This window comes from Lampetra fluviatilis, chromosome 30 (genome assembly GCF_964198595.1).
Source record: "Lampetra fluviatilis chromosome 30, kcLamFluv1.1, whole genome shotgun sequence".
Classification (NCBI taxonomy): Eukaryota; Metazoa; Chordata; class Hyperoartia; order Petromyzontiformes; family Petromyzontidae; genus Lampetra; species Lampetra fluviatilis.
In genome coordinates, this window is record NC_136304.1 from 8,577,755 (window position 1) to 8,641,451 (window position 63,697).

At 44.9% G+C, this 63,697-nt stretch overlaps 1 protein-coding gene across 5 annotated transcripts; it reads right to left on the bottom strand.

Annotated features, from left to right (window-relative positions):
- Positions 1-5,220: 5,220 nt before the first annotated feature.
- On the bottom strand, positions 5,221-59,822 carry NEK9 (NIMA related kinase 9). 5 transcript variants are annotated; one of them, XM_078870533.1, is made up of 23 exons: positions 59,660-59,822; positions 52,766-53,800; positions 38,328-38,505; positions 36,552-36,607; positions 36,062-36,132; positions 35,013-35,118; positions 32,897-33,028; positions 31,959-32,066; positions 30,143-30,207; positions 24,603-24,653; positions 23,244-23,430; positions 21,962-22,106; positions 20,562-20,762; positions 19,897-19,943; positions 19,147-19,308; positions 17,670-17,778; positions 16,550-16,711; positions 15,256-15,420; positions 13,509-13,565; positions 12,156-12,295; positions 11,131-11,283; positions 7,442-7,935; positions 5,221-6,279 (listed from the first exon to the last, which is right to left on the bottom strand). In XM_078870533.1, the coding sequence occupies exons 2-23, from the start codon at positions 52,922-52,924 to the stop codon at positions 6,276-6,278; spliced, it is 2,952 nt and encodes a 983-aa protein (XP_078726659.1). In that variant the 5' UTR covers positions 52,925-53,800; positions 59,660-59,822; the 3' UTR covers positions 5,221-6,275. The 5 variants fall into 5 exon arrangements, with proteins under 5 accessions (XP_078726659.1, XP_078726656.1, XP_078726660.1 ...); XM_078870530.1 differs by having other exon boundaries at positions 5,221-6,082; positions 7,453-7,935; positions 59,660-59,821; XM_078870534.1 differs by having other exon boundaries at positions 5,221-6,082; positions 59,660-59,821.
- Between the last annotated feature and the right edge of the window lie 3,875 nt (positions 59,823-63,697).

Here is a 63,697-nt window from a genome sequence, read left to right on the forward strand (position 1 = left end):
GTTTAGTCACATGGGGTTTAGTCACAGGCAGTTTAGTCACGGTCGGTTTAGTCACATGGGGTTTAGTCACAGGCAGTTTAGTCATGGTCAGTTTAGTCACATGGGGTTTAGTCACAGGCAGTTTAGTCACGGTCAGTTTAGTCACATGGGGTTTAGTCACAGGCAGTTTAGTCATGGTCAGTTTAGTCACATGGGGTTTAGTCACGGGCGGTTTAGTCACGGGCAGCTGAGACATGGAGTGTAAAGCCACGAACTCCGCTGACTCAACACCGGGGATCTCCCGGTCACCCAGCCACCTCGACCTCCCCCAGGGGGACCACGAATCACGCTCAAATCTGCGTCCACGTGCAGAGGCTGCGTTTACGACCGGGAATGAGCAGATGTGGAATCACCCGGAGCTCGGTCGTGAGTTCGTTCGTTTATGTGTGTGTTTCTTCCCAAAGCGTTCACAGAAGTTATGGCCACCACCGGTCGCCCCGCGTGACAAGGGGATTTTTCTGCGCGACTGTTCGCAATATTTCACCTCGTCGGATGTGGAACCCCCCCCACCCCCCCAAACCGCCTCCCCCCGCCCCCCGCTGCCACCCGTCGGCAGGCTGAGTCACGCAGTGGCCGCACGGCACCGTTGACAAACCCGGATTTGAAAACCATTTCGCATTATTAATTTGCCCCCCTCCGCTCCCCTGCTCCCTCCTCGTCACCTGCAGCGGGTGCCTGTGACGCAGTTGGTGCGGCTGGCACGGAAGATGATGAGTCGAGAGGCCTGCACGCAACACCACCGCCCGCCACGAAGTGACTCCGGCCGCAGGTTCAAAAGGTCAAGCAGGCGGCCGTTGTTGTAACGCCATGCAGAAGGGCGTTGTTGTAACGCCATGCGTTGGCTCGTAATATCGATCGCGCGTTTTTGCTGTGGTCGTTCAAAAGCTGGCAAGATGACATCGTGACATATATCGAAGCTGTTGAGTAAAACAATAAACGGGGCTTTGGCCATGACTCGAAACGATGGATGGGGCAAAGATGAATGACGGAATGGCAGCTGAAGATGGACGGACGCGCTCGAGAGGACGTGCGCGCGAGGTAGCCGGAGCGATTCAATCAATATCGCGTGCAAGTGCTGGGCAGATTGTTCCATCGCAATGTCGCGAGACGTAGTGGCCGCTTTGGAAGGCCTTCATCCAGCAGTGGATGGACCAAGGCTAATGGTGAACAGGACATGTGAAGACCACACGCAGGATATCTTACACCCGGTGGGCGAGTGAGAAGCTGATGCACGAAGGGCTGTCGTTGTTTTACGTAACTTGACTTTAAATCTGACCCTGTTCACGGCACGTCAACGCAAGGCGGACCATTGTAAAGCCACTTAATTGATTTTCTTTTTGCTCACCGTGAGTTCGGAGTTGAGGAATACACCATGCACGTCAATTGAGCGGCTTCTAATAGTCATACTTAATTGGGCGGCCCCGTTCATTCTCCGTGACGCAGGATTGTCAAGAGGCATCATGCTAAGGTGGTCGGGTCTATTGGCGTTCAAGGCATTTTCCAGAGACCACACACACACACAAAAATCATTGAGTTGCACAGAACCCACGTGGTAATTCTCGCAGGACAACTTCGCCCACGTGGGAGGCGGTCGAACGCGATACGCATCGTTTCTAGCTCGCAGTGCATCACGCGAAGCACACGATGCACTGTCGGCAACGGAAACTGCCGAAGTCACGTCTCGTGATGTTCTTCGTTGATCTTTACTCCGCGTGCTGAGTGCGCGCTTTGGCGCAGCGGTGTCTCCGTCGGTGATTTGTGCTAAAGAAAAATCTGTCGACGAATGAACGGGGGCGCTTGAAACTCCCGAACTTGTGTTGTGCCGACTTGAATCCGGGGCTTATAATCGCCCTTTGCAACAACAACAAAAACACATTTCGATTTAAAGCTTTCGTGACTGCAGGGATTCATCTTCTTGGTTCTTTCGGTAAAGTCACGTAGAAGGGAAATAATAAAATAACATTTTGGAGCGCTGTCTTTGAGACAGCTATATCTTCACCTGAGGACGGCTGCTTGTGTTGTGGCCGAAACGTCGTGAGAATGTTATATTATTATATTATTATTTTATTATGTTTTATTTTTATTATTTTATTATTTATCTTCTACGTGACTTTACCGAAAGAACCAAGAAAACAAAAACACAATCAAGTTGCCACCGCTGTTTATTTAGAGGCGAGTTTGTACGCGACCACAATCGCCGACGTTAATAACTGCAGCACATTCACTGCGAACACAGACAACTACCCACAATCCACGATGTCCTCTCGCGGTGTGACCCAGGCGTTTCTCTCCAGCCATGCTCGGCTCTCCCTCGACCTATGGTGACTCCCTCTCACTGAAACGGCTTCAATCTTCTGCACTCCAAGAAAAAAGTCGACGAGCGCTCTTTAACCCTGACGCTTTGAAGATCAATTTCTGATGTTTTTTTAGCTCTCATCTGGTTATTTTAATGTTTAAGTCTCAAATAATAATAATAATAAAAACTCGTTCCGTGAGGAATGAAGTCGTGGACGGATGAACGTAGAGCATCTTCCTGACTGACACTCACTCAGACCCACCACCACCCCCCACCCCCACCACCACCCCCCTCACCACCCCCACCACCACCCCCACCACCACCACCCCCACCCCCACCACCACTCCCCCACCACCACCACCCCACCACTACCCCCCCACCACCCCGTCCACCACCCCCACCACCACCCCCCCACCACCACCACCCCCACCTCCGCACCACCACCTCCCCACCACCACCCCCCCAACCACGACCCCCCCAACCACCACCCCCCCCCCCCACCACCACCCCCCCACCACCACCCCCCCACCACCACCCCCCCACCACCCCCACCACCCCCCCCCACCCACCCCCCCACCACCCCCACCCAATCAACTCCAAACAGTCTCAACCCCCCGCTCAGCAGCCAAGACGGAACGAGACCGGGCGCATTGAAAACCGCTTCGCTCGCGAGCGCCACGATGCTCCGTGTGCTGCAAGGTGCCCCGCCAGTGGCTGCTCGACGATTACCCCTGCCCGCATCCGCTCTCAGACGCCTTTTAATTTCGCTCTCCCGGCGATAAAACAACAATAAAACCCATCCGCGCTTATTTGTCTCGCGCGCTTGGTTTTATTTGTGTGCGGGGGGAGACGTGGGGGGCTGGAGGAGCGTTTGCTCGGCAGAGGAAGGAATGCGTGAGCCCCCCTTTAACGACCCCAGCCACTGCCCCCCCCCTCCTCGCCATGCGCTTTCTTGAACCCTGGGGGTGGAGGGCTGTGGTAATTGTAGGCGGACGAAAGTTCGAAATTGGGGTCACTGCGCTCAATGGGACTCATTCCCACGTAATTAATAATTAAGTGTTCGTAACGGGGCTTTGTGGCTTGTGCAGCATACGGAAGACGCGACGAAATGTCGGGTAACTTAGTGGCACTTAGCCATATTCTTCGTTTTTTTTCGGTAAAGTCATGTAGGTAAAGAAAATAAAATTAATAAAAGTAAAATAAAAAATAAAATAAAAATCACGACGTTTCGGAGGCAACACAAGCTTCCGTCTTCCGGTGGAACCGTCACAGCACGATTGCTGTATCAAGTAAGAGAAATTCCAAGAAAACCGTCCTTGTATATATTGGTTGAGGGTGAGAGGAGCCAAGGCAGGCCCCTGGATATTATTATTGAGAGGTTCGGTGCGGCTGAAGCACGCTGCTAGGAATGAGCCTTTGTTGTGTAGACTGGTTGAACTGGGAGGTTCCAACAGTTGTTAAGGTGCGGCACTTAACCAATTTGTACAAATGTGTTAAACAATTGCTTTGTATTTTTCTGGAAAAAAAAGACTTAGCTTCTTGTAACTTTGACACAGTGCCAAAATTTACACATGCACATGAGCTTGTACATACAAAAGTCGTTCGAGTTTGAGTTGCGGTAACACTCACAAAAACATGAAACAAAATGGAACTTCCAATATGTTCTAAATGTTCCCCCTGCTACACGAATGTCATACTGCAATCCCTTAACGCCAAGAAGCTACGGATTCTTTAGGAACGTGAACACGTATCAAGGTGCTCACATCGTTAGCACCTCGATACGTGTTTACAACCAACCACCCTTCTACATTAGGCATGCACCATCCAACTGTTACGGCCACAACTATACCCTTAACGGCCTTAACATTTTTCTTCATCGGAAACTTTACGCACAACTGCTGCCCAACAGGACACACCATTCATTAGCCACCCTGGCGATTTGTACGACCGGTGCATTAACTTCTCACCGGAGTTATCAGATGTCGCAACGAACTTCGCATTCGGCAGTCAACCTCACCCCGATGAGCCGCAACAATTCGTGCAGGTTAACCTTTGGACCCAGCTTCACGGTTTTAAAACAAAATTATGAAATATCAAGTCCTCTTCTTCGCGTGCCATCATTGCCATCACTCGATCAATCCACTGCTGAACGAAGGCCTCCTCAAGCTACGTGCGGTGCGAAAGAAATTCAACATCATACATCCCATGACGGCCATGCATGTTGGAAAAGTAGAGGGTGCTATCGTGAAAAGATTTTTATACTTTAAATTTACACCGCTGCAGACACCCCCCAGGCTGACGGGGAGCAGAATTCCATGCATCAAGTGCTTTAAAATATTATTTATCCCACAGCAATTTCGAGCTTGCTCAATCTTCGTGGCACACCAAGCCAACATATCACCGTGGGCCCTTCATCCAGTAGTGGATTGATCATGGCCTACCATGGTGTGCGCGTATGTTGCTATTTCTCAAGTGGCACGCCATCCATGATCTCGGTCTCGCCATAGAAACGTGTAATTCTCCAAATCGCGTGTCGCACTCCACAGACCTTTTTTGGCGACTCAATTAGAACCGCAGACGCGCGAGGCTCAGGTATTGGGGGGGGGGGCGGATTTCTAACGGTGTTCATTTCAACACCAACTTGTTTCACATTGGCGCGTGTCGGCGTTTGCTATATTGTTGCAGTCTTGATCAATTTTAAAAATACCGCAGCACACCTGGGGCACTCTTGCTGCCGATTCGGCACAACGGTTGCAAAGTGGCAACAAGATCAGTCCTTGTGGCACGGCTTTCCAAGGCAGGCAGCACAAAACCACGTGGTATGCATACATGAAAGTACTTTTTTTAAAAATCACACGCAATTATCACGAAAATACAAAATCAAAGAATGTTAACTTTATCTCTTTATTGTATTTAAAAGGAAGAATTTCGTATGCACATGCAATTTGTTTACAATACATTACATGAAAACCAATAAATGTTGTTATTGCATATGGTCTGAGAAAAGACTGAGCTAGCACATGTATTTCATACAATATTAAACACTCCGATACTGCATGTAGGTAGAGCTCAAAAGAATGTACAAAGCCCTTAATGAAGTCATCACCTCCTAGAGTAAAGCTTATGCTCGTACGCATAATTGCACCAATTGTTTGACCAAGTCACTTTCAAACAGTATAAAACTGGCCGTGTTGGAACGACCCCTCTTCAAGGGCACGGGAGACCATCCAAGTGGGAAGAACACATCCTTTGCAATTTCAAAAATACTTCACGATCAGTTATCATCTACAGTCATCGCCATTTTCACAAGTGTGCGACGGCATGAAATGCTGACATGGCTACGCGTCTTCGTAGGCTTGAGGCTTTTTTACCAAATACGTTTTATTTATTCATTCACTTTGGTGGGGGGGGGGGCGGTGTTGTTTTGGGAGTGAATTTGAACGCGGAGGGGAGGGAAAGTGGAGGCACGAAACAGACGGCACACCTTTTATGAGGACGCTTGTGAACATTCTCATAAAAATACAAGAACGAGGCCAAAATGAGTGTTGCCCGGTCAACATGGGCCGTGCAGTATGGATGGCTTTGGCAAGGGAGGGGGGGCATGGCGAGGAGGAGACGCCCTCCTCCTCCTCCTCGCTATTCGTCGGCCCCACGGTCGCACCCCTCGGCGTCGCGGCTCTGCCCGTCGCCCGTCCCTCGCGGCTGCTCCTCTGCAGAGTCGGCTCCCCTCGTCTCCAGCTGCCTCAACTGAAGCGCCAACGTTCACGGGCGGAGGCGGCGGGCACGAGAGACGGCGAACGTGCGAGCGACACGAACGCAGGATGATGCACGCCACCAACACAAAACACACGCGTGGCAACACAAAATCGTGACCAAGACGAACACTCCATCCCGGGCAGAACACAAAAACCACACACACACGACCAACGCAAATGCGTGATCAACTACTTAAAATGCATGAGGAACGCAAATGCATGACCAACAGAAGCACAGGCACAACAAAAACACCACCAACGCACAAAGCATCAGTCTGTCCTGTAGTAGATCTCATGAGATTATCATTGCAGAGTTTTTATTCGTACATCTATAGTCTATGGCCTGAATAAATTGTGCAAAAGTGCAGCAACAAATTCCATTTTAATGACCATTGGCTGCTCGGTTCTGTTTGAATTGCACCGTGAAATATCACCAATGTGGCAAAGCACGACACTAATACCAAAGAGACTAAATATTCTAAATAATGGGGGAAGTTGTTATGTGTGGGTGTGGAGCTGGGCAGCAGTGCAGCAGAATCCACTGTTGTTGTTTCTATACCGCTATACGCCCTACCGCCTTCACAAAACCGAACGGTGAAAAATGCACAGATAACCCCCCATAACCTGAATGGCCCTCATTCAGCAGTGGATTGACAAGAGGCCTCAGTGTACATATACAATAGAGAACGAATCTAAACCTTTCAAAAAATATATGAATCTGGATTTGTTTTTTTTATATCAGAATCTCTATTTAGACTGGAGGAGGAATCCTGATGAGTTATGAAGCTCATTTTCACAGATGTCCAGTAGTGGTGGGTCAGCAAGTTACAACAAAACAATACAAAAACCTATGGGAGGACAAAATGGAGAAAAAGTTAAAAATTTATAACAAAAGGCATATGGTGATACTCTTAGGTTTTTTCTGTAAAGTCACGTAGGTAAAAAATTATAATAAAATAAAGTAATAATAAATGAAAATAACTCAATTAAATCACGACGTTTCGGAGGCAACACAAGTCTCTGTCTCCGAAACGTCGTGATTTAATGGAGTTATTTTCATTTATTATTATTTTATTATTATTTTCCTACGTGATTTTACCGAAAAAACCTAAGAATATGAATCCTTGCGGTCACGAAAGCTTCAAATCTAGAAGCATATGGTGACAGTGCAAAATGGACAATACAATTACCATGGATATTAGAAACAATAAATCGCCGAATTGCCGATCCTCACGATACCGCAAAGGGGCCTTGCTAGGATGATAATTACACTGTGATATCGATTGGTTCATTGCAAAAAGCCAATGTGCCCAGTGTACTTGACCCCGGGGTTTGCCGTGCAGTCACTTACGCTTCACTCACTTTCGTCTGAAGATTCTTGACGTCGGTCTCGAGGCGAACGACGGTAGCCCGCAGCGCGCCCTGCTCGTCCCTCAACTCCTGCACCTCGGCGGCGAGGCGCGGATCGAACGGCGACGGCGGCGACGCCGACGACGCCGACGCCGACGCCGACGCCGCCGACGCCGCCGCCGCCTGCAGGTTGGCGACCTCGGCCCGCAGGCTCCGCACCTCGCCGCCCGCGGACGGCACTCGCAGCCGCGCCACCTCGGAGCGCAGGGCGTGCACCTCATCGCGAAGCTGCCCGCTTTCTGCGCGCGCCTTCTGCGCCTCGGCCAGCAGCTGCCGCACGGTGTCGCGCAGGTGCGCCAGCTCCCCGGGCGGCGCCGCCGCGGCCGCCGCCTCGGCGCAAGCGCCACCGGCGCCGCCGCCGAGGCCCTGGGAGACGCGACGCGCCGGGGCCGCGGCGGCGTACGAGGTACGGCGATCATGCGCGCCGCCCCGCTCCTGTGAAGGGGACGCGGAAACCGGAGGGACGTGTGAATTTAAGAAGAATACGTTTTGTTTTATGCAGTCATTCGCGTTAATTGCATTTGAACTAAAAAAAACACTGTAGAATGCATAACACGCACACTTTTCGAAGCCACAGTCAAGCGAGAAGCTGCAGAATAGCGGGAAGGCAGCTAGAACGGAGGCTGACAAATTCCTGAAGCTCTGTGGTTTTGTTGGACTGTTTGGCCAACTCCATAAACGAGCGTTTACACATGTAGGAGAAAACAGGAGCACCCGGAGAAAACCCACGAATGCAATCCCCGTACAGATGGAAATTATTATTTGTTTCTTTCGGTTAAGTCACGTCTAAAGATAAAATAATAAATTAAATTAAATAATAGAATACGACGTTTCGATTGCAACACAAGCAATCATCATCAGGTATAATGAAATAGCGACATAAAATCTAACCAGAAAACTATAGACAGACATATTAGCAGACAGATATCACCAAGATACATAGCGAGAGCAACACAGGTAACAGAGAGGGGTGATCGTCTCTGTGTGGTGGCCTTAAATAGACAGATGGAAATTAACCCACTTGCTGTATTCCGATGAGCACGGTTGGCTATGTACAGTGCAAAAGAAGTTCAACATACATATATATATACTGCTATCATACCCTGGCAAGCTAGGAGATGGCAACCTCCACGCCCACCAGGTACGGAGGGAGAATTTCACAAATGTGTGCAAACCCCCAACCCTCCCCCTGCCACCAGTGCTGCATTGTGGGCATTCAAAAGGCACTAGCGATTAGCCCTGGGGACATTAACTGTGCCAGTCGCACCACTCAAATACACCGCAGGTTCTAATATCTGCCCCTCGCTCATTGTGGGGACCTGACAGTGCCCACGTGACCGTAAACATGAGTAAGGAAACGGTTTACGGTTCTTCACCCCCATTACTTCTACGTCGGCAATAAGTAAAAGTTTCCCACCCAATTTACATGCTTTGCAACATGTGTTTTGATTTAATCAAGCCATCCCTTATTTTGACTTAAAACTTTCGTGACCGCAGGAATACATATTCTATGGTTCTTTCGGTAAAGTCACGAAGATAGAAAAAATTATAACAATAAAATAATACAAATAAAAATGAAGTGAAAAAAAAAATTAAAAAAATATCACGATGTTTCGATCGCAACACAAGCAATCGTCATCAGGAGAAGAAAAGAGGGGGAAAGCTGCTGAGGCACGCTGTTTATAAAGGTTTAGAGATGGACAGGGCAGCTAATGTTAATGTTGGGAGAGGTCTCCGACACCGCCAGTAGGTCTACACCAATCAAAGCATTGCACCTCGCTCTACACACCCACACTGCTGACGGTGGAGGTGGACAAGAAAACACAAATCAAGTCATGACCCAAAGTGGTTGATGACATCTTTCCAATGATTGCAGAGTTTAAAACCGTCGTCTCGGTTGAAATTGTGTCTGTATATATGGATGGCTTCGTGAACAAATCTTGTTGCTAGCCAGTCGGCTTGCAAAGTACCATCGTCTTAGAGAAATCAATTTCATGTGAGCCAGCCGCATTCAAGTAATGATCAGCCAAGGCAGAAGTATTGGTCTTGCCGTGTTTCAGATCTGCCTTGTGTTCACGAACACGGTCCGAGACATGTCGTTTGGTTTCCCAAATGTAACTGCGGCCGCAGATACAGCTTTGTAGACGCTGGGATATTGCATGTCAGGAATCTTGTCCTTAACAGATGGGATCAGGTCACCAATTTTACGCACTGTGTTAAATCGGACCTCGATCTTTTGTGTTGGTTCAAGATTTTGGAAATCTTTTTTGTTATCCCTGCTATGTAAGGTGATGGCTTTGATTGGATCTTCAGATGGCTCCTTCCTCGCGGTTGGGGTGATAGCTTTGCGGATTGTGTAGTCAGGATATACATTCGCCTTGAGAGCCGGGTGTACGTGTTTGAGTTCACTGGTCAAGTGTTCATAGTCGGAGATACATTGAGCTCTATGGTGAAGAGTTTTGATGAGGAAATTCATCTGGGATGGATGGTGGTCGGAATCAGGTTTTAGGTAGGCATCAGTATGGACTACTTTGCTGTAGACAAAGAGGCTCATCAAGTCATCTGGTCTCTTTTTGATTAAGACATCCAAGAGGGGTAAGCATGCCATCCTTGAAGTGGTTGAGGAATTGTTTCATAGCCGACCGGCTATGTGGCGTAGAGTGCATGCCTGGATGGCGTCCGTCTCTAATTTTTTCCAGGAAAATGTTGGCCACAAGTTGAGATAAGGGAGAACCCATTGGGGTGCCTTCAGTTTGTTTGTAGAATGTTCCATTCCAGGTGAAGTATGCATTGGTGAGGCAGTGTCTCACCAGGGCTGGTACACATCAGCATTCAGTCCTTGTTGGACCAAATCCTCAATTATTGCAATGGTATCGGGCACAGGAACTTTGGTGAACAAAAGAACAACATCGAAACTAACGAGCAAATCACCTGGGGACAGTGAGATGTCTTTAATTGACGATACCAGGTGAGCTGAGTTAAGAACAGAAGAGGTGGTCTTACCAGTGAATGGCTGCAAGGTCCCAGACAGATATCGGGCAGTTTGTAGGTGGGTGAGCCAATGGTAGAGACGATGGGGGACGAAGGGGTGGGTACCTTCTTTATGGATTGTTGGTAAGCCATATAGTCTGGGTGGTCTAGCAGCAGCAGGTTTTAAGGAAAACCGTTTGGTCTGTTCAGTTAATGAAGCTGAATCAGTGATGATACTGTTTGTTTTTGTAACGAGGCAGTTGGTGGGATCTCTTTCAATTTTTGTGTAGCTGCCATCATTAAGTAGGTCCTGAATGTTGTTATTGTACACGTTTTTGTCCATGACGACTGTGGCATTGCCCTTGTCGGCTGGGAGGATGACGATATCTTCATCCCTTATTATTGACAATAGAGCCGACTAGTTACGTTATCTTGTCATCCAACAACTTCCCGCGATACACGACCGGGTCATCTATTTACAAGCAAGATAATACAACTACCAGACGTGACGCATAACTACATCATATCTATTTTACGCATATAGCTACTCACGAATATAGAGTGCACATCATAGAAGGACGAGAGCCCTTGATTATAACTTCTCAGTCAACTCAAAAACGCCCAATGTGACCAATGCGGCTAAAGTGCCACGTTCCTTACCATGCCCCCCGAGTCTCCCAGCGATCCGAGCTCCAGGCTGGGCACTTTGGGGACCCCGGCGAGGGAAGGGGGCACGTTGGGCGGCAGACCCCGGCGAGACGCGCTGCCCTGCGACTCCCCAGCCATCGGGATGAATTCTGCTTCTTCCAGTTCCTGACGGCATCGCAAGAGACAATCATCACTAAATCGCCCCGTGCAGGAACAAATATAAACAGTGTACCTTTGTGTTATGGTGGCCCTCCAATCAAGACCACTGGTTCCCCAAGCCCACCTCCCTCCCCACCGTACACAAGTAAACTTACGACGAACATGCAACCAAAGCTACAGCTAATAAGGCCACGCAACAGAAAGATCACATGTCCACGCCTCTAGTCAACGCGATGATCGTAAGTCATATTTTATTTTGTGTATGCTTGTCTGGTTTTGCCACAACGTGGCACCGAATTTCCCCACGCACGTTCAACATTGCTCCAGTAAGGTATAGATGCCGCAGCCTGCGGCCCCCGCAAAAACATTTCAGAGGGGGGCACGGCCCATGGGCGGAGATCCACTGGCGTAAGACTAAGTGGGACATCCAAGGACATAAATCAAATTTCGATTTAAAGCTTTCGTGACTGCAGGGATTCATCTTCTTGGTTCTTTCGGTAAAGTCACGTAGAATGGAAATAATAAAATAAAAATAAAACATTATAAAATAATTCTCACGACGTCTGTCGATAAGACGGACCTGTTCTTCACCTGAGGACGGCTGCTTGCGTTGTGGCCGAAACGTCGTGAGAATTATTTTATTATGTTTTATTTTTATTATTTTATCATTTCCATTCTACGTGACTTTACCGAAAGAATCAAGAAGATGACATAAATCAACTTCAGAAGCGCATTACAACACCGCCTAGAGGAGGTAGCATTATTGCATGAATGTATACTTTGACACTTAAGACTAACACCGCGATTAAAACAAAAACTGGGAAACGCCCTCGTGAATTTGAACGAGTCTCGCGACGGAGCGGGGAAAGAGAGCTCACCCTTCGCAACCACTCGGGACAGGAGCTCCCAGCCGTGCTGCTTTCGGACTCCTCGTAAGTTGGAGGGTCGAATTGGCTCTTGGCGCTGTCCTCATCGTACCCGGACTCATCCTCCGTCTCGCCCAGGGAACTCCGTGGGACTGCACGCAGAGGGGAGAAACGCGGCGCGGCTCATTGAACGTGCGGTCAGGAAGACGGGTGACGTTCATTGCAAAAATGGGACATTTTTTTCCAGTATTAAAGTATTGAAATATAAGAATAGGTTTTACCCTTTCTGGCAATAAAACAGTTGTGTTAAGATGTTCAAACACCGAACAGAAACATTTTTTGCAAGGAATCAAGTCTGTTCTAGATTTGAAGTTTTTCGTCACGTGGGTGAAAAAATCTTAATAAAAAATAAGAATAAAAATAGAAATAATGATTATATTATCGCTTGTCACAAACAGCTCTCTTTGTCCACTACAGTAATTTGTTGTTTTTTTGCTGCGGTTGTCCCACCTGATGACGGAAGCTTGTGTTGCTTCCGAAACGTCGTGATTTAATTAGATTATTTCTATTTATATTTATTTACTTTCACCAACGTGACTTTACCGAAAGAACCAATCAAGTCTGTATTGAACCACACGTACTTGTGGTGAACATGCAAACAAAATGCTCTGATAATTTCTGCATTGTCTTTGAAACTGATTGGTCTACACCAGAGACAAAATTCTTTAGGGCCTAGTCTCACCAGTGCCAAACCAGAGAACGCCAAAAGGAAAAAGTACAAAGACAATGCACTATCAGAGCATTTATAGCTCTGATAGTGCATTATGCTAGTGTATTATATAGGATTAATCCTATATGTAGGATTAATCCTACATAATACACTAGCATAATATGACTTTGGATTAATCCTACATAATACACGAGCATAATATGACTTTGAGAGCCACCCACCACCTACACATTACACAAGGAGTGACTAATCCCATATCTGCATGTTCCATCAATATGCTTAATTCCGCTGTTGATATGTAAACTCCTTTGTCAAGGCGCTCTCCTCCCCCGACCCAGCTTAAATATACGCTGCCAAGCATGGCGGTGTTCATTGGGACGCTGTCTTTCCGACAGCTCTGTTTCTTCACCTGAGGACGGCTGCTTGTGTTGTGGCCGAAACGTCGTGAGAGTTATATTTTTTTATTATGTTTTATTTTTATTATTTTATTATTTCCCTTCTACGTGACTTTACCGAAAGAACCAAGAAGATGAATCCCTGCAGTCACGAAAGCTTTAAATCGAAACCTATTCTGATGTTCATTGCGTTGTAGAATGTGTGTCGCTGCAAATTCACGCATCTCTTGGTGAACTCACTTGATCTGGCTGAAAAGTTCCCTCCTGATCGGATGGTCTTCGAAGTTAACACTTTTTCTGGAATACAAAGCGGAAATGTAATTAGCTACAACATTGCTACAAAACAAACAAATGATAATCAGTGTAAAAGTATTTACTTTCATGTATTTACAACAAGATGCAGAGTTTTCATTTAACTACAACAAAAACTACCAGAACATACCAATATAATTTTTTCCAAGCCATGACTTAACTCCATTCTCAATAAAAAATAATCAGACATGCCTCCCTCACCTATCCACCTCGCCACGTAAATAATCAAAGTATTTCTTACACAATCCATCAGCCAAAATGGACTTTCTAGGAGTGCATAATTTCAGCAGCATTGTTTCAAGACAAGCAAACTTTGGACCTGTTTTGACAGTGATCTGGTGTCCTGCCGACTCTACAGGCAGGGACCCTCTCTTAACGATACGGGGTCCTACTTAAATGCAAAAATATATAATACACGACTCAAACTCATCTTTAGCATAATTGTGGAGAATATAAATACCAAAATAAATAACCAGTTGCGTAGGAATTTGTTGTACTTTTTACGTGGAGATAGGTATATGAAAAACGTATCATCTGCTTATTTATTTTCCCCACACTAAAATGGATGAGTGCTGGCCCTCGGCAACAATAAATCGACGGCGTGGTTGCCCCAGGATGCAGCACTGCACAACATTACAGCACAGGCTGCTCGCCTGCCGAGGCACAGCGAGTGATGTAGAGACGTCAGCGAGCGAGCCGGGTGGCCATGTCTGTGTAATGGGTTCCGGAGACACTTGTAGAGGTAACTTCTTTATTATAATACAACTCTCCAACAGTCCTGATACTCTGTTACAGCCTAGGTACACAGCCTAGGTACACAGCCTAGGTACACAGCCTAGGTACACAGCCTAGGTACACAGCCTAGGTAGACAGCCTAGGTAGACAGCCTAGGTACACAGCCTAGCGACACAGCCTAGCGACACAGCCTAGCGACACAGCCTACTCTTAGCGTACCTGACTCTAGCTACGCTCTGGGGTCCTCCGGCTACAATTACCCTAGGGGAGGCTACCTGACCCAACCCAGCCAAGGTGCGGGTCTAGACTCTGGCATCCTCGGAACTCGCCCTTACAAGGACGTAGAGCCGGGAGTCCCAGAGTCCCAACACTGGCCCGCACAGCGTCCCGGCCCTTACAAGGACAAGCGGGACGAGGGGGTCCAGAGTCCTAAGCTAGCTGGTCTTGGGTCTTGAACTGCGACTGGCCCTGATCGGCCAGGGAGCTGCCCTTTTATGCCTCGTCCCCATAGAGGGGTGGGGTTGTGTGTGCCCCCAGATACCCCACAGAACACACACAGCCCCCCCGTTGGTGGCGCAAAGGAGCTTAGCTGTCTGGGATCCTGGGATCCCAGCGCCTGGCGCAGAGGGCTTAGCTGTCTAGAATCCTAGAGCCCCCAGCAGCCCCTCCCCTCTTGGGCTGGCACAGTGGCCCCTCCCCTGGGGGTTCGAGCTACCTGCAGATGGGCCCTGTCCACCACTGCTGTTGAGTGTGGCCCATCTATGGCACTACATCTGTCCCATCACCGCCCATCCAAGTGGCAAGGGTGACAACTTCTTTCCATATATTTTCACGATGTCCAATTAGTCGAGTAAAACGAGCCGACGATCGTTCAAGTAGTCGATTCGTAAATAATGAATCTCCCAGCCGTGCTTGCGAGCGTGCTGCCCTGCGCGCGCACCTGCGATGAGGATGGTGTGCCAACCGCGGCACGACAGGTCCGAGACGACGTGCAGCGAGCCGAAGATGGGCCGTGGCAGTGCCAGCGGGCTGTTGCCTGGCTTCTCCGAGGGCATCACGCCCAGCCGGCCGTTATCCGTGTTTCCCCACGCGTAGATGTGGTTGTCTGCTCAGAGGAAACGTACAAAGCAGGTGCGCGTTTTGTCACTCCGTTGCTTGGATTAGCGCCTACATCAGGCCGTGCGGGCGGTATGAGGTTTATTTGGTCATGCGACACGTTCTAGATTTGAAGTTTTCGTGACTGCAAGGATTCATACTCTTTGGTTTTTTCGGTAAAGTCACGTATTTAAAAATAAAATAAAAGAAAATCAACTGAATTAAATCACGACGTTTCGGAGGCAAAACAAGCTTCCGTCTTCAGGTGGAACCGTCTTCCATGATTTAATTCAGTTGTTTTTTCACGTATTTTAATTTTAATTTTAACTACGTGACTTTACCTAAAAAAAACAAAGAGCATGCTACACATTGATCACTGCGGAATTGTAACAAGGTGGGGAGCAGAGTAGTGCGAAATACAATGGATTTTTTTCCCCGCACTGCCATCTGTGGCCCACCATGTCATCCTGCGACCGACAAACGCTCGTTTGTACATGACACCATCCAGACTCAACCCTGCTTAGCATCTGAGATTTGACAATTTCGGCCACATTCGAGGTTTGGGTCATAATATCGGAGAAAGAGTGGAATGTAGCAATGTACGAGATCACCAATTCGACTGCACTTAATCTTTGTACATTGGGAGACACCGTAAATAAAGTACTCAAAAGTCTGTCAATGAGCTACATTATAAATATTAAACAAGATGTGGCACAACACAAACACCTTCCTGCAGAACACATTAGAATTCCATCTGGCTCATTCAATAATCATATCAAACCCAAGGCTAATTTCATCGTAACCAATGGGTGGCACGGCGAGGCATTGGTTTGGGATTTCTGCGGCATAGATAGCCAGCTCTCAAGAGTGATTTTCATACGAGGGGGCAAAGGCGCTGGGCCACAACGTGGGAGGAAAATGTACAGGCGGTCCTCCCCCATTCAATCCTTGCACCAGGGGGCCCATACCGACGACATTCTGCCACTGGATTAGAGATTGGGAGTGCGTTTGGCCGACTTGCATGCTTCACCACCTAACAAACTGCCCTCTCCTGCCCCACTGCCAAGACCCCATATTTTCACTTCTTTGCTTTTCTGGCTTTTCCCCCGTTACAGCCCCGACTGGCCCGAAGGACCCACCTTCCGTGGCGGCAATTGTGAAGCCATCCCCGCAGGACACCATGGTGATGAGCTTGCCGACGAGGGGCCCCTTGTGCAGAACGATGCCCAGGTGCTTCTTGAAGTCGCCCGTGCCCAGCTGCCCGTGCTTGTTGTGCCCGAACGTAAGCAGACGTCCGCACACTGACGGGACAGCACACAACAGCAGCACGTCACACTGGCCACTTGAGGGCGCCACGCTAACACAGCAGCAACGGGCAGCGCCCACATTTTAACTTGTAATACTTGTTCCATCACAAAGACTCGGATGAAAGCCTCCCCCGAGCTGTTATTTCTCAATCAGTGGAGCGATAATGCCTGAATATATGACGACGATGGTTGTTTATCAGTGAATGTGCAAATAAACAATTCACTGCCATCAAAATGCTGCACAGTGTGGTGTGTGCACACGTATGGGTGCGCAGGCATTGTATTCTACAGGGTTTTGGTGGTACATGTTGTTAATGTCGTTTATTGTGAAATTTCGGTCACAGTTCCTATGATCACTCTTACATTGCTTTTATGGCTTTATTTTGGTGATTTCGAAAAGTTTTTTGGTTTGGCCATGTTTGTTTGTTGTAGTACGGAGTTAGAATGATGGCTTTAATCTAAGTTGTCGTTAATTCTAGATAAGTTGTCGTCGTTGTTGTTTGACTTGCATCCCACTGGGATTTTTGCACAGAGCGTTGGTGTACGGTGTTTTTTTCTGGAAGATTTTTTGCAGTTTTTTCCTGGATTTTTCTGTTTGCGCTTAATCACTTTAAGATGTTTTCTTGTTCATGTTTTCATTTTATTTTTGTTGCGGTTGCACCCGATTCAAGAGCCGAATGGCTCACAGGGCTATACCAAATAAATGAAACTGAAATTCGTATGGTTAAGGTGGGCTCATATTCATCACAACATTATTATTGGATAACGCCAAGGTGTGCGTGTTGGTGTGTTTGCCCCCTAAAAAAAAATGTATTCGTGAGTCCTATTCAGCTCCCTTTAGGGAAAAGTTTCCCTGCCCCTGATTGAGTAGGTAATGATTGCAGCTGGCACCTTTTCCTACTGCCATTACAAGAGCGGGTAAAATCATGCCAAGGCTGCTGTGCCCACACACCGTCAATAACGGCGCTGTGCGTCTTGCCGCCGGAGATGCTACGGATCTTGTAGATAGACAGCTGCTTCACCAGTGTTGGCATCAACTTCATTATCACCTCGTGGAAGACCTGTGGAGGCAGTGCAGTAATCTTGTCAAAATTAAACCTCGGCTGTCCAACAAGGTGACATAAAGCGGTTTAATGTTACATACCCCCACTTCACTTAACCAATTGGAAGTAATGCATTAGCACAAAGGGACACGTGATCACCTCAATAGTTCATTCTAGATTTGAAGCTTTCGTGACTGAAAGGATTCATATTCTTGGGGTTTTTCGGTAAAGTCACGTAGGTAAAAAAATTTAATTAAAATAAAAGTAAAATAAAAAATAAAATAAAAAAACACGTTTCGGAGGCAACACAAGCTTCCGTCTTCAGGTGGAACCGTCACAGCACGCTTGCTGTATCAAGTAAATGAGAAATTCCAAGAGATCCGACCCCGTATATATACTGGTTGAGGGGGGAGAAGCCTACGTGACTCAATAGTTCAGTTGGTCCAATGGCTCCCAATCCAGTCCCAGATCAATTTCAAGTTCACCGTCTCCTACTGTACTCCTCCAATCCACATTTTCTATCCTCCAGCAACCAAGGCTTTCTGTTGAAGGCCCTAGAACAACCCTTAGTCTCTGCAGAAGGTCGCTTACTCCCCTCTGCTGCCCCCATAATTTGGAACACCATTATTGCCAGCCATCTGTGTATCTCCCCCATTCCCATTCCCGCACCCTCTGATCAAGTGGATATGGCCTCCCAAAAACCCCCAAGACAAGCGCCACTCAGTGGTAGGTTGCAGCTTTTCCGCTGCTGCCTCCACTATCTGGAAATCCCTCCCCTTGTCATCTCCATTCCCCTGTTCAGGCCCAGACTCGAGGCCTTCCTCTTCGCCTTTGTCTATAATTGCCCTTTCTATCAATCCTGGTACCTTGATTGTCATTCTTGGCACAGAATGTTCTTTCCTCACATGATCCTGTCCTTAACCTCATCCTTCAATAAAAAACGAAATCCTCACAATCTTATCACACACACACACACGTCTTCCTTCCGAATGACGTCCACAATTTGGTGCTTTATAAATCTACACTGGGGTGGAGCAGTGGCACAGTGTTCAGAGCAATGTACCTGGATCCCACTGACCGGAACTTAATTCCCGGCCACAGTGAACGTCAGCAGCGACCAAATGATATCCAACTGGTCCTGGGTTGCCCATCTCCCTTGACGACAGATTCACTAACTCGCACCGACGAGTGTGGTAAAGTAGGGTCAATCAACCCCCAGGGGACTGACAGCGGTGCAGGCAAAACATTCATGCACCCGGTTGATGGACAATCGTACTAAAGCTACATGGCACTGCAATGTAATCGTGTTATAGATATAATGCTGCGAAGCTCCCGAGGAAACGCCCATGGGGACGTGCGGAGCCCGCGCGGCGCCGACCAACTCACGGAGGTCTCACGGTTGCGTAGGCCCGACGTGCACTGGTTGAGGCCCAGCTTGTTAAACTCGTTGTTGCCGCACGCCAACACCTTGCCCTGCGCCGTCAGGAAGAACGTGCCATCCGTGCCGCAGCACACCTCCGTGATCTTCCACCGGTTCGACAGGGGCACCTGCCAAGGAAGCACAAGCACGTTGAATAGGAGGCGAGGATTTTGCTCACAGATGTAGACAATTGAGAATTTATACTGGTAGGAACCTCCTGGTTACACCAGCCCACAGGGGATCATTGTGTCCGTCCGTCGTGCAGGGAGGGGCTGGGTGGGGAGGGTGGGGAGGGTGGGGCGAGGCTGGGTGGGGAGGGGCTGGTCACCCGTGGTGCCCTTATAAAACTCAACGTTTAACCTACTCACGCCGGCTTGTACCCGCCCTCACTGTCGGGCATATTTGCGGAATACACAACGCCGCCGTTGACCCTTGCCATTGACCGAGCAACCCAACGTTCATACCAGCTCCCACCGCAGGAATGTATTTCCATCTTACTCATATCATTACCCTAACGAAGCGGTTCTCAAACCGTGAGGGTGCATACCCCTAAAAGCATTTCAGGGAGAAACAGGATGCAAATCGATACTGTGCAGAAGAAATGTAATGCTAGTGGAGGAACATTAGCACCATGTTGCGGTGAAAATATTTTTTGTTGCAATGAATTGCTAAATAATTACAAGCCTATTCAAATCACCATATCAGCATGGACTTACTCGTTTAGGGTAGAACTCCGTGGCATCAGTCTCCAATCCCAATCGGCCTAAAACAGAAGGAAATCAAACGGATCTGCGGTGAGACAGCTCACGCCATAGCTCACGCCACAGAGCTCACGCCACACAGCTCTCACGCCACAGAGCTCACGCCACACAGCTCTCACGCCACAGAGCTCACGCCACAAGCGTCTGCTCACCGGGGTAAGAAGACCCTGAGGGCGGTTGTACAAAACAATTGGCTACATTTCCCCCAAGTAGTTTCCCATTCCGTTGTCGTCTTTTTACCAAACTTCATCCCGAACTGCGTTATCAGTGTCATGACATAAGATGTATAATCCATACAGATCTCCCAGAGAGCAGTGCAAACCTTCGTTTTAGAGAATAGCTCTGATATCAGAAACAGATAGAGCGACCTCTGAGCTCCCTTCACGTGATGTCTGGTCCACAAAGTAAGGGGCAACACTTTCCCACCCGCCCTGCCACAGGGAGTAATGTTTGGTCACATGACGTACAAACAAAACATACAATTCTCAGGAGCTAGAATTATGCCAAATTAAGCACGGTCAAAATGTAACACAATGGTTTTTTCTCATGTACCGTCGTTGGCTGCCAAACTCAAACTAAAGGCTGCCGACGCTCTTCACCACGGCTGGGCGAAGCCTCACCGTACTCGCCGCAGCCCCACGCATAAACAGCGCTCGACCGCGTGAGCGCCATGACGTGGCAGTCTCCACACGAGATCTGCGTCACAGGGTTGATGTTGAAGAACTGCACGGGCATCGGCTCCAGCACCTCCACACCCAGCTCCCCATTGCAGCCCATGCAGCCGTAGTAGTCGGAGCCGAAGCTGAACACTTCACCCTGCTCTGTACGACAAACACAAGACATACACACACGACAAATCCTGTTTATAACAATACACACTGGTAGGGTGAGTGCTGTTAAGCGAGCGCCTATTAATAAGTACGGCATGGCAAATGACACATTCCAAAATAAACACACAGACACAAAGACCTCCTGCAAAATAATACAGACTGTCGTGGGAAACGCTGACCCGCTGATGTTAGCCATGGCCAGGATTCAAACCAACGTCGCCGGGTTCTTAGCGCAATAAGCTAACCATTACACACACACACAAACACAGGTGACTACGTGAAAAGCAGCTTCCTAACCGCTACACATGCACGTGCACATGCATGCACACAAGAGCCAGTGACATTCTTGCAGACAAGCGTGGCACTGACTGCGAGTAGCACATTCACGAACGATTTATTTTCATCTTCAGACACTGACTTTGTAATTACATTTACCAGCGTAGCGAACATGTGAGCACCACATTAAGTTGCTGGGTTTACATCTTTTGTTGAGATTTACTTCACATCATTTGTGTTTAACCAAAATCAAGTGTATTTGGATCAGAATATATTGTATTAGACTACAGTAAGTGAACACAATCACCAACATTACATTCAAATAGAATATTTAATTTAGTAGTAATTTATTTCACTTCTAATTGTCTAACTAGTGGGTAATATAGGCTACGCTTATTGCACCCAACTATTCTCGTGCTGTCCAACAGTCGAGCAATCGAACCGGTAACCAGTCGAGTAATCAAAATTGAGAGAGCCCTCATTTAAGGTGGAAGAGGAGTTCCTGAAAAGTGCTGTGTTGAGCGAAAAACACAATACGCAAAAACAATTTTCCAATAAATAATGTAACGATAAAAGTTTGGCAAGATACGATTTAGGCACACGATGTACAAACACACAGTAAAGATGGCGGGACGAATAACCGAGGGTACGCCGCAACGTTACTGTATCATTGCGTACGTTACAGTACCGCTTAGTCACGCAGCTCAAGAAAGAAGCTCGTCGTCGACCGCTCAGAAACGGCATTATAACGGTGCACGTTCCACATTGCGCGAAGTGTTACCCCTCACGGTAGAACCGCGTTACAGTGAAAACGTGTTTTGCGAACACGCGTTAAGCAAAGACTTACCACATTTCATTCATCAGTGGCATCAGCTCCATATGCAAGTGTTTTCAAGAGGGCAAGAGAGCAGTACCTGTGAGACAGACAGTGAACTCATCCCCGCAGGCCACCTGTCGCACAGCGAGGCCCAACAGCTTGTCTACGCGCTTGGGCTGCCGGTACGATGCCTTGTCCTTGTGTCCCAGCTGCCCCACCATCTTGGTGCCGCCCTGCACATTCTGCAAAGGGCGAATGACCCAAAACAAATTATAAACAAATGATTCGCTGCCCTCTTTGGCTTTTCACAACTCGTCCCGTGGTCACGCAAGCCCTGTGCGCAAGCTCCGCTGCAGCTCTTGTTTTTACATTTTATCCGAATTGTACTATCAGCGTACATATTACAAGATGAAAGATCCATTAGGATCTCACCAAGATATACAAACACCCCAAGGTAGAGAATGGCCCATAGAAGGGAATATTACAGAGCTAGATCTGAGATCCCTTCAAGTGCAGCCAAATAAACATTCTGACGGAGCTCTGTTCCATACAAAAATGTGTCCTTCACATATCCATCTCTCCACGTAAATAGAAAAGTATTTCTTTCACAACCAATCAGCTGCACGGATTCATGGGAGAGCATCATTTCAGCAGCATTGTTTCAAAACAAGTAAACTCTGGATCGGCTTCAACATAGAGTCTCATCAGCAGTTATGTTTGCTTCAATCAACGCTGGTGAACTGCCACCAGCGTAAGAAGCAAGTACCCTCCCCTTAGAATATGGGGTCCCAGTTCCAGGATGAAGCACTTTCCCACCTGCTCTGCCTTTGGGGAGTAATTTTTGGCACTATCAGTCAAACCACTTTTTTCTCAGACCAGGATATTAGACAAATTAATAACTAAACTAAATGTAATACAAAAAATTTGCAATAATTGGCAACCAGGCTGAGACTATCACTTTACTACACTTGAGAATCTGATTTAATCATATATACAACTCCACAGGAAAACACACACACACTCCACAGGAACACACACACACCACTCGAAAGATAACCCCCCCCCCCCCCCCATATAGCCTTAATCGACTGTTGGAGCAAGTGGTTTTAGAGTATCTATGAAGGTCGGCACAGCACACGACACGGTGGCGGGTTGCCAGCACCACACCCGGCCACCTTTGTATCGCTGCACGAGCTAAAGGAGGCCCAGGTCTAGTCCAGATAATTGTCACCGATGTTTGGCCATGAGCGGGAATCGAATATTGGATCGCCGCGTTTGTAGCAGTGCCCAAACTACGACACTATCATTCCCCACAAAGACAAACACCACGCCACACACCACCACCACTGCATATGGAGGAGAGGCAGTGACAGACATACCGCCCAGGTGTACAGCTCCTTCTCAACGGTGACGGCTGCGAAGTGGGTGTTGCTGGCGCACACCCGCAGTGCGCTGTACCCGCCACGAAACTGGTCCAGCATCTGCGGCGTGCGCTTGCCACCGCCCCAGTAGTAGACATCGCTCGACCGAGCAGTCACCACCGGCACCGCCTCCGCATTATCGCTCCTGGCTCACGCACTCCGGCTCGTTAGCGCGCGCACCTCCACGCATCCCGTGCCCATGGGGCCCTCGCAAAGTGCTAATGCTACCTGCACCACCCGTGCTGGGTGGCTAGTTTACACTACCCGGCTTGCACTCAGAAGAGCAATGACGTGGACACACGGGGCCACCCCTCACCCCGTGTAGGGATTTTTTTTTCCGCGTCTTAGCAAATGCCAGTGATGGTAGCCTGTCCTAGTATGGCATGTAATCACATGCATTAATTTTAGAAGCATTAATGAGTTAAATTTGACATGTAGGCTTTAGCAAACAATATCACCCATACTGCTTTTTTTGGGTTAGATCGCGTAAATATATACGTGCCGTTAAACCCGCCACCACCCGACACAGCCAATTGATAAGGTTTGTCACGTAAACAGAACATGCCAATTTCTAACTAGTACAGCACACCGGTGTGTTGGAGAACCAAGCCACGGGTTTAACGACACATTTATATATGTAAGTGATCTAACCCAAAAAAAACTGTATTATGGCATTAAATTTGGGCAATCAATTTAATGGATAAAAATTAAGTATGGTTAACAATTCTTGTTCAGGATTTATTGGGCACTGCCCCTACCACGCCCCGCCCTTGGACTCATTTTTTATTTTGCCCTAGGTCACTCGTCCCAGCAATTGGGCCAAATCACCTCATCCACCCAGCACAGTTCATTCCATATTCCACTTACAATGGCCCACCATGTGACACGAGCCCTATTTAGAAGTAATTTAATAGACAGGCATAACCCAACACGTCCCACGACTTAATTAATATGTAGTGTAGATGTGCTTAGAATATAGTGTATTCATCTCACCTAATGCAGCAATGTTAAATACAGTTGCCATTGCATAGCGTGCTCTTTCGTGACACAAATTTATGTTTATGTAAAGGGCAGAGAATTATACCACGAGGAATATTCAGCTGTTGAATGCAGCGATTGCTGACGATTTATGCTCCAATACCATTTGAATGCGTCACGTTAACGCCTCATTCTTCACCGATGAAAAGGAATGCAAGCGATTCACGTTAAGCTCATTTAAAACATGAGCGCGTATCTATCCGTACCAATTTTTTTTTTAGAAGTGTAATTAGTGTGCGTTTACACTCAAGTGGATTTGTGTCGACATTTGATAATTACCTTATGCGTCTTGCAGGCTCGTTTAGCCGCCAAACATTTTTCTCCATTTCCCTGGTGGTGGAACGGGCAAGGGAGTTGGGCATCAGGCATCGATGAAAAACAACAACAGCTACAACCTCACCATATCCAGACCATCGGGTAATTTCTTAAGCGATAAGTTTTACTTAAATTAATTTATTTAGCAATACATCTTTTTGAAAGTCAGTGTATGTGCACAGCGCCGTATTAATAAAGCAAGAGGTTTAGAGAATTAGAACAAGAGTGTTAGATGGTTAAGTGTGGCTTGGCGGGGACTTCAGCATTGTTAGAAATGAACATGAAAAAAGTCATAATACTTTCTAAAAGTTGTATAGGCCAAATTATGTATAAGAACATTAAATAATTTACAGCCATTTGTCAATCCAATTTTGGATAGCCTCCCCACAACGTATTGGTCATGGGGGTTGTTTTGGCCATACGTCGCCAAGCTGGTCAGTACCAGTTGGAGATTGGGGTAACGGAGGGGGGGGGGGCCGAGGTGGTTGATGGGACACAGGCCCAGCTCTGAATATCACTCGCCAATGATGTTAGTCATGGCCAGGAATAGAATTTTAGTCGCCAAGTTCATAGCGCAGTGCCCTAAGCACTGCTCCTCCACGCCACCCACTATGATCTATATAGCAGCGGTTCCCAACATGTGGTCCGTCAGCCTGGGGGAAGTGGTCCACGGAACGGAGGGATACAATTACTTTCATTGCATGTCAATCCGAGAATATTTTAAGTGCTCATAGGTGATCCACAGATCGAGAAACGTTGGGAACCATCGATCGACACACAAAGTAATCTAAAGAGAAGCAAAGTTCTTGCCATCAAAACAACACTAAACCCCAGGCCAAGCCAACAATACCATGGTGTAATACTACCGGACTCGCAGGCAGAGAAACTACGCCAAGGTTCCAGCAGCCAAGCCAGCCCAGAGACAGGCCAGTGCAGGTAGGCAGATGAAAGCAAGGAGAGGCAAACAAGCCGAGGGGACAGCATGCAAGCCGGCAGCAGGAGAGGGCCGTGTCAGAGTTGGCCTGAGGGGAGGAACAAGCACAGCCGTCCCCTTGAGCTGTGCACAGCACTCGCCAGCCGCCTCACCGACAACAGACGGCCGCCGCCAGTTGGGTTACGTTCAAATTCGTAGGGTTGCCGCAATATTGGCGTTTCACGATGACGATTATCGACAATATCAGTTTCCTGTAACTTCGCAATTGTATTTAGCACGTTTATTGTATTGTTTTGTGCGTCGCTGCACTTCTGGTATGAATACAGGATTTTAAAGTTACTCAACTGCAGTTCACGGAATGCAAGCCTGCCAAAAGTCTCTTAATTTTCGTTGCCAGATTACAATCTGAATTGCTTCTAATATACATACCGTTAGTTTAACACGTAGGCTTTCGCGACCAATATTATTCATAATAAACGTTTTTGGGTTAGATCGCGTTATTTAGAAATGTGTCGTAATCCTCCACCACCCGACATGGCCAATCAGTAAATACTGTTAATTAAATGTTCACATATTACTGCTATGCCATGGATAACAGCACTCCAATGGAAAACACCGTTAATTTATAACTTTAATTTATTGCGTTATTTTAAATCGGGGAATAACATTTAAAATAAATAAAATCAATCATAAATGACAATAAAAATGAATCGGTACGACAGGCAATATAATAGCGGACCGTGTATTGTACGATATATATTGTAGTTTCACCGAATCACGACAAACCCAAGTAATTAATGTCCGAAAGTAGAATTGTGAGCACAAAGCCAAACGCAGATGAGTGGACTGGCTAAAAATCCCTCTACAGATCCCTCCTGAAAATAGTCTTCAGTAAATTGCTTTAAAACTGCCCTGTATACAGAGTGGGAGTTAGTATACAAGCATTTTGAAAGTTGTTTAATAACAGACGGAACATTATCCCAATGTAAAAAGAAAGTAAACTCGATCAAGCATTGGAAGACAAGCAGGGCATTTCTCTCGTATGATGCTACCTTTCTAAAGCAACCACCTCATTAAATATTAAAAGTATTTGTCGTGTTAACCACAACATGAATTTCCAAAGAAATACGAATTTCATTGGATTACACTTCACAAAGGGAACAAAGGCAGTTATGTAACAGACTAGCAGGAAGTACCCGGCTTTGCCCAGGGAAAAATACATATTATTTCAAACTTGTCTTCTCTTAAAAAACATAACATATGCATACACAAATACTAAGCTATTATAAAAGCCCGGCATTCTGTTTGTCTGTCCCTTTGTCCATTAGGAAAATTATAAGGGCCTTACAGAAGGCCTGAATCAAAACGTTATAGAAAGTGGGGGGGTAAACAGTTGATCTAAAAGGTTTCCAAAAATTCGCGACCATCTCCCCCCTCCAAAATGTTTTTACCCCCCCTCACCCAATTTTTATTTTGTAGGCATATAAACCTACACACCCTACATACAATACAGCAGTATCGACAGACTCTACAGTAGCATCTACCTACTCTACAGTAGATATATAGTAGATACTACTATAGAGGGGCAACCGCGAGTTGGCGTTCCGCGCATGTGCAGACACGTGCTTTGCCACGCTCAAAGTTATAATTATGATCAGCGTACATTGTTACAAAGTGTGATTTTCTTAGTTTAGATTGGACCAAGGGCAAAAACAAACAGCAAGTGTTCATCCGGGGGCTTAGTTTGTTGTATGTGTGTACTTTGTTAAAACGGAAACAAAATAGTTTACCACACGTAGGCTTTCGCGACCAATATTATTCATAATAAAGGTTTTTTTGGGTTAGATCGCGTTATTTATGTGTCGTAACCCTTCCACCACCTGACACGGCCAAACAGTAAAAATGTGTCACGTTTACAAAAGACAAATCTTTAATAAATAACGCGATCTAACCCAAAAAACCTTTATTATGGAGTAAACAAAATAGTTTGTCAGTTAAAAGCGTTAGAAGGACATGCATACACAGAGATAGACACCCAAAAAAATACTTTTATAGGCAAGATAAGCACAATGTAGTCAGAGTACTCAACCCTTCCCTAGTCAGCTCATAGTTAATGCATCATATGTTCCAATCCAGATCATGAAGGAATTGTGAATAATATTGCTTTTTGGGAAGATTCTTTTTTTAGAAAACATGGTATGAACACTCATCAAAATTACCATAGGGGTTTATTCGTCACATTACATTTCTTTTACCACTGTTCATTATCAAGCATTACTCAACAGCAAGCCATGTACTATCAGTGCTAAGGGACTGTGGCTTCACTGCAAAGAAAATATAATCTATGAAATGCACTGCGATGCTAATTATAGTACTTCTCCAAAATTTTTAAGTCAGTGGTTTCATGCTTAAATGCACATGGGGCAATGTTGATTTTGTTGTTTTTGTTGACAACCCCAAGCCCAAAGAGTGTAATTCCACATTTCTGTGGTGGTGACTCATTCGTAGCAAAAAAGCCACAGTTGACTCTCCACAAAATGCGACAAATGTATCCAATCCACACCCCCTGAACGGAAATACAAATTTAATTTGTGAACCACTCAAAAATCGGTGCACCACACACAAGATGGTGGGAGCCAGGTGGGTCGGTCCACGCTCAATGGTTTCGGGCGAGCATGTACACTGTTACATTGCTTATGGCTTTATTTTGGCGATTTCAAAAAGTTTTTTGGTTTGGCCATGTTTTTTGTTGTAGTACTGAGTTAGAATGATGGCTTTAATCTAAGTTGTCTTGTGGTTGTTGTTTGACTTGCATCCCACTGGGATTTTTGCACAGCGTTGGTGTACGGTCCTTTTTTTCCTGGAAGACTTTGCAGTTTTTTCCTGGATTTTTCTGTTTGCGCATAGTCACTTTAAGATGTTTTCATGTGTTCATGTTTTTTGTTTGTTGCGGTTGCACCAGATTCAAGAGCCGAATGGCTCCCAGGGCTTTACCAAATAAATCAAACAGAAATTAAACTGAAACTAAACGTAGCCATCTTCTTGGTTTTTTCGGTAAAGTCACGTGGAAGGGAAATAATAAAATAATAAAAATAAAACATAATAAAATAATTCTCACGACGTTTCGGCCACAACGCAAGCAGCCGTCCTCAGGTGAAGAACAGGTCTGTCGAGGCTTGCGTTGAGGACGGCTGCTTGCGTTGTGGCCGAAACGTCGTGAGAATTATTTTATTAGGTTTTATTTTTATTATTTTATTATTTCCCTTCTACGTGACTTTACTGAAAGAACCAAGAAGATGAATCCCTGCAGTCACGAAAGCTTTACATCGAAATTGAACGTAGCCAGTTCTCCTCCTCAGCACCGAACCTCCTGATGCCAGTTACAAAATATTTAAACCAGTTTTGCCATCCCTATAAATAGGGGGGGGGGTAGCAGGGAGGATTCAGTGACGTAGTGGTTCAAGCACTTCGCTATGAATGTAGCAACCTAAGTTCCATTCCTGGACATGACTAACACCAGTGGCAAGTGATATCCCAACTGGCCCTGGACTCTGACCCTTTTCACCAAGCCAGCTGACCAGTGTGGTGAAATATGGTCGAACAGCTTCCCATAACGAACACAACATGGGGATGCCTTCATTAAGAAGTAGAATGACAACATTGTTATATCAAGCTAATCATTATTCTTAACCCGCTTTATATAACGTTTCCTCATCATCAGCCATGGTGAATCCAATGCCGTATAAACTCCTCTCCAAGCCACCTCCACAATCCTGCAATGGAGCAATTCACCTAACCATTCATAGGTCTCAATGTAAATGCTTACCCCGAGCTCTCAATACTCTGATGGTGCGTTGTCTTTGAGTTGTGCGCCTTTTGGCGTCATCTGGTCCAACACCATGTAAGAATGGGCTCCAAGAAAAGCTGTCTCGGGTGTGGACCAATCAATTTCAAGGACAGTGCATACATTATCAGAGTTGTGTTTTTGTTTGCATTTTGACCGCAAGTGTTGTGGTTAATGCAAACATAATCCCTTGTAAAAAAGGTGTCAGTTATGTTGCCAGATAAAAGGGTAAAAACCTTTTACAACATTCATATATGATCGGATTTCATTGCTCCACTTCCTCAGATGCATTTCATTGCTTAGCTACCACTATTATTCTTGACCATCGTCCGTCTATGATAAAGTAATGTCTCCAACCCAAGTCTGCTACCTGTACTGTATGTATATAATATCATTAAGCTGCATACGATCTGTAACATTTTAACATGCCAAAGCTAAGGGACTGTTATAGCCCACTGCACACACACTTAACATGCTCTTTGGTTCTTTCAGTAAAGTCACGTAGGTATAAATTAAAATAAATGAAATCACGACGTTTCGGGCGCAACACCAGCAGTTGTTTCTTGCCGTGGTTGTCCCACCAAACGTCGTGATTCGTTTTATTTTATTTCCAACTATGTGACTTTACCGAAAGAACCAAAGAGTATGGGTCCCTGCAGTCACGAAAACTTCAAATCTACGCTTAACATGGTGCCATGTGGGAATGTTTTCCGATGATGTTCAGACCTCCTACGCGTCTTGATGGGCGACATCTCCAGCAGATCCTCAGCCGTAGGCCTCTGCTCCGCGTCCTATGGAACACGACACAGCCACTGCTGTCATGACAAGGTGGCGACATATCCGGGCGGCCAACGTTTGCACTTCTCGCAGGGGGTTCACACGGTACGAGTCCAGTAGGCCGCCCTCATTAATACTGCCAGTGTATTGACCACACACAACAAACACACACCAGTCTGCTTCGCAGTGGATGCAAAAAATCCGGTGATGTCATTCGAAAAGAGTGTGCCATTGTGTGCCTGCATCTTTGTCCAAATTTAGAAATTTTTTACATTTACCAGCAAAATACTCATTGGGATTGCACATAGCAGCGACATCACCCCCTAAAGCAAAACTAACGAAAACCGTTCCATAATTTTGAGTTCGGCTCAATGATCTGTTCACAAGATGCTCCGCGACACGTCGTAGCCAAACTAATGAAACTGTGACATGGACAAGCGTTTAACACGCCAATTACTTTTGTTCCGGCTCACACACCAGTGAGTTGCAGGACTCTCAACCAAATTTACAGGAAAAAAAAATCTAGGAAGTAATTTTGACTTCCAGATTCCTGGATTTTCCCCAAAGATACTTGAATCAATCTCAAGTGAACTGTCAATTGTAAGTGCTAGATTTGGCTGCGCGAATTTGCTTTCAAACTCATCGTTGAGCTAAAACAATAAAAATTGGTGCATTAAAATTGTTTCATACACGTTTGGCTATGACAGGTGGAGGCTGGGTCTTATGACAGAAATTTGGCCTGATTACTACAATGCACAACCCAAAAATCGTTTACAGTCGTTTCACAGTAGGGGGCCAAGAAAAAATGTGTTACGCTTACTGAAAACGAGTCGTTAAACAGTATTGTGCTATAAATAAAGCCAAGAAAAGGGATTTTTTTTTTACCACAGCCATCAGAACCCTCAAGCAATGAGGCGCAGTCAGATTAACCGGCATGTGACTTCAATGCCAATGCCCGTCTTATGTCCAGGTGCTGGTGTGCTTATTATGGATAATGGAAAAAAAAAGTGTTGAGTGAGAGAGCATGAATACAAGCAAACATTTATGAGAGGTCGTATGGGAAAATTTGCAAAAGGTAAACTGCAAGAGAAAAGGGGGAAAACGGAGGAGATGAAGCGGCTGTTGCGACAACTTGTACATTTGGACTAAGGGAGTCCCCCCCCCATGAGTTATCTGATTGTGGAAAATGGTTAAGAGCACCAGTCACCGGCACCAACTGTGAATTTAAAAGGTGGTGTAAAACACGGACGTACACACAAGAGTGCAGATGCCGAATCAATATCTACTCAGGTGGCGAGCACAATTCTAAAATATTTGGAAGGCGTTGTCGTTAAGCCCACACTGGACGATGAGAAACCGTAGCCACACTTGAGCCTCGTGCGCTGCTCACGGTTCCACAGCAGCTGTCTCAACAGCGAGCTCTTATTTCCAGTAAGACCAAATTTACCCAAATATGTCACACACTAAAATATTAAAACACTACTGACACTAACAAATATCCCAAAACAATTCTTACAATTGTGAATGCAGAAGACAGTACTTTACTGGGACTGTCTGGCACGATACATTTCCATGCAGTGAAGAGACAGCCGGACAAGTCAGCATGGCTTTGCACGCCGTTACATTCGAGCTTTGAAAATGGGATTTTTATTATATGCAAGACATGAAACATTTGCCCGTTGTATTGCAGACACATGGTGCAAATGATCCCAGGGCTGAAGACGAGAGTGGGCAGGGAGCATGGTGTCCCACAGACATCACAGACCTGTTGCAGACACTTCTGTACAACTTCCTTGATCTCCTTCGAGTACTGGTCATCGATTTCCACCTGCTTCTTGCCGTGAATGATCTCATAGCACAGCTTCAGCGGGTTCTAAAAACGGAAAGAATGTCCACATTTCATACCTTTACAGCACAATTTTCCTTAGGTTTCACACCCATACATCATTAAAAATTACATAACTTTTTCAAACAACTGCTGGATGAAGGCCTCCCCATGCCATGTCAGAATCGGTTCAGATATCGCTCACCACTGACAGTAGCCGTGGCTGGGTAATGAACTCCGCGTCGCCAGGGTCATAGCATAACAACAAACAATACCACCACTCCACAGATACCAGGTAATAAGTGTTAACACACACACATTACAATGATACCCTATTTTAACCACCTCTTGGCTACCATGTTGCCCTAAGCCTTCAAACACATGGCATTGCAAGGCGCTCACTCAACCAAGTATGAACCAGGCAAAAGCCTGCTTTGCTTCCGAGATCCTGAACAGTGCAAGTTGGTGGTATAGTTAACTCTCGATTATCCAGGTTGAAATTAAACATGCTTAAGAAAAAAAAAAGTATAATTGGGCATGCGCTGGGTTATTAGCTGCTCTTCGCTCATGGGGCGGGGGGGAGGTGGTCGGCCTCAGTAAAATGTTTGCAGTTTCATGGGCACCAAGTAAAGGATACGTCTCCCTCCGCAGTCTATGTAAGTAAACAGTGTTTTTTTATAGCCCAAGTTACACACCTTTGCATTATCCGCATTTTCGTCTTACTCAGGCCACCCCTCACCTCTTTTAACGCACCTTCAATTAGCATGGTTGGCTACGTACGGTGTGAAAGAACTTCAACATACATACATAACCCCGGACAACAGAATTAGAAAAAGCTATATAATAGCAACAGCAGAATCCTCATATCTCCTCCTCACAGTGGCATCGAAGGTGCGGGTGAGTGTGAGCAGCTCGTAGAGCACACAGCCCATGGCCCAGATGTCCGACTTGGTGTTGTATTTGTCTCCACGGATCAGCTCCGGAGACATGTAGTAGGGAGTCCCCACGTACTGCAGAAGCACACAGTCACACACGCACCGATTAACCCCCACACGGTGGCTTTAGACAAATCTCAGACCATAATTTTACCATCTTACAATTTCGGTTTTCGGGGATGGGCTACGCTTTGAGCATTTATTCTCTCAAAGCTTTCACCGCGAATGCGGCTCAACATGCGACCGACGCTGGAAAACCTCACTCGGATTACAAGCGGCTGCAAAATCTTTCGTGGTTTTACCATCTTGTTTGTTTTGTACGACGTATCGTTTGAACAGGTTTGTCTACTAACATTAGCTTAAATGTAACATTAGCATAGAATTTGCATTGTGCATGACACGATACCTTGACAGTGTAGGAGTTCGATTGATGGACCGAAGAATCGGTTACATGCAGAGCCCCGAATAAACATCACTGGGCAATTGACTATATCAAGAAAATATGACTTATGTTCAACGTTCAATTCTAACGTGTAATAAACACAAAATGTTCAGCACAGCTCTTGTTCACATGGCAAAAAAAAATATGCGCAGTATATACGAACGACAAAATGGGAGTATGAATTAGAGGATCGCCTTTTTTAAAAGAGAGTACACCATGGAGATGAGGACAAACTCACAGGTGTGAATTTAATAGCAAACCCCGACTCTGTTAGTAAAACACCGTCAACTTAAATCTAACAACAAGCCATCCGCGGTAGAATAATGAACCAACAGACTTCGCGCGCACCTCTTCACCTTCTTGGTTCTTTCGGTAAAGTCACGTAGAAGGGAAATAATAAAATACAAATAAAACATAATAAAATAATTCTCACGACGTTTCGTCCACAATGCAATCAGCCGTCCTCAGGTCTGTCGGAAAGACTGGCCGAAACGTCGTGAGAATTATTTTATTATGTTTTATTTTTATTATTTTATTATTTCCCTTCTACGTGACTTTACCGAAATAACCAAGAAGATGAATCCCTGCAGTCACGAAAGCTTTAAATCGAAACCTCTTCACCTCTTCATCTCGAGCGAGTGAAAATAAGGTGCATTGCTCTAAACCACACGGGTGGAGATACCGCATCTCACAGAGCACGGGGATAAACATTTTTGAAAAGAGGAGAAATAAAAATCGCACTCCAAGCTCAAAAATGTAACAGCATGCAAAGCCAAGCCGACGCATTTGCCAGCCGAGTTTCTACGCTGCACACAAACACCGTGTGCCTACCAGTCCAAGGCTAGTAGCGTACTGTCGTCGTACCTGGTGTCGCATTGGATTGTGCAGTCCAAAATTAGCTTGGCAGGTTTTATTTTTAAGGTTTAAATGGTGTTTGTTATCATTATTTTACATTGCTTTTGTAATACAAATATACAAGCCCGTATTTTCTTTACTATGTAAAATAAATAATAACATTAGAAGCTGTAATTGGGCTAAATTTAGGCTTCATTTTATTAACAATATGGACATAGCAGGGAAGAGAAACCCCTGAAATAGCCCAGTAAAATCGAACATTAACTATGACTCAAGGTGGCATTAAATTTGAAACAAGCAATACACTCGATGGTGATGAACAACTTTAAATGGTATCCAGGACACGACAACTGGTATGAACTGCCATGAACTACACGACAGACACCAGAAATAATGTGACAAGGCCACATGTATGTATGTAGAACTTCTTTCGCACCGTATGTAGCCAACCGTGTTAACATGTATGTGAAGGCTTTGCTTGAAACATCAAAGATACACGTTTTGTCATTACTAGAACATAAAAGGCCACAGATGTCCACACTTTTCTGTGAACCAACGGTACACTTTTCAAGATCACTTCACTTCAATAAGCTCAAGTCAGACAATATACACCGTAATCATGTCAGCTGTATTCGAGGATAACAGCTGGCCACAAATAGGGCTCCTCCAATTCATCCCTTCGGCTACTATGTGCGCGTCTGCCTATGGGTTGTCGGCACCCTAACATTGGAATACGTTGCCAAAGAGGGTAGGTGTACTTACGCTCTCCGCCATTTGACTCCTTGAGTCAAGAATCTTTGAAATGCCAAAGTCGCCGACCTTGATCAGGTCCGATTTGGTAAGGAAAATGTTCAGTGTCTTTATGTCCCTGAAATAAAACAAAGACAATTAAAATTGTTGCTAAGAGTTTATTTCCATATATCCCTTTAACTTGGGGGGGGGGGGTGGGGGGGAAATAACAACCACAAAAATACACTTTCATTAATCAAATCAATTCTAGATTTGAAGCTTTCGTGACTGCAAGGAATCATATTCTTAGGTTTTTTCCGGTAAAGTCACTGTGTAGGTAAAACATCAAAATTAATGAAAATAAAATTAAACAAAAATCACGACGTTTCGGAGGCAACACAAGTCTCCGTCATCAGGTGGGACCGTCACAGCCGAATTAGCTGCATCAAGTGAGGCAATGATTCAAGATGTAATCCCTTATAAGCAAGTTGAAGGGGGGAGGAGAGGGGGGGGGGGAGCATTCTGATGAGCTCCCCCCCCTCTCCTCCCCCCTTCAACTTGCTTATAAGGGATTACATCTTGAATCATTGCCTCACTTGATGCAGCTACTTCGGCTGTGACGGTCCCACCTGATGACGGAGACTTGTGTTGCCTCCGAAACGTCGTGATTTTTGTTTTATTTTATTTTATTTTCATTAATTTTGATGTTTTACCTACGTGACTTTACCGAAAAAACCTAAGAATATAATCAAATCAAGATTATGGAAATTCCAAAAAGGCAAGGAAGGAGTCAAGAGAGATACCCATCTCAGACATTCTGAAAGAAAATCGACTCTGATGGCTATGACAAGATGAGAAAAAAGCAACATCAGAAGATGGGAGGGCGAGCATAAAAGCAGTAAGGCCAAGACAGAGAGATGTGGGTCCAAGCAGAGAGCCAAGATATGAAGGAATGTGGAGGAGGCATGGAGAGGACCCAGAACAATGATGAGTGTAGAAAGAAAAGCTTGAAGAAAGACCAATTCAAGGAAGAAGATGCAAGTTCTGATTCTACCTGGTTAGACAGAGCAAGGAACTCTCACCTGTGAAGAATTTTGAAGTTGTGGATCTGCTCCACTGCAGACACAAGTTGGTAAAAGTACCACACGATGTCCTACAAAAGAACATTTGAGAACCATTTCATTCTCCGAATTTTAAAATGAGATGCACGAATAATCATTTACATTCCTTTGTAAATCCACTGCTGGATGAAGGCTTGTCCAAGCAATGTTGGTCAAGGTGGTTACTTTACCATGCTGGTCAGTGAAGGTTGGCCAAGGAGGGGGTGGCACAAGACCAGTTGAGATAGTACTCGCCACTGCTAACCATGGCCGCAAAAGGTTACAGAGTTTGGCAGGTTCATAGCACAATGCACAAAACACTCTGCCACAGTCCTGCCCCCACTGAGATACCGCCGGTAATACCCGCATTAGCATTTGCAGAACTGCCATCTGTGTATGTATAGAAGCCATTGTGTATCACCATGTGTGGGTTTTCAATTCATTTTTCACTTAAGAGAGATGTGTAATTTACCTTTTCTGGGAAAAATGCTCCATGTTGCTTTATGATTTTCTCATACAATGTGCCACCTGTGGAGCAAATATTAAGACCTTTCAAAAACAAAACAATGCAACATTCACTCTACATACATCACATTCATGAAATACACTTCACAATTCCTTTACGCACATTGTCACCATTTACACACAATGTATACACAGAAATACTTATCATTAATAGTAATATTGAGTTTATATACAGTGTCTTAGATGTAACTGCATCACACAATGCTGCACAATGGGCACATTGATGAAGATGTTTTCAGCCAATGAATAACCGTTTGTGGGAGAAAGCCCACACGTGTGGAGGGGGCCAACTCTCCAAATAAAGAAGCAAGTTCAGAGATTATTCAGCACTTGATCGTACCGCCTTCTCGTGGTGAGGCCAGGGCATGGCACCTCAACGCTCAATGGGAGGGGAGAGTTTCACAACACGTGATTAGTATACAGCACAAGTAAATGCACATGCATTTACCACATACAGAAGGTTGTTTCAATTGCAAAGACACTTCATAATTCTATAACCTGTCCGTGTCATTTTGGACAATATTACATGGTGATTGGTGCATTATGCTGGAAGCCATGTGCAACATTTCTTTTTCGGATTTTGCTGCAAGATGTCAGTGGGATCATGCAAAGATGGAAGCAGCCTTACACAAGTGGACATGAGAACGGTGTTTGACGTTGTTATTTTTTGTTCTCCCGATAATGTAAAGACAAGAGATACCTTAATGAAGCTGCAAAAGGGCGAATTGTGGCAACATGATGATGCACACCCACACTGTATTTGGAACTGATAAGAAAGCCTGAATGGGAAGCCCACATACAGCCCAGACATAGCCCTCTTCAGAATGCCATCTTATTCTTGGTTCTTTCGGTAAAGTTACGTAGAGGGAAAATAATAAAATAATAAAAATAAAACAATACAATTCTCACGACATTTCGATTGCAACACAAGTAATCTTCAGGTGTGAAAAACCACAGCAAGAACATTTTTGCATTTTTTTTTTACATTTTCTTGCTGTGTTTTTCACACCTGATGATGATTGCTTGTGTTGCAATCGAAACGTCGTGATAATTATATTGTTTAATTTTTATTATTTTATTATTTCCCTTCTACGCGACTTTACCGAAAGAACCAAGAATACGAATCCGTGCAGTCACGAAAGCTTTAAATCGAAATAGAATGCCATCTGTTCGGACATCTGAATGAAGCTCAAGGTGGAAGATTGTGGCATGGTAATTAATCTTGTGAAAGCAGTGGTGGTCACTACTTAAGGACCAACACAAGACCTCAGATGTTGGCATGAGGAAGGTGTGTTTCAGTAGAGGGTGACAATTTACAGAAATGTTCTATAGGTCATCTCAGTGGTAACCAATATTGCTTGAAGATTAACTTTCGTCTCTTCACTTAATGAGGCATTCGTGTGTATGCCTCAAAGTAATTCCCCACAATGGGAACACAGTTGAAAAAAGTCATGAGAAAATACTTGATAGCCCACATACATATGTTAATGTAACCCAGGCTAGCCCCATTAGGAACACTTCACAATCCAGTTTCAATGGTTTTCATTGTATCATCTCCCATACAAATAGCCAATTAATGAACTTAATAATGCAAGTCTCAGTCACTTCATATGTCTACTCTAAATCAAAAAGCATACTTTCTTCAGAGTGAGAATGTGTGTTGTCAAGTTTTTTTCCCCAGGATATCACGCCAAAACTGGGGCCCCGAGGGCACGTCACAAACCGTTGCAATACTCCAGCTCGATGAGCAGGACATTGCCGTCGAGGAAATGGTTGTAGTAGGAGATGATGTTTGCATGCTCCAGCAAGGACAGAATATCGATCTCGTTCTGGGAGTCGCGCCGCTCCTTATCACTCAGTCGTGTGAGGTCAATCTCCTTCCACACCACCAGTGAGTTGTCCTGGAACACACAAAGACAAAGACACGAGTGTAATCTTAAGACTATTTGGGGCAAGTGCTACTAACAAGCACAAATCAAGGCTGGCAGAGTGCACGAGGGGCATGGTGTGGCAAGCGCCATGCTCAGCCATCTTTGTCTCTCTAGTGCTGATGTTTTTAGACTCCACGTCAAGTGTACATTTAAGGCTGTGTCGACCTAGGGGAGGGAGGGTCAGCAACACCTTCAGATACAACTGGCAAAAGGCTTTATCTGGGGCTGCGTATCGAACTCTGGTCGATGGACTTATAGGGTAGGGCGTGTACCACTGTGCATTTGCGGCCCACGCCTCGCTTCAGTACACATAACACAAAGACAGCACTGTCAGAACAAACACTGCAAGTTTCTACAGTTAAAAAAGGTCCACGTGTTATCAAAAACACCCATCACGATCAGCAGCAATGATCAATCCACTGCCCAAAAAAGCCTCCAAACCACCGCCGCCATCTGTCACGGTCTAGCGAGTCAAGATTCCATCGCGCCATTTCCACGGAGGACGACGGACGTACACTAGGGCATATTGCTGATTTTGGCTGCCACTCGGTAGTTTGATTACCAGCCATCATCCCTTCTAGCAATGTGTGCTGCCCAAGTGCAACTACAAACGTGCACCTCTCCATGTTTCTTTGTGCACTTTTCAGACTTTGTTCTATGTTTAGCCCTCCCCCTGTCCACATTTTCAATCTGTCATGGAAAGTAACATGTACTGTTGTCATTTACATGGCGACGTCTTGACATCCTGGTGCTTTGAATACTTCTCCTTTTCAAGTAAATTGTAAAAAAATATATATTTCTACAAGGCATTGGTGCGAACTGGGTTTACAAACTAGTATAAAGCAAGTTGCTCGTGGCTGTGCGCCTTCTAAATCGAACACTAATACAAGTCAAGTCATAATTAGACAAGCAGCACTTGCCATTGTTGCAACCATTCTAAAAATAACACGGAACACTCACTTTTGAAAAAAACTTATGTAACGTGTATTAAGTGTACCTTGGTCAAATACACCCTTGGACGCAGCAAAACTGGTGCTGCGTGGGCTTCAAGAACATTGTGCTAACTGGAGCAGTCCTGATCTGTATTCCTAATAAGCCTCCACAAAGGGTTCATACACCCACTTTCTCCTATTAAAACATTGCTTAAGCGAATGCACAAAGCATTCATACAATCCAAATTAAAAACAAACTTCCTTTTAGATACTGGTTATCATAATGGATGTAACAAATCAATTTGTTTTACGCAATATCATTTCTGCCGGGAGAGTTTAAACTGCGTAGCATCATTTTGATTATTTTTACTTTCTACACATAACTCAGTTACGCTGGTTTTAATTCTCGAATCTTTAATGCTAACTTAGCCGCTGCACTTGAAGTAAAACAGTCTCATTTCCATCATACTTGTAACTCTCTTGCTTGTTCTTTAATTAGGGAAAAGGCTGGTCCTGTGCAAGTAAACTTCAGATATAACTTGAAGTTTACCAACCGCACCAATCGGTGGCGATTCAGGAGTTTAAGCGGCATTCCCGTCTACTGGAACCCTCTGTGCCAAACATTTATGAAGACAAGTTTACAATGTTTCAATTAAGAAAACTTATTTCATTGGAAGTACAGGTAGTCCCCGACTTACGATGGAGATGCGTTACGACGACCCCATCGTAAGTTGAAAATATCGTAAGTCGAAAATGGCCTAGCCTACCCAGGAGCCTTAAAGAATGGTGATAATTTAGCAAAACAGAGAAATTTACAGTACCGTATTGTAAACTATATACTGTATGTATTTATTAATTACAATACTGTATTGCACAGTAAAATGTAAAGTAAAAAAACAAGGTAAATTCTTAGCCTACCTATATGAACTGCAATTTAATAGAAAAAAATTTCAGGAAACAATCCAATCTGCTCTAAAAAAAACTTTTAACATGCATTGAACGTATCGTGGTAACCCTAAAATGGAATCACTAAAGCTACGTATCATACATGCATTGAACGTATCGCTAACACCAAGACAACGTAACTCCGCCGACCGCTGGTGAGAGTGAGAGGCATCACCACACAAGGCAGGAGATGCGTACAGTACATCCCGGCAGCGTCCCAACGTACAGTAGCGTACCTCGTACGCTGCTGCGTTTGCCTGCCGCGCGAAATGTAAAATATTTTACAATTTTGTCATATCGCTATCGCCATCGTAAGATCGAAATATCGTAAGTCGGACCATCGTAAGTCGGGGACTACCTGTATTACTTATTTTGTGGGGAAAAAAAATTCAACATTAACTGGAAAAATATTAATGTTGAAATGTCCTTGACAATGTAAAATTAACTACCAATAAGTAGAATTTAAATAACTTTATATTCTGTTTGGTCTGTCATTTTCACTACATTTACTCACAATAAATGTTCCTTTATAATGATTTACACAAAGCAATAACGAGCAAATGCATTTATTTATTCCAATTTTCTGAGCGTAAGGTCGTATTGACAAAACTATTAAGGCACAATAATACAAAGCATTAGAGCACGCTAAAAATAATGCATATTAACGAAACGATGGATTGAAGTACGACATAAATAGAGATGACGTAGATTGGGAAAGCTCACTAATGTCTTCCTGAGACATGATGAACAAACATTGGTGTCACGGTGCCCTCTTAACCATGCGCCCACGTAAGAATAACTATTAAAAGACACAACAAGGTAAAATGATTAAATTGCGAGTCGAGTTTTTATACCCGAGACCATTTGACATTTCTCAGAGGGAGTTTGCATTAAAGGTGTATTAAACCTCGTGCTGTAACAGAGCCAATGTAATTATGAACATGCATACCTTGGCCTTCCGCTCCCATCTAACAGACCACACTTCCAATGAACCCAAAACGCACAATAGGTGTGTAAAGAGCGTCCGTCAGAAGGTTACGTGCTTGCATTTTTGATATCAACGAGCAATGGATAGCTACACCATTACTCACGCTTTTATTAAATAGAATTTGACCAGTTATTGCCCAAAAAATTCCCTAAATTTTAATCATAATTACATTTTTTATTAGGTCATGCAAAGTTTTAAGGCCATCATCAATGAATCAATCAGATGCCCATCATACCAAACATTTGATTCATCCACTCACAATTCTAAATTTCCTGTGGAGTCTCATAATAACGGCATGGTAAAACACGATTGAAACACAGAGCTGCCAAGGGGAAAACACTTAAATGGAGGTCCCTTTCAGAAAAGACTCAAATACGACACACAATGTTTACATATTTTCTATTTTATTTTGGTAGCCTGCATGAGCAACCCAAAAAATGTATGAGAAAGGACTAGTTGACATTTATGGCTGCAACAATAAGCTTCAATTGCCGGTCATTACCCAAACGGGCATGACAAGATGCGTGCTTGGAAGTAGAACAGAGGCAGGAAGAGGAACGCATTCATTCGCACAGTTAGCTAGTTATGGTGCGAATTAAGTTAAAAATACATCGAGAACATACGCAAGTCAGACATCATGTTGACTTGAAAAAAGTCATTGGGTTTTGAGGACGCACACCGCTTGATGGACGATGGCTCATGGCAGAGTATGACGAGAGTGGCAGGCAAAGGAGGGAACACCCCTGAGACGAAGTGAAATCATCTCTTTTTTTAAATCCTTTATATTAAGTTCACTTGCTTGCTTGCGCGCTTACGACCGTGCAAATCTTTCGGTCGTTTTTTAACCCACTTCCCGTGATCCAATCGAGCTGACATTTTGCACACACTCGTTGTGCGTGACAATTTATTTTCGTGAAAATTTTTTCCAAAATTTTACACTTTTTAGGGAAAAAAAAATTATATTTAATTACCAATTGCTTGATGGTGGCAGGCAATCATCTGACCCATAGGTGGCAGCCATCTCAAGCCAGAGGACGAGAGGACTCTAGCCGCCCGTTTCAAAGACCAATGTGGGCTGGGTTGTGGCCCATTGAACACGCATATAAAGGATTTATAGTGAAAAACTTTGTTTTTACGGGTTAATTTTTCAGCAGGTAGAATGAGTATTGCATTGCAGGACTGGGAGAGATGGCGACAGAAGAGAATGGATCATGGCTGATAACCAGAACAGACATTTACCAAATACCTGTGGCCATACAAATATCTGCACTCCAAACTGCCTAGGATGCCTAGCACAACACCAGCACATCTGTGTTGGAAATGGGGACTTGGAACAATGGACCATGAAAATAAAGTAAAAATGAATTAAAATTTCGAACTTAATTACCATGCTTGCATGAAGCCATCTAAAATGTTACCCAAGCATGAATTTTGATTTACAAACTGCAAATGACAACTTTCAAATGTCAAACATATGTAGAACTTCTTTTCACACTGTACATAGCCAACCGTGCCAATCCAGATCCATGTACATTAACTTGCTTTCATTCCTATTATAGTTGCTTAAAATAAATTCGGTAAAATCATTCCGAATGTGCCAGTGTAAAAATGTACTCCGTTAAAATGTATTTCATTCATAGTGTTGCTTAAATTTGCGTGTGGCTTGAATCTGCGGGACTTTGTGTGTTCTCCATTCAAATGTGGGTTTTCTCCAGGGATCTCACAGACTCTCACACACCTGAAGCTAAAACACCAATGTATGAAACGGACCAAACAATACCATTTAAGACAAGAGGGGAGTAGTCTCCCGACTTATGGAGGCCTTCCTGGGTGAAAAATTGGCCTTGTTGCGATCCCACAAATCGACATTCAAATCGACATATTTTTGTATTGTTAGTAACTTGCTGATCCACCCCCTACTGGAAATCTGTGAAAAAGAGCTTCATAGCCCATCGGATTCCTCCAGGATAAATAAAGATTCGGATTAAAAATCGGAAAATGAGGGTCAACAATTATTTAAAAAATTTGGAAGCTTTCTCATTGAGAAATGTTTAACTACACTGTTAATAAACAGTATTTTGATATACAGAAGTAACGGTGCTAACCCTTACACCATGGCATCTCACTACATAGCAGTAAGAGTTAAAAAATACTTAACAATTCACACCTCAAAAATTAGTGTATTATGCACAGCAGTAACGATATTACACTGTTATAAAACACAGTAACAATGCATCTGTTGCATCGCGGGACAATGAAGGATGGCGGGCTCTTGGGGATGCCTTCATGTAGGAGTCAATTGATCATGGCTAATGATGATGAACTAGTTGTAACGATTGCAGAGAGTTTGGGAATGAATGACACGAGGATGAATGTGGTAGTTAGTCCTCTCACAGCCAACCGCGTGAACAGACCTAGCTTCTCAAATTGCAGACTGTAAGAGTGGCAGCAGCATCGTTGCATGGAAGAAGGGTCTGGCGAAGACTCCATCAACAGCCACTATTCTACACAGCGCTTCCAGCTGGCAGCCAGACCCACAGGCCACGTAAAGCTCCGTGATTTAAAGACCCTTAATTTAGACTCAATTAACATTTTTTCTGTGTTGAGCAGCAAGCCGATTTTAACATTGCAATTGCCTGGCCGTTTTGGACAGCCCCCCCTCTCCCCACTAATCCCCACCCCAATGTCCCCCTCACTCCCCCCTCCCACCAAGTTCCACTTACAACCCCATCGACTACAAGGAGTTAATAGTGACGGGTTAAGATTAACACAACAATGACATGTCATGTGCAGGAACATAGATTACATATGCTCGTGGCAGTCACCATTACCCTAGACTTCGCTCCATAATCGCCCACTTGTACTCCAAAATTAAGCACGCCCACTTGTAATCAGCTCAGAAATGCCACGATTACGATTCTGTACTAACGTGGGTCTGTACATTTTGTCCATTATTTGAGTTGGGGTTTTTTTCATAGCCATGTGGTAAGCAGCACATAATGCCCCTTTAATAGTTATACATTATTTCAAACGATGTTTTTTTTCCATGTTTCCCCATAACGTTATATTGTTGTGTTTACACGAAGACATTCTTTGCTTATCCCATTTGTTTTATCTCAAGGAATTGTTTGTACACCGAAACCTGTTGCTGTGAAATTTAGTTTTATACAGGTCTGCCTTGAAAGGCATCTGGTCTCAAATTGGCTATTGCCTGGTTATAAAGGCCACATTTAATACGGAGAAGAATGGATATGGCATGGCGATGCCTTCCTCAAACAGTGGATAGATAATTACATAATTAGACATCATATGATGTTGAAAGCCTCCCCAAGCCATGGCCACCTCTCAAGATCTCGCGCCATACAAAACCATCTAGCTCCCGCACACAAGCTAATTTACCACTCCATCTCCACAGAGGACAGCCTGTTGGGGCTTGTCCCTCCTTTGACTGCCACTCTCCTTAGCCTCGGCCACTAGCCATATATTATAATAAACATTACAAAGGTGTAGTTTTTTCCCTTGGAGCCAAGTATCTACATGGAGCTTTACTGTAATCTTAAACTGCCAATGACCTTTCATTACCAGAACCTAAACAGGTGCCCTTTCACTCTGGCAAGTGTGTCAGTTCTCTGCAAGATTCCAACTTTCCAACCAGCATGCAACTATTTCCTGCCACCCTTGGTGAAAACCGTCACCTTCCCTCTCTGAAAAGTGCTTTAAACTTAAAAATCACTATCGGATTTATTTGTTATCAAAAATAATCTTTAGAAAATACAACTGCAGACAATGACTAAAGCAGACACAAAACTCGAAAACTCTTGAACAATTGACACCTGAAAATCAAATACTTTGCACTTCTATATATAAAGTAAATGCCCATCTGTATTGTACAGCCCCACTGCTTTCTTATGGCATTTGTAGGGATTGCAACGGATTAGAAATGGATGTCGAGATTTGATATCCGACTGCTTCAAGAGTAGCCATGTGGATTTGTTTCAGATCGCCGTTACAAAAATAATCCGATTGGGCAGTCCGTTCACGATATCTTGCATGGTCTGAGATGTCACACCCACAGCCCCATTGCTGACCAAATACATTCCCACACTATCGATCATTGGGGGTTGTTTGACTTTGTTTCACTACACTGGTCATTGCAAATTAAAGGGTGGGGCCCACAATCAAACTCAGATATTAAAATCACCACTAATGTCAGACTTGGCCAGGAATCGAACTCAGGTCACCGGTTTTCCAAGTGCGTAAACCACTGGACCTCCAATCGCAGGCCCACGTCCATGTCAAGCTTAGTCAACCGAATTCAGGTGGCTTGTATGTAGAAATTATTTTGCACCTTACGCAGCCAACCATTAGTTTGGTTATACAACATTTTTTTAGTTCAACTATACACATTACACTCACATTCAATTGTGACCTCAAAAAGGATTACACTAATCATTTTAGAAATGTACACAGACGGAATAAAAATATTTGCAAACAATCTTTTAAAATAGGATATCCGCTATTTTTAACTGATGCAGAGCAATAATAATGGTTCTATATAGAATATGTATTTAATATTTACTGGTTTACATTAAAAAGTCGGTAGAGTTTATTTGAATCAAAATTGCCCCGATTTTACTCAAGTCACTTGAGTAAGTTGTGGGTCGAGCCGGATCGCTACTCCAGGATTGCAAATTAAAACTTTTATTATTTTTCTATCTACGTGACTTTACCGAAAGACCCAAAGAAAATGAAAACTCATTTCTCCAAAACTGCTTTTTGCGTTTAGATTGTTGTCCTTCCCACACGCCTCAAATTAGCACGGTTGGCTACGTACAAAAGTTCAACGTACATATACGACGTCCGATGTGTTGCTCCACGTATTGGGAGCTTCTACAAAACCGATTCAATTCCTTGCAAGCAAGCACCTCACTTAAGCACCACGTTTTCAATGTTAACAGCTGTAGATTAATAAAAAATAAATGGCAAGCATTTGTAAGAAATGGCTATTCTAACACAATTGATTGCATATCTTGAAAGTAATTCTACTAGTTTGTATTTACGTTTTACTCAGGCAGAGCTCCTGAAATTTAATTTTCTGAATATTAACTCGGCACTCCAGATAAAGGTTTTATATCCGACTAATTTACACTCAAATTTTGACATGATGCAAGTGAAATGTATTTTCAGGGCAATTATGGAATTCGCATTAACTTGAGCCTAACATTTTATCTGCCATGTTATTTGTAAACTAAACTCTAAACTAATACATTTTTATTTCAACAGGCAAGGCCCACTGAGCATTATAGCTCTTTTTTTCAGAAGAGACCTGGCCACAAATGAAAGCTCAATGAAGTGGCTCATCATGTGGAAATGTATAGCAGCCAGTCTGAACACATGCGTCTAAATATAGAGGGAAAAACCGGAGGACCTGGAGAAAAATCCATGCGACCGCGAGGACATGCAAACTCCAAATATACAGGCATTAAGGGTCACGATCAAACCCATGGCCTCCTGCATACCAGGCGAGGTAGTTAACATATAGCTACCATGGTGTCCTAGTGTACAAACTATTTAACTTCTGTATAAAAACTTGGTAATGTATAAACATTGTTTAGTCACTTCAGGTACACTGCTCAAGAAGACTCTTGAATAAAAAGTGTTTTGTTATAAAAATAAAACTACATGATTTAATTTAGCGGCACACAATACCAAATTTACCCTAATAGGGTGAGGATAATGCAATTTCCCCTTCACCGCACGTGTCAGTTTTTACTATCAAGTGAACTCAACCTGTGCAGAAGAGATTATATACGTACAGTATAACCACTCATTAAATACAAAAAAAACATTCGCAATTCCATATTTTGTGCGTAGATTTCCCAGCAAGTGGCCTATTTGTAAGCCAATGCTCGAGATGTCACCCAAATGCTGCACTTGTAAATACGCGATGGTAACTTTCTGTTCCTGTCAGACGAGAAAATCCTCATGCTAAACATAAAGTACCGTGTTACACGTATACAGTACTCCGACATTGCCCCAAGGAGATCATGTGCATGTAGGTGAGGAGCAAAATTCATGTTTACAGATACAGTCAATTGTATCAGCGTCTTTTAAGCACACATCAAGTGTCATGCCAGAGTAAAACCAGTGACGACAGCCAAGTCGGTAACTTCAAAGCTCTTTAAGTACCGGCGAGTGTAACGTCAAAACAACCCTGAAGGTGACATGAACAAAGCAACATTTCCTGTTCATCCTTGACTCATCCATTCGATGGCATTTTTAATTGAGGCGGGCTTCACTCGGTGGTCAATATTGCATGGGAGTATGGCCGCAAATGCCCTTGTGTCAGAGAGATGCAGACAGCTACTGTATGCTGACAGATCACGTGCTGTTAATAATACATGGGGATATAAAGAGCTGCGGTCAAAAAACGTTGGAAAGCAAATTTTAAAATGTTTTTAAACACGCGACTGAACAGTTTTATCCATAATAGAGGTTTTGGGTTAGATCGCGTAAATATATAAAGGTATTGTTAAAACTGGCCACCACCCGACACAGCCACTAACTAGTAAGGGTTGTCACGTAAACAGAACTTGCCAATTCGTCACTAGTACAGCCCGGTGTGTTGGAGCCAAGCCACGGGTTTAACGACACATTTATATACGCAAGTGATCTAGTGTAGTGTATAGTGTAGTGTAGTAGTGTATAGTGTAGTATACTAGTACAGCACACCGATGTGTTGGAGAGCCAAGCCACAACATTTACAATCTGAGTACGACGTTTCGCCAGTAATTACAACTAGCTTCATCAGGCGACAGCCAGATTTGTGGAGAAGTCCACCTGTTTTGTTCCTTATATAGAGGCATACATGTGTTGACCACCCTTCTGCGCTTTTGCACAATGTGGGGGGGGGGGATTACTCAGGCAATGTACTTTATGCATGTGCAAATATTAACTTCAGTGAAGCAGAATCCTTAAGAGAATTGAGAGCAAATAAAGATATCCAAATTCTTGCTGCTGATGAGGGCCGATCGACTGTTGTGATGCCGCGTGAGGACTATGATCATAAAATCAAGGATTTACTCGATTAAGGTACCTACCTTAAAATTAAACGAGACCCAACCAGCACCTTGGAACGTAAAACAATGGCAACCATTGCCAAGTCATCAATTCCCAAGGAAGAGCAATACCTGATCAAACCAAGGGCATCAAATAAAAAAATTCACAAACCTGATGTCCCATTAAGACCCATAGGTAGTACAGCAGGCACTGCCACATACAAATTAGCACAATACATAACGAAACAAATACAGCCCTACATCGGTAGGACCTCTTCGTTCATCAAAAACTCTGAACATCTCGTAAATATGATTAAAGACATTAAGTTTCGATTTAAAGCTTTCGTGACTGCAGGGATTCATATCCTTGGTTCTTTCGCTACTTTTTTCTAAATTTCTTGCTGTGGTTTTCACACCTGATGATGATTGCTTGTGTTGCAATCGAAACGTCGTAAAAAAATTATTGTTTTATTTGTATTATTTCCCTTCTACGTGACTTTACCGAAAGAACCAAGAATATAAAGACATTACGCTTAATCCTAATTATATTCTCCTAAGTTTTGATGTGACCTCTCTGTTCACCAGGGTTCCGGTCAACGAGTCAATTAAATTACTCGACACTGGTAATGACCAACGGTTTTGCCAAAGATATCCCAAGACTAGCTGAACACTGTTTAAAGAACACCGACTTCTTGTGGCAAGGTGACTTCTATAAACAAAGGGAAGTAGCAGCAATGGGCTCTCCTTTGTCTCCTGTGATAATGAATTTGTACATGGAAGCTTTTGAAACAAAAGCAATAGCTTCAAGCGCACTAAAACCATCTGCTTGGTTTAGATATGTGGATGACACATTGGTGGTCTGGCCACACGGCAAAAATCCACTGAACGCATTTCTAAATCATCTCAATTCACAAAACCCATCCAGTTCACCATGGAAGTGGAAGCTGACAGAATTCTACCATTTCTGGATATTCTGCTCGGACGGGGTAGAAATGGTGAAATAACACAGTGTTCACCGAAAGAAAACGCATAATGACGCCTATCTGAATGCAGTCACACCATCACCCTGCACAGAAATCTGCTTTTATCAAGACGCTCATTCATCGAGCTAAGAAAGTGTCAGATGGTGACAGTCTGAGAAGTAAAATTCAACATCTTAAAGAAGCACTGCAAATGAACGGTTACAATGGTGCACAAATCAACAGGGCATTGAATACCAAAACAAAATCAAATAACAAGAGCATTGAAACTGCCCAAGTAATTAAAACGATCAAAATACCGTGCATTGCGGGAGTAACTGATAAACTAGCCATATGTTTGGAAATACAAAACATCAGTCAGATTTGGCACGGTGCATAAAATACAGAATTTAATATCTGGTACAAAATATGTATTACCGAAGCTATCAACAGAAGGTGTGTACAGGATTAACTGCACGTGTAGTAAATGTTATTTTGGGCAAACAGGACGAATGATCAGCACGAGACTAAAAGAACATCAGAGAAATATTAAATTCTCCCAAATGCAACTGTCAGCAGTAGCAGAACACGCGTGCCAACAAGGACACGCAATTGATTTTGATCATGTTGAAGTTTTGTGCAAAACTAGCTACTACTGGCCAAGACTAATCAGAGAATCTATCGAAATTGAAAGAAATCTAAATAATTTTAACCGTTCGGATAGCTACCGTCTTAGTGCTTCGTGGAATCGAATAACCAAATAATACATTATTTAAATGCATGCCTACAAAGGGCAGCGTACTTCAATAGGGATTGCCATTGGTATGGCTATTTTAATAAACACAATAGACAGAAAGGACAAGTTCAAAGGGCTCGGATAATGCACATGCATAGTGTACGTTGCCTCAGTAATCTCACCCCCCCCCCCACATTGTGCAAGAGCGCAGAAGGGTGGTCACCACATCTCCGCCTCTATACAAGGAATGAAACAGGTGGACTTCTCTACAAATCTGGATGTCGCCTGATGAAGCTAGTTGTAATTACTGGCGAAACGTCGTACTCAGTTTGTAAATGTTGTGGCTTGGCTCTCCAACACACCGGTGTGCTGTACTAGTGACGAATTGGCACGTTCTGTTAACGTGACAACCCTTACTAGTTAGCTGTGTCGGGTGGTGGCGGGTTTTAACAACACAATCTAACTCAAAAAACAATATTATGGATATTGGTGGCGTGTTAAACCGACTGGTTTTTGTTACAGTACATGCCGGTTATGGTGCTTAATGATGGAGTGGGAGTCAAAGGAGTGAACACCCCCAAGAATACATCGGCCATGGAGATGAAGCAATACAATCAGCTCATGTGCAGGTGCTAGATTATTGTTGTAGAACTGTGAGATGGCGACAGATTGAAGATGGCCCCGACGAATGACAACCAACCCAAAAACAATTTTTATTATAGGCTTAATTGCCGATAAGAACCTTGCAAGTTAAAATCAGTCCAGAGTTTACTTACCTAGATAAATTCAGCTGGAAAAAAAGTGTGTCTATAATACCTATTTGACTTAAAATGTCTTGTTTTTTGCAATGTTTTGGTTTTGGCGTGTGTGTAATGAAACATACAAGGGAGTAGAAAAAAATGGTGCAATGGTTCGCAAACTGCAACACGAACCCAGCCTCCTGAGTTTGACTCTGGTCCATGGCTAACAGTGGTGAGTGACATCTGAACAGGTCGATCGTCATCATCACAAGCGATCGTCGTCATCATCATGACGATCGCTTGTGTTGTGATCGAAACGTCGTAGTTTTTTTTATTTTCTTTGAACCATCTACGTGACTTTACCTAAAGACCCAAAGAATATTAATTGTTGCAGTCACAAAAGTCAAGATTTCACTGGCTATCGTCTCTGAATAGCGACGTGTCCCCTTACCCACGTCCACTTGCTTTTCTTAACATCCAATCTTCTCATGCACGTACTTCCCCCATCCACCCCCATTGTAATCCTGAGCACACACATCTCTCCACGCTGCTTTGACCCCCCCCCACCGCCACTGTCGAACTTTTTCCCCTTTATTAATTGTCATTAGTCCTATGATCACAGTTCCTATGATCACTGTTTCATTGCTTTCATGGCTTTATTTTGGTAATTTCGAAAAGTGTATCGGTTTGGCCATGTTTGTGTTGTTGTAGTACAGAGTTAGACTGATGGCCTTAATCCAAGTTGTCTTGTGGTTGTTGTTGGTTGTTTGACTTGCATCCCACTGGGATTTTTGCACAAAGCGTTGGTGTACGGTGTTTTTTCTGCAATATTTTGCTGTCTTTTCTTGGATTTTCTGTTTGCACTCAGTCACATAGTCACATTAAGATGTTTTTTGTTCATGTTTTTGTTTTTTGTTTGTTGCGGTTGCACCCGATTCAAGAGCCGAATGGCTCACAGGGCTATACCTAATAAATGAACTTGAACTAGCCAGATCACTATTATCTGCTATTGGTACAATGGTACAGTAACGTTGTTTTCCATCAAGGTTCAAAAATAACTCCTTCCAGACTGCTCTCGTTCGCCCACTTTCATAATTTTGATCGTGGTTCGCCTTCAATAAACTATCTCTCGTTAGACGAACACCAAGGTATATTTGCCGAGCAAACTTGATGAAGGCGACTTTTTGTTTTGCCCATACTAAAAACTAAAAAATTTGCCCAACTTTGAAACCATTTCAAAGTTTCCTGTAATTTAACTCCATGCGGTGGTTATAATGACTATGCAAATCAGCTAATTATCATTGGACATTGTAATATAACTAGAAAATAACAAAGTTTCCTGTAATTTAACTCCATGCGGTGGTTATAATGACTATGCAAATCAGCTAATTGTCATTGGGCAGTGTAATACAACTAGAAAATAACAAAGTTTCCTGTAATTTAACTCCACGCGTGGTTATAATGACTATGCAAATCAGCTAATTATATTGGACAGTGTAATATAACTAGAAAAGAATAACAGAGCTACTGTATGGAAGTTTATGGTTTGTAAAATACAAACGTCGCAACAGAAACCACATCCTCCTACACAACCCGCTGACACAATCGCGTTCAAAATTAAAAAATAAAGCCACAAGATTCAATCATTAAAAATAATTGATTGAAACTTAACGAAACCCCGCGTCAAAAAACCCACCACGAAACATAGTGAGCGAGGAGGGAGAGAGGGGGGGGGTGACAGCGCCATTCTACGACAGCTTCTCGTCGCCTTTCTCCGGCAGCGAATCTATCCGAGCACCGCTACCCCCGGGGGAGGCCCGCGCGCGGCCTAGCGCACCGCGGAGCCTCGGCCTTACGCCGCACTTTCCTAACCTCGTTGCGGCGGTAGAGCGCGGCTTCTCCGAAGGCGCCCCGACCCAGCACTCGCACGGGGATGTAGTGGCGTTCCTCGGGCTCGCACACCACGCTCCCCGGCCTCCCGCTGTCCATGCACGTCTCTCCGTCCGCCTCGGCGTCGCGGTGATGGCTCATCGCCACGGCATTTGATGGGACACGAGCGGGGTTCGAACAGGAGGACGACGGCGTTCAGTCCGCCCGTAGCCCAAGACGACCTTGTTACTGAATCACTAAAGATGCTTACGTAGCCACTACTTGGACTAACTACCAAAAGGTTGCTCGTTTAACTCGGGACAAGGGCAGCTACCTCAATCTTACAACGCTTGGGTTACTTTCGACACGGGGAGTCGGTCTCTTTCCCTCAGCCACGCAATTACCTAATCAGTTATATATATACACACACGCTCGCTCTCTCATTATTTTAGGTTGTGGTCACTTCGATTACTCAAACTTAAGAGTTACTCACACCGTTCGCTCAATTTGGGTGTTCTTGTTACGGAGGTATTGGCTCAATTAAGTTGCTCAATATAATTTAGACACTCGCTCGTTTTAGGCATTCGAACACTTTACGGTACTCGCTAAAGTTACGCTGCTAACTCAAGTCCAAGTTCTCGCTCAAGTAGCCGCTGGTCTGAGGGAATTGGTCCCACGAGGGAAACCACAACTGCAGCAGTCACAGGAGAAGTCGCTGCTGCTTGCAGGCGATTTTCTTATGGCTACCCCCCTCTCTTGCCGGCGGAGTTGTGGCTTGATGTTTATTTCTGCCGATGTGTTGATGTTGGCGATGATGGTTCTCGTGTCCGTGTCGATGATGTCGTCGTTGAAAGCGAATGTTTATGACGTCCGCGTTGAAGTGGTGGCCGTCGTCGTTGTTGATGTTTCACGTCGCTGTTCAAGTTGTTGTGTTGATGTTAAAGTTGCGTTGATGTTAAAGTTGTGTTGATGTCACCCTCCGGCTGTCGCAGCACGCCAGACCCGCACGGAACCTCCAGAGCAGCACAGGCCACGCCCCTAACCATGCCCACGGGGCAATTCACGCACGCGGGCAATGCATTGGTGGTGGGGTGGGAGGCAATTTATACACAGGCGGTGAATGCCCTGAGGGCAATATACACACATTGTGGATACACATACGGCGCGTTGTGAATGTGCTGGGGATTAGTTCACACAAATGGGCAATGTTCAAGGGGTGATGAATGCCCTGAGAGCAATTCACACGCGGTGAATTATGTACGCAGCTGTGAATGCCACGTGGGAAATTCACACGCGTGAGCAATATTGAATTGAGGAATACCCCTGGGGGCAATTCACGCGAGAGAAATCTGCAGAGGAGGGTAATGCCCTGGGAGCAACTTACCCGCGTGGCAAATATAGACATCTGGTTGAATACCCCAGGAGTAATTGGAACACGTGTGGGGGATCAATAGCAATCGGTAATTTCCTGGGTGGCAACTAATAGATAGTAAATATGAGACGCTCAGAAATTCCGAGGCGAAATGCTTTAATGCGCTAGGGGAATGTATTCACATTGCCCTTGGGACGATGTAAACACGATCGAGCAAAACGTCAACAAAAAAATGACCGAACCCCTTTTACAGGGATTTTACTGCCACCTGAAATGAAAGCAGACAAAATTAAATTGGCCGCAAGTGCTCATTTAAAGGATGCGTGGTACGCAACATAGGGGCAGTACATCATAATCCACTGTTGCACTGTACTTCTATTCATCAACCCGTACTGACCAGCGTGGTGAAGTATGGTCAAACAACCCCCATGATCGATACAGCGTGGAGGAGGCCATCACACTGCTTTTGGATTGACATGTAGGCCCATACGTACCGCTTGATTAAAGTGTCGTGGATCTGCAGGGGGCAGGGTATAAATTGGGTGATTCGGTACGAAAAGGAAAAACAATTTCCAGCATCTCCGTTGCCCTTGAAATAATACCTGCAAGACAAGGGCATTGGCGATTGGCCAGTGCCAAAAGAAGCCGGCATTTACTGACCAGGGTCTTGGCAGAGAAATATTGATTGGCTGACACAATCGATGAGCGCGAGTTCTAGTCTTGGCCGTGGCAAGTAGCGGCGGCGAGGTAACATCAGAAACCGGTCCTGGGTTGCCCCCTCCACCAATCCACATGACAAGGTTGAAGTGGGTTAAAACAATCCCCACGACCGGCACAGCATGTTGTGGGGGGGGGGCTGATCTCTGTCTAGCAGCAGTGGTTTGGCGTTACAATGAATGTGTAGTGGGTTCTAGTGACGTCGGAGACGGATATTTGGAGGCGACACTTTATTCAATACAAATACTCGACAGTACAGTCTCACACAGGGCAACGGTCCCTCTAACTCCTTCCTGGGGAGAGGTACTGCCTCTGGGCTAACGTGCCCTGGCACGGGGCTACGGCTCTGGGTCCTCCGGCTACGGGTGCCCTAAGGGAGGCTGCACTAACCCGACCCAGCCAGGGTTCCGACCACTGGCCCACTCGGACCCGAACAAGGACGTCGGGCCGGGGGTTCCCAGGGTCTCACCACTGGGCCACACAGAGTCCCGGCCCTTACAAGGGCAGAGGGGTTAGGGGTCCCAAGGTGATATCTAGCCGGTCTTCTGGCTTCTGTCTTCGACTGGCCCCGGACCCTTCCCGGGGTACGGCTTTTATACCCAGCACCGGTGCGTCAGCCCTGGCTCCGCCTACTTTCCAGAGACTTCCAGAGGGGGCTCCGGGGGATCCCAGGACACCCCGTAGCCCCCTCCTGCTTTCGGGCCAGGGATATAGCGACTGCCCCTGCTGGACCCTGACTGCCCCTGCAGGTAAGTGTACACAGCCCATCGACATCGCTACAAATGTTTATCAAACAACCTTCAAGTGCCGAATGCAAGCCGCTTAATAATGTGACCCTGGAACCAGATGTCACCACCCTGCTTGTGGTGATGGGGTCACCACTGCATCGCTAATTTCAGTAATGTGACTCGCACATCGTGCACAATCTTAAACACGAAACATCATTGCTAATTCCAAAATAAAAGCATTTCATCTGGTATCAGGATGGAGGGTACAGTTCAGATATCCTTCACCATATGTTAGCCGCGGCCGGAAATCAAATTCCGTCAGGTTATCGTAGTGCTCTGACCACTGCACCACCGCATTGCTCAACATAGACAAAGTGATAGAAAAACAAAGATCCCCCAATTAGCCTTAACAGACATTTGGGGAAAGTGCTGTTCGCGAACACCTATCAAGGCAGGCATCGTACAAAAGGGGGTAGGTGGCCAGCACCACGCTCAGCCGCCTTTGTCTCCCTAGTAGCGATGGTTTACACACCGCACCGGCTTTAAGAGCTGAGTCGACCTAGGGGAGGCCCAGAACCAGTTTAGATAATCATCACTGGTGTTTGCCGTGAGCGGGAATCTAACTCAGATTGCCGGGTTCATAGCGCAGGGTGCTGCTCACCGCTATGCTACCGCTCCCCACAGATAAAGTGCAGTGACGTGCGGTGAGGTCAATGGCTGGGGAGGCACTGGCTAGTGTCAGAGCCAGATTCAAACACTGAGGGGGGCGTGGCCTCACGGAGGGGGGCGTGTTAGACACTTCCCCCTCAGTGAGGCAGATGTGATAGCTGCCTCCCCTGGTGCCTTTTCATTACAGTTTCATGACGAGACCAGCGAGCCGAAATATCTTTCTACACGTACGTGAACTAAGTTACCTGGAGTATGGAAGGCGAGGACATGAAATGAAGGGGTCTACAAACATTACATTGGTGACATACTGAGATAGTAACAGGCACGCGCTTATTGCCCGCGCTCCATCCAGTTACTGAAGGGTTGCGCAATCAGAGGGGAGGCTGAGCTCGTCGCTGCCTCACCTCTCGTCTCTCCCTGTATTTGCAGCGGAGCCCTGCAAATTTGGCGATTTTGACTATAAAAATGATTGAAATCGTACAGAAATTACATTTATAACACAGATCAGTGTGAAAATCTTAATATTTTTTTTTATTTTTTTTACTTTTCGTAACAGATATTTTAATTGGAGTATGACAGGTGAGGCTCTGACTCCCCTGCCTCCCCTGCCTCCCCTGACCACACGTCCCTGATAAAGTGATATGTACATAGTGGCTTGGAATTTGACTAAATATTGGATGATGCGCCCAGGCACTGTTAACACCTGCAGTGGCAGTGAGGAAACCCCGACTTTCACCAATCTGCATTGGCCAGTGTGGTGAAGTATGGTCGATCAACCACCCCATAATTGCAGGGAAGCCTTCATCCAACAGTGGGTTTATGAAGGCATGTGAATTATTATGATATATATTGGCAGAATATGCTACCAACATCATATAATGCGAGGCATGGTGTACATTTAGTTGTTCATATAGAAAATCGTTCATATTTCTGCTCCACCTATGTACGTGTTGCTGATTATGTTACCATATAATTCCCCATACGTCGACACATGATGCTGTACGCTAGTAGTTTTCACGTCCAATATTAAATAGTTTTGACAGTCTCACAATTTAAAAATTTCATTAAAATTGACATTTACTGCCTCAACCAAACAGCTCCTCCTTGCAAGCACAGACCTGTCGTGAATGACGTGTCAGAGTCCTTGTTGTGCGAGTAATGGATGTTTTATCTGTGCGGAGCTTTGAGTTTTACCCCTTCGCGTGTGACTGGGTTTGACCAAACTTCGCAATGCAACAGGACCTTGCTGAAAAAATGTCTTGCAGAGATCAAGTAAGGCCTTCCTGGGCATTTAATTTCCATTATTTATGTTGTTCAAAAACATTGTCCAGATCAAGCGACAAGTCTCTCATCTTCATCTTGTCACTCTTTGCCAAAATTGCTCAACCCCTCTCACTCCTCGACTCAACCCCCTACACATTCGCATTCCACAGGTCGTGGAACAAACACATTATGGACAAAGGGCCCTCGGCCCACGTCACGCTTGTTACCAGTGACGCACGCCTCATGCAAATTGTTGGCTCCTTGCTATCCGCGACACTTCAACTACACATCGAGAGGAAATGAATACACGTGTTTTTTCCCCGCGCTTGCGCTCTGTGCAGCTGTGAACAACAATATCGGCGCATGGGACGGAGGGCTGTGTGCGGTGTGTGCCCTTTACAGAATTCGCAATGGAGCAGACATTCTGATTGGTGTCATCATCAGCCGTGATGTAACCGCTGCTGTTGGAGGCCTCCCGACGCCACCGCCATTGCTCATGTTCTTGCGATGCAACGTTCCACCTAGCGCCTGCAATTATGTGATTTCATCACTCCATCTCCCTTCGTTTGCCACCCTGTCGTTCGTTCGCCTCTACCCCACCGGCCATCATCCCCTTCTAGCGACATGTTCTGTCCAAGCCCACTTACGTTTGTTGACAGGTAAAGTAATGTCTTGTGTATGTTCTCTCTCTCAGTACAATTCAAAACATGCACCTCTCCATGCATCTTTGTGCACTTTTCAGCTTTGGTTGCATTTGTTTGTCTTTGTCCATACGTAAATGTGTCCAAAGAAGAACGTATTTTTTAATCGGTATATATATAACCTGCTTGTGACACACGGATGGGATATCTGATGGAGATCAGAGGGCACAGCAGCAAAATGAATTTGAGACTTATTTTATGCTCCCATCTTAGCTCCCCGCCTTCACCAACCCGCACTGAGCAGCGTGGTGATGTATGGATAAATAATCCCCACGACCCACGCGGCGTGGGGAGGCCCTCAACCAGCAGTGGATTCACAAAAGAGATGCACGCGTACATTCACACGCATTGTAACATCTACGTGAAAATTACTTCCCCACACTCGAATATTCTCTTGGTGATGCGCGCTTTCAGATGCGCTTCTGCGGCCGTCTGGAACGCTCTTCCTTCCGATATTAGGAAGCCACTGGAGCTACGCACTTTCAAATCTGGATTTAAAACTCATTTCTTTTAAACTGCTTTTTTTGTTAAAATGTGTTGTTATTCCCGATTATCACGGGTGGCTACGAAATAAGTTCAACATACATACGATCCAATATTGACTATTGCTCCAGTCCGCCCACATGTTGTCGTATTTGTCTCGTCGCGAACTACATATACAGCACCGCACGCTTGAACCTTGGAGCGATTCAAAACGTCCTCTGCGTGGCGCAGATCGACTCTATTCAATGCCCTCCAAGACAGGTGTGAGATCAGCGTGATTCATTATCGCCTTTGCAAGCAACACCTGGGTGGCTGTCGCTACGCACGAACACTGTGTGTTTTTGCACTGGGGCTGTGGGCAATTTTCAAATTAGAATTTCGGCTACGGAACCCGCGGCACAAAATTGTCCGCTCTCTGCGGATGACGTCAGATAAGCCTTAGTGGCGATTTGAAACGTACTAAGAGCGGTTCTGTAAATAATAATAAAAACGCTGCCTCCGTAGACATTATCGACCTGGCGGTGGCGGAAATCAAACCGTCGGACCCTAGTGAGTCGTTCAGAGCCGGGAGAGTGGTGAAATTTAATTTAGCGCACCCATTTCGGTAATCAAGACACGTTTCAGATTAATTCTGCCATTACTCATTGTTTAGATTTATCGAACTACAAGCATGTTATTTTCATTTATCATTCTCGCTATCACCACCACTCCCCGAGCTATTTTTTTTAGATTCATGTAACTGCACTATACAGACTATTTAAATTCATACTCGCACCACAATTGTCTGAGCACACCGTTTAGATTCACCCTATCACTCGCACACCTTTTAGAATCACAATATCATCGTCACAGCCTTTGAAGGCATTACACCATCATCACACCCTTCATATGAAATCCACCACAACTGTGTGAACGCAGCCCCATTCTGAGATTCAACACCGCTACCACAACCGCGTGAACGCACCCTTTCGTTGCACGCTGCGTTGTTCCGAGACCGGAAGGGATGGATGCTCCGTACCCGTGACGCACAGACGAGCGAAGCAGCTCCAGTCTAAATATAGCATATTAGTGATTAAAGGCGAAACGAGTCACCACCCACCCGCCAATCCTCCATTCTGCGGGAGGTCGCGGTTGTACCCAGGTCGCGATGGTGTCGCGCGATCTGTGGGCGTTGTTTTTATTCGAGCGCGTCATGGGCAACGGGGGGGAGGGTTAGAACCGAAAAACAAGGCAAATTCTAAATAGATTTGGACTTTTTCTTCGTATTAATTCGTTTCCGTGGGCAGTGATTAAATTAGAAATGTTAACGAGCTTTATTTTTTAATGCAACTTAGGGGGTTGTCTCTCGCGCCGACCCACGTCGCATTAAGAGGCCACTCGCCCACTCAAGAGGCGAGTCGGGGGTGGTAATTGGCGAACATTGTTAATTGGCAAAATCCTCGTTTCCGTCAACACACCCGATCTGATGTTTGAGGGCGACTATGAGTTGGTGTGGTCATCGTGACATCAACTCTGATCACGCAACTGCTGGATGAAGGCATGCTCGAGCACATAGCGTTGGTGTGCGGTGCTTTTTCTGGAAGTTTTTGCTGTTTTTTTTCCTGGATTTTTCATGTTTGCGCGTTGTCACTTTAAGATGTTTTTTTGTTCATGTTTTAGTTTTTTTGTTTGTTGCGGTTGCACCCGATTCAAGAGCCGAATGGCTCACAGGGCTATACCAAATAAATGAAACTGAAACTGAAAAGCAAGTCAGCTACTGATATTGTCAATAGAAAATTCTTAGGTTTTTTCGGTAAAGTCACGTAGGTAAAAATGTTAAATTAATAAAAGTTCAATAAAAAATAAAATAAAAATCACGACGTTTCGGAGGCAACACAAGCTTCCATTTTCAGGTGGAACCGTCACAGCACGACTGCTGCATCAAGTAAGATGCAGCTATCGTGCTGTGACGGTTCCACCTGAAGACGGAAGCTTGTGTTGCCTCCGAAACCTCGTGATTTTTATTTTATTTTTTATTTTACTTTTATTAATTCTAATTTTAATTTTTTACCTACGTGACTTTACCGAAAAAACCTAAGAATATGAATCCTTGCAGTCACGAAAGCTTCCAATCTAGAATTGTCAATAGCAACATTTGAAAAAGTGTACATAAAAACTAGGGCAATTACCCTTCTTCATATGTGCTATGAACAAGGGGCATTTGCCCAAAACGTCGTGTTTTATGTTCTTCCTTATAGGACAGTGTAATTGAGGAATGTATTGAGTGTTTGTTATCACTATTTCAGTATCACCAAAATAGTGATAATTATTAGCAACATAAGGTCACACTGAAGTCACGCATTCACATGCCCGTATAATAATCGTGCCCTTTCCGCAGATAAGATGATCTGACTCTCAATACTTTCTCGGCAGGGTCACGCCACATTGAAAGGATTGGCAAAATAGTGATTTCAAGGTCGTGACGACCCGCATGGGTGTTTAAATTTCTAATTGCTGTCTAATAAGTAGCTATCGGGGGGCGGTGGAGCCAGTGGTTCACGCAATGCTCTCGAATTGAATTCCCGTCGAGAGCTAACATAAGTGATGGCTGATATCTGAAATGGTCCTGAGTGTCCCTTCACCAGCCCCAACTGGCAGTGTGGGTGACAAAAGGGCTGTGCGGCATTCTAACTATTTTTGATTTCTGTAGTGACATCGCGGATCTCACTGTGTAATGCCGGCCCTAGAGAGGCACGGCGTGCAATGTATTGACATCGCGGGCACCACTCACATGTGGGTGCAATATCGGCTCTAGAGGGGCTCGGTGAGCACTGACTGGCAGTGCTGGATGGCACCACGCTCTGCGTGCAGTGCCGACCCCTACAGGATAGGGTGTGAGAGTGCCGGCTATGGGAAGGGGGTTGACCCCGAAGGACACGTGACCGGTAAAGTCGACACAGAGGCCCCAAGTGGGGGCCAGGGGTGGTCACGTGTCAGGGTCGAGATCTTGCTCGAGGGTTCTAGAAGGTGGTCGTGGCTAGGAGCGGGGCCAGCCACGCCACAGAGGATATAAGCCGGGTCCCCCAGAGGGACCGGCTGTTGTCATCCTGAATAAACCTACGTTCTTCGTTCTACGTCCTACAAGAGTCTCCAACACGTGGACCCGGACCCAAGCTGTGGTCCGGTCCGTTGTAATTAGTAGTTAGCCTGGTGGTCACCACCATAGGTTGTTATTGTGTTAACCCAGTGTCGGTGTTAAATAAATGTGTTGCCTCCGAAGAGTACGTCTGCGACTCAGTTGAATTCACTACATTTCCAATTAAACAGATTCGGTGGCGTTTCCCTGTTAACAGTGCAACCTCGTGAGTGATTGCAATGCCCGGCAGTAGCTGTGGGAGATTTTCATATCTGTTCATGATCCGACAACCCATGTGCTCCAAAGGGTTAGGTCACAGGGCTTCATATCAGCCGCATCTGTCCGGGTGTCGATAAAAAAAAATATCTCCCAACTCGGCACACCACGTCGAGTAAAGCCTCTCGTTGTGGATTTGGCTAGTAGTCACGTGCTACCACTCCAGTCCTACAAGCGACCGGGAAAGTGAAAAAAAACCCGCCATGGCAGGATCGAAGTGGTTGTTAACGTAAAGTTAAAACTTTACCCCGCCATGCAAATGTGGAATTTCCGCGGCCACTACCGCCTGAAGTGAAATCCGCTCACACGAGATTACTTTTTAAATCCTTTATATTAAGTTCGCTTGCTTCCTTAGGACCGTGCAAATCTTTCGGTCGTTTTTTAACCCACTTCCCGTGATCCAATCGAGCTGACATTTTCCACACAGACTTGTTGTGCGTGACAATTAATGTTCGTGAAAATTTTTTTCCAAAATTTTACACTTTTTCGGACAAAAATATTATTTTTAATTACCAATTGCTTAATGGTGCAATGCAATCATCTGACCCATAGGTGGCAGCCATCTCAAGCCAGAGGACGAGAGGACTCTAGCCGCCACGCATATAAATGATTTATAGTGAAAAACTTTGTTTTTACGGGTTATACTTATTTGGGGCACTCTCTGTTCCCGTGAACTTCCAATCGATGATTTCATCATCCACGTGGAGTACTCAGTCTTCCCACACTGCAGGTCACATTTCTCTTTCAGCCTCTTCTCTCGCACTGATCAACGCTCCTCCTATCGCCGCCGCTTTTATCAGGTTCTCATAAATTTCTATTTAAAGCTTTCGTGACTGCAGAGATTCATCTTCTGGTTCTTTCGGTAAAGTCACGTAGAAGGGAAATAAAAAAATAATAAAATGCAGCATGAGAATTTTTTAATTATTGTTATTTTTTTTATTATTTCCCTTCTACGTGACTTTACCGAAAGAACCAAGAAGAGGTTATTATAACCTTGCTCAATTCAATAAACGTCTTAACAGTTATTTATTAAAGCTTAAATAGTGATGTGTGTTGCTGCTCGATTCGAGTTTTTGGCCTTTTGGGCTTAGTATCCGTGATAATAATTAAAAAAAACACTGCGAATGATTATTTTTTTAAAAACATCCGCGGGTGCTTCCTAAAACAGAGAGGATAACACCGTGACGCGCGTCCTCTCTAAATCCAGCCCTCGCATCTGCGCATCGGCAATTTAGGCAAAACGCACGTCAGCCACGGAAGTATTCCACTTGAATTACATCCGAAATAGGTTTTTTTGTGTGTGTTATTGCAATTACAGATGTGTCCTCCGCCTCCCTACCTCCCTATCTCTCTCCCCATGCATCCAATTTCCTCTCCCCGTCCATGTTTCTCTCTCCGTGTCTCTCCCCTCCTCGCAATCTGTTCCAGTGATGTCCGCTGCTACAACAGGCGCAATGTGTGAGATTGTGTGTGTGTGTCTGCAAGGGGGTATAGAGCTAGTGGGGAGCGATAGTGCAGCGGTTAGCGCGCTGCGCTATGAACCCGGCAACACGGGTTCGATTCCCGCTCACGGCCAACACCAGTGACGATTATCTGAACCGGTCCCGGGCC

Bases quoted from the DNA above. Each gene is read 5' to 3' on its own strand.
- NEK9 (XM_078870530.1), bottom strand. From the start codon at position 52,924: ATGAGCCATCACCGCGACGCCGAGGCGGACGGAGAGACGTGCATGGAC. The intron at 36,608-38,327 runs GTTTGTGACGTG...TTTGCTCCACAG, and splicing joins CGAGCTGGAGTATTGCAACG to GTGGCACATTGTATGAGAAA. The intron at 7,936-11,130 runs GTAAGGAACGTG...TCCCCTTCACAG, and splicing joins TGGGAGACTCGGGGGGCATG to GAGCGGGGCGGCGCGCATGA.